Genomic DNA, 72089 nt, shown 5'->3' on the forward strand with positions numbered 1-72089 from the left:
GGGTTGAAGAACAGCTGAAATTTCTGAAAGCCAGGGACACTCGTGTGCCAAAGGTGGCAAATTTTAGTGGGAGGAAGGATGTATGGGAAATCCCAGAGGTGATTCCTTATTAGGTCCTATATCTCTGATTTGCCTTGATAATTATTTTTATGTCTGATTTGAAGATTTTGGCATGATGATTTAGATGTTTGTTTTTGTTTTTTGTTTTTTGGAAAAAGCACATTGGATTGATTTAAAAGGTTGGTATTTTGTAGGAATTAACTAAGAGCCCAACCATTGTAGTAAGCGGTCACCATGGAAAGCTTCATATTGAAGGGCTTAGACTGATTATTGACGAAGGTGGTGGACTAGAGAATAATCCAGTGGCTGCAATTGTGCTCCCCTCAATGAAGATTGTTCGTGATACTGACGTTTGGGCAAAATAGATTGCATCTCTTTTTTAGGATGCATTGTCATAATGTAGCATCTTTCTGTTTGAAGCAAATAGAAATCAAGTTTGGATGTATTTGCTTGTAATGTTCATTTAGTTGTCACCTTTGCATTTTGTGGGCACTTCTTGTTGATGGCTACCTAGCAGAAGTGGTTATTAAGCCCAAACAGCATCGCTAATGGAAGTGCATAAACAGGCCAAGTTCAAAGTTTGAAGTTTTAAGACATTGCCGTTTCAATCTCAATCTCAAGCAATACCCCAAATTTACTCGTGAAATAGTTGAGCCGAGTGAAATGCAGCCTGCCCTAGCAAGTAGTGAAACAGTTGGAAGCGAAGGCCAGGTACGGTGTAAAACAAAATGGCACAGAAATCATATCCTGCAGCCCTTGTCTAGTCGTCTGTCCCTGAGCCCTCCTAGCATTTTTTAACTGCTGCCCTTTCCATGTTTAACCCTGTTGGCCAATTTGCCATCCTAGTTGCCTTTACACATCGTTATCATTCTTCCGTGTATTCACTCAAAATCATCATATTTCATCTTCAACTTCCTCCTCTCCACCTTTAGAACTATCCCTGTTCCTGCTCAGATCTGTTACAAAATCTTTTCCTTCAAGCTCATCTTCTCGACTTATCCAATCCAAGAGTTGTAGAATAAGCAAAAAGAATTTGGACTGTAATTCCCTAGAGGGCTTGGAATTTGCCCATCACCAACTTCCACCCATTGCTCACTTTTCCAACACTAAAATAGGCAGTAGCCCGTAAGCAGCCGCAGTCTCAAGTAGAGAGAGTCTCATCCACAACAGCATACTTTCAGTACGTCTTCCTTGTGAATACCCCAGCTCAACCAAAACTTTACATAAACAGCAAATTAGGCAGGGTATGTCTATGTATCACTTAACTAGTTAACTTCCTCCACAGGGATTGAGCACACAGCTCCAACTGCAAGTCAGTACCACATGAACTATCTATTGAAACTTGTTATGTCATTGCAGACAGACAAAAATGGTCAAGTCTTTTTAAAATAAAATTGGAGTTTCGCCTGAAACTTAGTTTTAGATTTGTCTGAATTTTAAATAAAATTTTATACATAATTGTGATGAATTGTTTTTAAATTTGTGCAAGTATAGATTTAAGACATAAAATTGTAGTTTCCAAAATACAATCTTAATATTATTCAAAGTTGTTACTGTTAAATGGGATCTTGTGCCTTTTAGAAATGATTCCTAGGTTGTCAAATAGTCAATTTTTATTTGGACTAGTGAATATGTGAGGTGCAAGTGAGAAATATATAAATAATTTAGAATGTGTAAGTTAAATTTGCTTTAAATAAATTGATATTTTAGTACCATAATTGCATTTAAAAAATTAAAATGTAAATATTCAAAATTATTTATAAGAGTTATTATTTTCTTTATGATTATAAAATATGGGCATGACGTACTACAGCACGACAAATGTAAGAGCATGATAAATCTTTTATATAATATTTTAAAAATTATTTTTTCTTTTCCTCAAAAAAAAATTTTTTATTTATTTATAAGAACTTTTATTTTCTTTATGATTATAAAATATTTTCCGAGGTAGACAGTGGATATAAACTACAATAAAACACATAAGTAATATTTCTTTATATATAGAATATGATACTACGTCCTTGAAGGGCGTACTAAATAAAATTATGATATAGTATTTAAATATATTACGTGCCATATTAAATTATATTATTATATGACAACACTCAAAAATCTAATAAATATATATGAATTATCTTCATTCTTTTTAATTTTGTTAATTTTTTTTACATATAATTTCTTCTATTGAAAATATTAGTAATTTATTATAGTTATTATCACAAAGTTATAATGCTATTTTTTTTTTTTTTTTTTTTGTAATTGTCATGAATTTTAAATAAAATATCACAAAATCATATTATAATACAACATTATTTGGACGTGTTCAAGGATGCTCGAAGGGGTAACTTAAGAAGTAATGGAGAAGTTTCAAATATTAAATTAAAATTAGGGTAAAAGACAATGACCTCCCCTAAGGTTTGGGAAAAAGATAATTGTAATGCCCCGATTTTTTATTTTATTTTATTTTATAATATTCATATATCTCTGATACCCTACCCTAACCACAACCCCACGCGAAATGGGGTACCAAGGTGACCTGTCCATCTCTCATGATAAACTAAGCAACAGAAACAAACGTATACATATAATCTCAAACACAATACCAGAGTTCTAATACCATCATAATTACATAAAAATACTATCCAAAAATATTTTTGTATATCCTCTAGACCAAACATATTTGCCTATATACATAATAGTATCTCACTGGTACTTACTTTATAAATAACATCACCTTGATCCCGCCCTAGAGCTCCCTAGGCTTGATTTTTGGTATTTCTTGAAATGTTAAGATTATAGGGGTGAGACACCTCTTAGTAAGATGGAATAAATTATTATCAGTGTGTGGTAACATGAGTTTTAATGTATCATAACACATTCATATAATAATTTATTTAACTGAGAAATCATGAAAACTGTACTTATATATATACATTTGCAATCATATATTTTTCTCAAAAAAATTTTCCTGCTCAATAACTTTCTCTGTGTACAAAACACAACATGTCTATTAATGTAGAATCATCATGTTTGTAATGAGGAACCAACCTGAGTGGACATTCTTATATCACTGTCATGTAATAACCCCACATTATCAGATTATGCAGCCCGAAGGCGGGACTTAACCATGGCTGGCCTACCAGGTTAAGTCAAATTGTACGCGTCTGTAGTACGATTAGCCTACCGCAGCCTAGTCCGGACTCAGGGGCAGTCAACATCTCTCCGCAGGCCCAATCGACTTCCAATACCAACACTCTCCCCGAGTAGTGTGGTTGCACTAACTCATTCATTAGTAATAGTACCTTGCTTTCATGTACATCACTAGTCCATCAGGGTTTTCATTTCCACATCTCAGTATAAAAACTGTCATTTCTGTCATTTCATTTCCCAGTATAATACCGTCATTACATATCTCAGTATCAAAAATATCATGTCTGTATTTCGATATAAAATCGTCATCACATATTCTAATATAAAATCATATTTCATCATTTCACAATATCTGCCGTATTTTCAATATTTCCCATAAATCAGTATAAATCACATTTCATCATAACATACTCACATGTTTATTGTACAGTAACAAAGCCATTTCTCATGTCACACAAATTTTAAGTAATATTTCATAATATAATAATTTCCCAGAAATATATATATGATAATCCAAAACCACTATTTTCATATGTCTGATAAATAAGAAAATCATAAACAATATTTTCATATTCTCATTCTTTAAATTAATTAGTTAATTTCCAAAATGTCTAACATAATTTATTCTCCTTACACTAGGAGTGGTGCCTACGACGTCCCAATGATGAATCCACTCCAATTAAAATGTTGGTGACTGAAATTGGAACCTAGGGATATTTTCTGTTCCTCAATCAGCGTAGGTTTCGCCGAGAAAATTGAGGAAGAGAGAGAGAGAGAGAGAGAGAGAGAGAGAGAGAGAGAGAGGAGGGAGAGAGTGATATTATATTAATTAATTAATTAATTTAAATTTTTATTTTTAAAATTTTTAAAATTTTTTGGAATCATTACATTCTCCCCTCCTTATAAAAGTTTCGTCCTCAAAATTTGCTAATTGTTACCCAGTACAATCTCCTATGAAAATCACTGAATTGATTACCCAACTCTAGAAAGAGTTGGTAGCCACACACAGCAGTTCCGTCCCAAATTTATTAATAACTATCACTTATGGTGGAGAAATACTGTGGTTACATGAATGGTCTCTGGGAGATTACAGTTAGCAAAACAAAACTCCCCCATAAACCAATCATAATTTAAAACTAGAAACAACTGAGTTATAACTAACTATCCTACACTATACAAGCCAATAGCTAAAACAGTTATTTACCATAACTATCACCTTTATCTAGCTAATGCTGAGCCCCACTGAATAAGTATGGGTATCTCTGACGCATTTTCTCCTCTAGTTCCCATGAAACTTCCTCAACTTCGTAGTTACACTAGAGTACTTTTACCAACGGGATCTTTTTGGTGCGTAGTTCTTGTTTCTTCCGGTCCAAAATCTGAACCGGCACTTCTTCATATGACAGGGTATCTTTAACCTCTAGTGTCTCATAACTGATCACATGTGAAGGATCTGGAACGTATTTTCTCAACATAGACACGTGAAAAACGTCATGGATCCTAGACAGAGCCGAAGGTAATGCCACCCTGTCGACAACTGGACCAATTTTTTCCAGTATCTCAAACAGTCCAATATACCTAAGGCTTAACTTACCCTTCCTCCCAAATCTCATCACTCCTTTCATTGGTGCAATTCTTAAGAATACATGATCCTCCACACCAAATTCTAGTTCTCATTGGCGGGTATCAGCTTAACTTTTCTGTTTACTCTCAGCTATTTTGATCCTTTCTCGGATGAGTATGATTTTCTCAGAAGTCTACTGTAGAGATCCAGAAAAATGATAATAATAAAAATAAGTAAGAAAATGAGGAATTTGTTTAGTGCAAGGCCAAACCATCGATGATTTTGGTGGAGCTTAGAAAATCGTCGACAGTTTTGAGTTACCGATAGTTTCCCCTGCTCCATCAAGTCTATATAAAGGGTTTAAGTTCATTTTTGTGTTAGAAAAATTTAACTCTCTCTCTCTCTCTCTCTCTCTCTCTCTCTCTCTCTCTCTTCGATTTCTCTCTAGAAACAAGCCCGATTCAGCTGATAAACATTATTTCAGGATCCTGGCAATGTTTCTCTGCAATTTAATCGGAGCGCTTTCGTAATTCAATCATTCCAGGCACCACTCCAAAAATAGGGTAAGGAAGGTGCTTTTCTAGTTTAGTTAGTTATTAGGAGTATATGGACCTAGGAATGTTAAAATGATTGTTATTATGGGGTTGAGTTGATTTAATTAGGGTTTATGTAGAGACTCAAACCAAGAAAAATAAATAAAAGAAAATAGAAATGAAAAGAAAAGAAGAGGAAAAGAAAATAAGGAAATGGGTTTGAAACAGTCCAAACCGTCGATGGTTTAAGAAGGTCTCAAAAAACCGTCGACGGTTTTAGCTACCAAGAGCTTGTAACAAGAAGGTTTGGCCTGGTAAGAGGCCAAACCGCCGATGGTTTTATGAAAACCGTCGACGGTTTCGTGCGGGCCAACTTACTTATAAATAGAAGCTTGTTCATTTTTTTTTTAGAAACTCTCACTGTCTCTCTCTCTCTCTCTATCTCTCTCTCTCTCTCTCTCTCTCTCCTCTCTCTCTCTCTCTCTCTCTCTCTCATCCCTCATGGGTCTTTCGCACCCCTAAGGCCTTCCAAAGTCTTCTTTTGCTCCTCGATCATCTCTCTCTTCTCTCTCGGCTCATTGGATCATTTCCTGCGGCGGGTTCGAAAAGCTAGGGTTTACATCTCCCGATCGTTTTAGGCATATTTTCAGGATCAGGTAAAGGGAATAAATTATATCAGTTTGTTTTCGAAATTGAACAAATTCAATTGTCGTATATGGACATATGATTACTATGTATGATTTCTAAATGATTTAGGTCTATAGAAACGAGGATTTGGTTTATTATATGTATACCTAGGAAAACTAAAGTTGAGTATAAGTAAAGAAATGAGATTGTATTAGTTATTTTCGAAAGGTGAACCGTTTAAAACTGGGTATCAGATTTCAGAAATACTATACATGATTTTTTGAAAGAATTGGGTATATGAAATAAAGGTCTTGAGTTATTATACATGTATTTACGAAAGATTATAGTGAGTAGGGTTGATTATCTCCATTTTCATTCGATATATATCTTTGTGAATTAAATTGTGGAGATGATCATTCCCGTATTTTCAGCAGAATATACAATTATATTATGATATCCACTTCTCAAGTTTAATTATGAAAGTATGAATTAATATCCAAATCTTGTGGCATGAGATTTATTTATGTTAATAAACAGGTTGTAAATTTTAGAAGAGTGTACAGTAAATGTATGGTATTATATTGAGTTTACTGAAAATGTTAAAAGAATGTATGTATGTGTATATATATATATATACATATAGGGTGAAAGTGTAATGACCCGAGAATTTAAATAATTGGAAAATATGATAAATAAAATGGATTAATCGATAATGAAGGGAAAAGGAAAGAAATTAGAAGGAAAAGTAGGCCTCGTCGACGAATGTCCTATATTCGTCGACGAGTGTCCTTCTAAGCTCCTCGATGAAGTCTGCTTCTCGTTGACGAAGAAATCCCGAGAGAGAATTTTGGAAACCCTGAATTTCGTCGATGAAGGTATCTTCTTGTCGACGAAGACTCTACAGTGCCTCGTTGACGAACCCACGTGTCTCGTCGACGAAGCCCTACGTATAAAAAGGGTTTTTCTTCATTTTCAGCGTGAATCCTCTCTCTCTCTCTCTCTCTCTCTCTCTCTCTCTCTCTCTCTCTATAAAAACGATCCCCCAGCCTTCTCTCTTCAATTTGGGGCCAGATTTGACCTGGTTTGACGATCCAGAACCGTCACGAGGTTCGTAGGATCATTCTCTGCAAGGCTGTAGGAGTTGATCATTAGGTTGTGAGGTTTGAGAAACATCCCAAAATTAGGATAAGTGATTTATTTTGGGATTTTCTTAAGGAATGTTGTTATTTGGAGTTTAGGAAGTAGTAAATAAGTATTTTTCCTTAATGTGTAAGTTAATTGGAATTTATTTTAATTAAGTTAGGATTTTTGAATTCAGGGTTCAAGTGAACGTTGCGGGTATCGATTCGGGGATCCTGCCTACGTAGTTTGAAAGTCAGGTGAGGGAAAATTTATATATTAAATCAGGTTTTCATGAATTAAAATGAATTATGTGCTATTTATGTATATATGTTTATATGTGGGTTTAAAATGTCAACCATGAAATTTATGTTTTTTGAGCCTAGGATTGTTTATATAGTTATGTATATGTGAAAATAAATGAATGAAAGTGAAAAGGTATTTTTCTAAGGAAGTAAGTAAGGAATGAAATGTATTTTTAGGATATAAAGGTTAATTATGGGTTGGCTTATTTTGTAAGGAATGTATATGAATTTACTGTTAAATTGTGTGGCATGAGATTCTGTGTGAATATATGTTAGATATACGAGATGCAGGTTAAGTAAGTAAAACTTTATGAATAAAATATGATATGAACAATGTTACTTGTGTATGTTAAATGCAACTATGTAAATGTAAGACAACTAAAAGATAGTCATGTTAGTAGATTCTAGCGCATTTCTATGTGGAAACTAACTATAGCAGATTTTAGCACATTTCTATGTGGAAACTAACTGATGGTGGCTAAAGACTAGCTGTAGTACGAAGGAATGAAATTAAAATGTTATGCAATGAAATGACAATGGAATGATAATGCAATGAAATGAAATGTGAAACGTGAATGATACAAATGGGAAAGAGTCACCTAAAGTGAAACGAAATGCAAAGTTAAGCTATGAACATGAATGAATGTGTATGAATGAATAATGATAGAAAGAATGATGTATTATGATATTAGAAGTATGCATGTACGTAGAACATGTTATGATTGGGTGAGGCAAACTCTTCGCCTGAGGGCCTGCTAAGTAAGTTGAGTGCACTAGTAGTTTCAGATGTGGCAATAGCTGCATAACGTACTAGGGCAGAGGGAACGTACCTGTATGGGCGGATAGATTTCCTTATCCTTAGGGCCTTTTCTGGTAAACTATTGTTGAATGTGTGAATACGAGATTAATCTAACACTTGAAGGCTTACTAAGTAAGGTGAGTGCCCTGGTATGCTTTAATTGTAACCTTAGGGTTACCTAAGTATCAAAGCAGAGGTGTGCTAATTGTATGGGCAGGTAATCACCCCTATCCTTGGGAATCTTGTGGGTTAAATATTTGCATGTGATTGTGTAGGTTCAGAAAACAATTTCAATGCTATGTGATGATTTGCAAATGTAATTAAAATGATATCTATTTACCTCATGTTAGCCACACGTTGTTTTAATATATGTATTTCTTCCTTTACTAAGATGTGTCTCACCTGAATATGAATGTTTCTTTTTCAGGACATCCTCGAGGTCGGGCTTAGGAGCTCGAGGGTATTTTTTAGCATTTTTGGAGGACTGTATAAAGAAATAGGGCAAAGAAATACACAGCCAAGTCCCTTCGAGCATTTTTGGAGCTCGAGATCATGGGTAGAGTAGTTCTTCTCATATTCTTTCAACTGCCTGGATGCATACGCCACTACCCTGCCATGCTGCATTAATACACAGCCAAGTCCCTTCAAGGACGCATCACTGTTAATGGTATACCCTTCACCCCCACATGGGATGATCAACACTGGTGCTGTGACTAGTCTCTGCTTCAGCTCCTGAAAACTCTGCTCACAATTATCGTCCCACTCAAATCTAACATTCTTCCTCGTCAGTCGTGTCAAGGGCCCTGACAAAGCTGAGAATCCCTCAACAAAACGACGGTAATAGCCTGCTAGCCCCAAGAAACTCCTGATCTCCTGGACATTTATCGGTTTAGCCCAATTCACTACAGCCTCAATCTTGCTAGGATCCACAGAAATACCGCCTCCAGATACAACATGCCCCAAGAACACGACCTTCTCCAGCCAAAATTCACATTTACTGAACTTGGCGTACAACTTCTTTTCCCGAAGTGTCTGCAAAACCTGCCTCAAGTGCGTCTCATGCTCCTCATAGTTCCTAGAATAGACCAGTACATCATCAATAAAAACAACAACAAACTGGTCTAGCTATTGGTGGAAGACTCTATTCATCAAGTCCATAAATACCGCAGGAGCATTCGTCAAACCAAACGGCATCACTAGAAACTCGTAATGCCCATACCTAGTCCTGAAGGCCTTCTTTGAGACGTCTTTTGCTTTCACCTTCACCTGATGGTAGTCAGATCTGAAGTCAATCTTCGAATACACCTGTGTACCCTAGAGCTAGTTAAACAAATCATCGATACGGGGTAGAGGATACCTATTCTTGATTGTCACTTTATTTATCTCCCTATAGTCTATACACATCCTCATAGTCCCGTCTTTCTTTTTCACAAATAAAACTGGAGCTCCCCATGGAGATACACTGGGCCGTATGAAGCCCTTATCTAGCAGATCTTATAACTAATTCTTCAATTCTGCTAACTCCACTGGCGCCATTCGATAAGGTACTTTAGAAATCGGCGCTGTACTGGGAGGTAGATCAATAGAGAAATCCATCTCACGGTCGGTGGCAAGCCTGGTAACTCATCTGGAAAAACATCCACAAACTCCTTCACTACAGGCGTGCTAGCAAGTTTCGACTCATTCTCTGACATCTCTTTCACAACCACTACAAACCCCTGACAACCACTCAGCAGTAGTCTCCTGGCCTGAATAGCTGAAACTAGTTGAGGCGGGGATTGTACATGCGACCCTACAAACTTGAATTCTGCTTCCCCCGGGGGTCTAAATATCACCTCTCGTGCATGACAATCTATGCTGGCAAAATTAGCTGCTAGCCAATCCATGCCAAATATAACGTCAAACCCATGCATGTCTAACACTATCAAATCAGTAGACAATGTTTTCCCCTGAATCTCTACTGGGCAATTGCGGAGTACCCTACCACACCTCACTACCGACCCAGTCGGTGTAGATACCAACAGTTCAACATCTAATGATTGTGTTTCAGCCTCAGATAATTTAATACACTCCAAGGACACAAACGAGTGTGTAGCTCCTGAATCAAATAATGCAATAACTTTAAAAGAAAGCATAATGACCATACCTGTCACCACGTCACCTGATGCCTCAGCCTCACCCGACGTCAGAGTAAACACCCTGGCTAGAGCCGTATTCCTCTGCTGGCCTCCCCGTGGTGCCTGATAACCTCCCCGGTATGGTCTAGGAGCTGGAACTGCATCTGGTGGAGTAGGGCAGTCTCGTACCATGTGCCCCGATCTACCGCAGCGATAGCACACCGGAGCTGCATCTGGCGGGGTAGGACAATCTCGCACTATATGTCCTGATCTACTGCAGTGGTAGCACACTACACCACCAGCTCGACACTCTCCCCAGTGCCTCCTACCACAAGTTTGACAAACTAGAGGACCCTGCCCTGTCTGCACCTCGCGTCCTCCCGTCTCCTATCTCCGCCCTCTACCATGATTATCTCTTCTCCACTGACCCGGCCTGTGACCCTGCTGGTAGCTCATAGATACAGATCTCTTCCTCTGTCCCTGCTCATCCGCATCAAGACGCTCACCAATCTCTGCCAAGGCCGCCCTGTCGACTAACTCAGCGAAGTCCTGGATCCGCAGCACCACCACCTGCCTAAATATACTCCGCCTCAAGCCTCTCTCAAACTGCCTCGCCTTCTTCACCTCATCAGGAACAATGTATGGGGCGAATCGAGAGAGTTCGATAAAACGTGCTACATACTACTGGACAGATAGCTGTCCCTGCTTCAGACTCAGGAACTCTACTACCTTAGCCTCCCTCACAGTAGCTGGAAAATATCTGTCAAAGAACAGATCTTTAAATCGGTCCCGTGTCATAGCTATTGGAGTCACCCTCTGCTGCTCTAATAGTCTCACCGCAGTCCACCACCTCTCAGCCTCTCCTGTCAATTTATAGGTGGCAAAAAGGATCCTCTGTTCCTCAGTACATTGCAGCACAACCAAGATTTTCTTAATCTCCTGCATCCAGTTCTCAGCGGTTATAGGATCAACTCCACCTGAGAACGCCGGAGGATTCATCTTCGTAAATTTCTCTATAGTGCACCCATGGCCTGTAGATGGACCACTCTGCTCCCTCGAGCTCCTAGCAATCTCAGCCATAACTTGCTGAGCCACGCTACGTAATACCGCATCAGAGTCAGTCCTAGCTGCACCTGATGGTCCTGCTCCATCACTGCCACTCGCATGGGCACTATGTCCTTCTGGATCCATCTTGGAAAATAGCAGTTGCAATTTAGTAATCCTATCCTCATAATTTACCCACCTATCCTCACCACTCATCTCAACATTTCTAACTCATTGTTAATCCCCAGTCCTACATTCTAGGAACACAACCCGACAATAGCTTACTATGGTTTTCCTGAAATCGTCACCCCAGGAAAAACACAGAAACTACCACGGAAGTCCAGCCTCTAGACTGTAGAACAAAATCTCAAATCCTTTCCTCACACTGGTATTGTTCCTGCTGCACTCTAAAGTCTACAGAACCTAGCAACCTAGGCTCTGATACCAACTGTAACGACCTGCTCCTTTTTCGCATATATTTTTTTTTATATAAATAAATTATCATCACATCATACATTCCAGCTCAGCAGGTCACAATCCACCTGGGCCCATGGGCACCAGGGATATAACAAAACATACAGCAGAAGCCTACGCAGCAGAAAGTACAAAATCATATACATCTCATCATAATGTGCATAACACATACCAGAGTCACTACAATTACTATCTCACAGTATATACATATCAAAAATGAAATCTAGGGACAATCCCCACAAAACCTAACTGTCCCTACCAAAAACTTACCTTTCCAAAGAGGGCAAACAACTGATCTAGATCAACGGGGCTTTTCCCGCTCTCCTATTAGGGGCTCCTGAAAAATGTATAAGATTTAGGGGTGAGACACCTCTCAGTAAGGGAAATAAACTAATACCAGTGTGTGGCAACATGAGTATTATGTGTTCTACATATACCATACATAGCATATTCAATACTGTTTATCAAATCTGGGAAAACATACATATATATCAACACATAGTAGAATATACTGCATTTTCATAAACATATCTCATCTCATACCATAATAATGATAACATAAAAACAATCCTGGTAGGTTAGCTGGCTGTTGTCATGTATTACCCCCACATGACTGGGTTGTGTGGCCCGAAGGTGGGACCTGACAATGGTTACCGACCACTGCCAAGTCAAACAGTAGTCTGTAGGTCCGATGGGTCTACCCAGACTGGTCCGTACACTAGGGACGATAACAGCACACTTCTTGAAAATAACCACATCGACCATCCAATCTCACACCACTCCGTACAGCGGCGTTAACACAGATATCATGATCACGAGGACCATGGACACATAGCAACGGTACCGTGCAAGTGTTAGCTTAGATCAAGCCAACCAGGTTCTGATATCATATACATATACTAAAACCGTGATACATAAATATCTCATATCATTTATTTTCACATCAATTATATCATTTCACATATATACGTGTATCATGAAAATCATCAGCCCGTACACCGGTATTACACATTTTATCATAGCTCGAGTACGCCGGCAAATCACATAGCACAGCCCGTACGCTGGCAAACCACATAGCACGGCCCATACGCCGGCAAATCACATAGCACAGCCCGTACGCTGGCAAATCACATAGCACGGCCCATATGCCGGCAAATCTCATCCACATAGCACGGCCCATACGCTGGCAAATCACATATACATATAAAAATATCTTGGCCTGTACGCGGTTTTCCATCATAGAAATCCATATCGTCCCCATTCCAAAAAAAACAGTATTTCACAACGTTTTTATACTCATGCCACACTAAACAAATTTTCTACGTATTCAACATATCATCATTTAAACAGTATTTTCCAAATATAAATCATATATATAAATATATTTATTTTTCCTGAAACCAGATGCTATATATATATATACATACATTTTCTCAAAACAAAACTAGCTTAGTTTATCCCCTTACCTGATTCCTGAAAAGCCCCTAAGAAAATCTTCCTCGTACCCACAAGGTTCTCAACTCAACACCCTGAAAATGAAAACTCGCAGAATTAAAGTTTAGTATTTTCGTACGTACAACATTTTCTATAACTACCACTAAGTCAAATTCGACTTAAAAAGTCTTACCTCAACTTAGGGATGATTCCTAACGTTCCCAATCAACACCCTGGAACTGAAAATTTCCATTATTAAAGTTCAGTATTTTTACGCGTATATCACTTTCTTCAACTGTCAAAAATCCAAATATTGAATATAAAGCCTTACCTTGGATTTGGGATGAAATCCAACTTTGTTTCCTTGACGATCCGCTCCGACAGACTTGTAGAGAACTTTGCCAGGAGCGTCGTGGTGGCTTCGGTTTATCGATCCGACGTAAAACTAGCCCGGAATCGAAGAGAGAGAGTCGTAGGAGAGAGAGAGAGAGAGAGAGAGAGAGCACTTCCAAAAAATATCCAAGTAAGCTTCTTGAAGAAGCTTTCCACTTTCTATATCTATATATATATATATACCTTTAACCTTTATATTAAATACATATCATAATAACTTACTTATATATATATATATATATATATATATATATACACACACACACACACAAATATATATATACCAGCTTCTATATATATATATATATATATATATTTTTTCCTTATCATACTATTCATTTTACTTGTTAATTTAATTAATTAATTTTATTTTATTATTTTATTATTATTATATTTTTTTAAAATTAAATTTTATTATTATTATTATTTTTTTCCCGGTTACTACAATCAAAGATAGGTGAGGGTAACACATAACACCTCGGGCCCCACTTGGTGACTTCGGGGCTTTACAAAGTAGTATCAGAGCCTAGGGGTTCTACATACTTTAACAGATTATTTTACCATAGTATAGGTTCGAGTTAGGATAAGGATAGGAAGGGGTAGATTAGGATACTATTAGGAATTTTAAGTTGTGTTTCGTAGCTTGGAAGCAAAAATCCTTTGACGGTCTTCTGTGATTTTCTGAATCAGTCGACGGTTTCAAAAAATCATGATAAATCCATCAACGGTGATGTTTCCGAGTAGAGAGACTGGAACTTGAAATTAGAACTCAAAGGTTAGGTTGGTTGATTTTTTTGTATAAGCCTCTAAAAGAGAATTTTGGTAATTTAGGTAATGTGCCTTGATGATTGAGGTCAATTGGGTGTTTGATGTTTAAATTGAGGATTTGAATGTTAAATTGGTTTCTTTGCTTTATAATTGTACCAGTTATGTTAAGATATGGAAATTCTAAAATCGCCTCTATCCTATCTTCAAGATGGATCCTAGAGGTAAAGATGTGGATGCTGGAGGGGATAATGATTTAGAGGCTTCTAGTGGGGATGAGTTTGAAACCTCCAAACTGCTACAAGGTTTAGTTCGACAAGTTAGGGAAGAGATTAGGCAGGACCCATAGGGATGGAATTACCCATCTATGAACCAGGGTTATTCCATTGAGCAATTTACTTGCCTAAAACCCTCTACTTTTGCTAGAGGTATTGACCTAATCATGGTTGAAAGTTGGGTGTAAGAGATGGAGAAAATACTGACAGTGCTCAATTGCATTGAGAAGCAGAAGGTTCTCTTCGCCACCTACAAGCTAATAGGAGAGGTCAAGCGGTGGTGGTGAGCACTAAAGCTATTGGAGGAGTAGCAGGCAATGCCCATAGTTATGACTTGGGGTCGTTTCAAGGAGGTCTTCTACGACCAATACTTTCCCGCCACCACCAGAGAGGCAAAGGCAGCTATGCAGCAGTACGCTGCCAGGTTCATGGAGCTTTCTCGCTTTGGTCTCGGATGAATACAGAAAGGCGCAAAGTTTTTAGAGGGGCCTGAAACAAAGATCCACGAACAGGTGGCAGTCTTTCCGATACAAAGTTTCTCAAAGCTGGTGGATAAAGCCACCGTAGCAAAGATGAGTCTGTAGAGGGGTACAGAAATACCATATCAGAGGAAGAGATCCATGTCTCCCAGCTTCCATGCAAATGCTAGACAAGGTTCTTGGAGGGAAGATGGCGATACTGTGGACCCAAGGCCAGATAGGGATGATCGAGGGCGTCGGGGCTGTGCTCAATGTAATCAGAGACATTGGGAGAATGTCGGGGCAGGGGTGTTGTGTGCTATAGGTGCAACAAGTACATCTATATAGCCCGATATTGTCAGGGTTTTTCGAACAACGCACCCACTCCTGATCAGAATCGGAGGAACAATCAAGTGCCTCGCGGCTATCCGGCACGTGTTTACACGCTTACCCCGACTGAGGTAGACATTGCTAGAGGTGCAAGTAATGTGTTTATGTTTGGGATAAGCAATAGTTTCATTTGATTCTAAGTGATGCAATTGTTCACACGTTAGAGTAGATTGAAATATGTAAGTGTGGTTCGGTAATAAACTTCTAAGTTTGTGAAAAATGATTGGTTAACAAATTTCAAGGACAAAATTTTTGTAAGGATGGGAGAATGTAATAACCCGAACCTAGAAAATAAAATAAAAATAAATAAAAGAAAAGAGAAATAAATAAAGGAAAGATAAGAAAAGAAAAATGAAGGAAATGGGTTTGGCTAGGACAAAACCGTCGATGGTTATATGGGATTCAGAAAAATTGTTGATGATTTTCCTGTAGGGCAAACTATCGATAGTGTTTAAGTGTCAAACCGTCGACAGTTTCGTCAAGTATAATAAAATTGTCAACGATTTTCTTCAAGGATGAGAATCTATAAACAGACATTAGGTCATTTTTTATTTAGAAAAATCCATTCTCTCTCTCTCTCTCTCTCTCTCTCTCTCTCTCTCTCTCTCTCCTTCTCTCCTCTCTCTCTCTCTCTCTCTCTCTCTCTCTCTCTCTCTCTCTCTCAGCTCCAAAATTCTCTCTCTCTCTCATCCCTCACGTGATTTTCTCTCACTTCTATGCTCACCTGAAGCCACTCTCACTCTCCGATCGTCTTTCTCGAGTTGTCGGATCATTTTTGGCGGCGGTTCCGTAAAGGTAGGGTTTTCATCTCCCATTCGTTTTAGTCAGAACTTCAAGGAACAAGTAAGGGGAATAAATTATACCAACTTTTTATTAAATTTGAACCGGTCAAAATCGAGTATATAAGCCTATGTATATATGTATGATTTTCTGAACGGGTTGGGTATTTGAAAACGATGGTTTTGATTATAATTTATATTTGGGGGAAAACCCATGTGAATAGCGTATATTATTTATTAATAGTATATAACAGTATGGTTGACATCCAAACCATGTGGCATGGGATTAACTCTTTATAATAAACTGGTTATGAGTCACTGTGGTATCTAAGCTTGTGTATTTAGGTGATTACGTGGTTATTCGTGTAATTCACAATATAATGTTGGCAGGCCATGAGGAGGTCGTTATATTGTCCATGATATAAATCACAATATAACGTTGGCAGTACTTAAGGAGGTCGTTACATGGTCATTTATATAAATGGGGTAAATTGTGGCAAGGTAGGAAGTCGTTTTACTAATTTACCATGAATAGGTTAATGTGAAAGTGTAGCATGTCTAAAGTGAAGTATGTGCTGAGAACGATGAGGAGGGAAGGTCAATACATAGAGGGAACGATGGGGAGGTATGCCCTGAGAACCACCGTAAGTGAAATGCATAAGTGAAATATTTGTGTATTGTTTACTGTGGGCGTGAGTACGTGCATATGAATTGAATGTGTTGTGAATATTGATATGTTCTGTTATGATGTCTGATACGTGTATACATGGATTTCTAGGATATGATTGATGCTGAATGTGTATGAGTACATGTGTGTGAAGTTAAAATGCATAAACAAATTACAGCGAGGTAAAACTCTCCACCTGAGGGCTTACTAAGTAAGGTGAGTGCCCTGATAGGTATCAATTGTAACCACATGCAAACCAAATGTGTAAAGTTACAAATGGTATTAGAGTAAAGGGGCGTTACATGTATGGGCCTATAATCTCCCCAATCCTCGGAGCTCTCGCTTATAAATAATGGATGTGTATGTGTGAGAACAATCTGCATGTGTCTTTACGGTTGCTGTTAATTAATAAACGAGTATATTTTGTATACACTGAAACTCATCTGCCACACACTGTTATAATTTATTCCATCGTTACTGAAAAGTGTCTCACCCCAATATACAACTCAATTTTCAGGACCTTTTGACGATCAAGCTTAGCCAACTCCAGGGCAAAGTTTAAAATTTTTTATAATTATGAGTGGTTGTAAGATATAAAGTATTTAAAAGTTAGGTTTAATTCCTGGTTATGTAATATAAAGTGAATGGATACACTTTTTGGGATATATAGTATAGAACTCTAGTATTTTAATTGAGAATGTTTAATTATTTTCTGCTGCGTGAATGGTATTTATGGTATCAAAGATAGAAGAAGGGAACACATAACACCCCGGGCCTCACTTGGCGGATTTGGGGCGTTACAAGGAGTGACTTAGATGATTTGGGCATTTGAAATGTAAGTCAAGTAGAGCGTCAGTAAGAAGGAGTGAGTTAGTTATTGTGTCTGACATGAAAAGGGATAGGGATAAGCCTAAAATAACTTAGAATTAGATAGTAAGAAAATATTTAATAACCCTTAATCTAATAGAGGAAAACACTATTTATCGGATGAATTGACAAAAAGAGATTTATGTATCCCACCCTACTTTGTAGGACTTAAGGCTTGTTATTGTTGTTATTCAAGATAAATTTGACTTCTACTATTCAAGAGGCACTTCTAATACAATTATCTTATTATTTTTAATAATTTATATATGACGTACGTTAAAACTTCATTATTTTTTGGAAATGTTATATTCTACTTTTAAAAGACAAGAATATTTTCATTCTATCCGTTATTCTATAAGAAACATAGATTTAGTTGAGTTCATTACTTTTTAATGCATAAGGTATAAATTATCTTGAAATTTGAAAATATCATAAGCATTATTTTCTAAAATATTTTATTTTTATGTTTTTACGTGTCTCAAAATTATACTTTTGATTTGTTTAATGCCATCGGTATATAAAAAAAGTTTCATTAGTAGAATTAAAATATGAGTATGCGTCCTCTAAAATTATAAAATAATAAGACTATGCTAACAATATTAACCCAAATTATGTGAAAAGATTATTTGTCAAGTTAGCGAATATTAAAAATATTCAAAATGTTCCTTAAAGGACGCCATATTGTTTTGACTTCTGGGGCTTCTACATTATACATTAGAGATTTGAAATTTAGACTTTGAAAAATTTAATATTACAAATTTCTATTTTAAATAGTTTTATAGTTTTTTTTTTTTTTTTTTTTTTTTCTTTTGTTCAAGCATATACACGTTATCCCCACAGACGACAATTTCCGGGCCCGCCATTGTACAAAAGTAAAACTTTTTTAACATGAATAGGTTGTAAAACAAGATCAAAAAACTTTCAAGGCTTGGCTGTTTCCATGGATAATGAAACCAAGAATTGTGGCATGAATGAAACTGTCCTGTCCAGCATGTTTTGGAAGTGCCTTGCCAAACTTTAAAAGGAAGTCATTTCTCACAATTTTGATTAAGTAGAATGAGAATGCTTCATTCTTAAGCTGCAGCCTGCAATCACAATACACGTATGCAAATTTAGGTTCCAAACCCTGAAATGTGAGTAATTAGTTGTTTACATTAACTATTTCTGTTCCCAAATGTGTTTTCTTGAGCACTGATAAGTGGATTAGTTCTTCATTTTGTATTTTGGGAGGAGGAGGAGAACTAAGGGAAAGAAAGATGAAGGTAAGTGGCTTTTCATGATGTTTGTTGTTGCCAGGATGGTGTTTGCATAGAGACTGAGCAAGGAGTTGAACACTGTAAACTAATTGCTGTGCAAGCTGGTTTGGTGAGAGGTGAAAGGGGTTGACGTACAGCTGGAATTTCTGAAAGCCAAGGACACCCGAAGGTGGCAAATCTTAGTGGGAGGTACGACAGAGACTGGAAATCCCAGAGGCGAGGCCTTACTAGCTCCTATTGCTGTTTTACCTGATATTTGTTTTTCATGCCTCATTATTTTAACGTGGTAATTTGGATGGTTGGTTTTATTTCTCTTTGTAAAAAAGTCATCGGTTGATTTAAAGCGTCCTTGAAAGTCCTCATAATATGGAATTCTATGAAAGTATAAGCATAAGTTCGTTGGTATTTTGTAGGAATTAAGAAAGAGTGAAAAACATCATATTGAAGGGCTTAGACTGATTATTGATGAAAGTGATGGACTAGAGAGTAACCCAATGGCTGCAATTGTGCTCCCCTCAATGAAGATTGTTCGAGATAGATGATTTGGCAAAATAGATTACATGCCTTTCCTTCGTTTTGTGCAATTCTTGTTTCCTTAATTTAGTGTCACCCACCGTATTTTATGGGAACTTGTGGTTGAAGGTAGCCAAGCAGAAATGGCAATGCACCCACAAACAGCATCCCTAATGAAAGTGCATAAATATGCAGTTCAAGGTTTGAAGTTCAAGACAAATTCAAGGTTTGAAGTTTAGGACGGATTGCCATTCAATCCAATCTCAATAACCCAATTTAACTCATGAAACAACTGAGTTAGGATGCAGCTGATGCCCTAAACCACAATACTAGCCAGTGCCTTGGCCAGTAAGGTGGGTTTCTTACGTCTTAGCCTGCATGAGGTCAAAATACATCAAGAAGCAACAGCAGCAAAAGAAGTATTGAAACAATCTAGAGAACCAATGTCATGCTTTCCGATTTTAACCAATTTTTATTTAAATTCCAGATTATTCATATGAAGTGAAGGTAAGGTACAGTGGAGGGTTTGGGGCAAGTATAAATTGTTGTTGATGAAGCAAATGCCAGGTATAGTGTAAAACAAAATGACATTGAATTCATATCTTGCAGCCGCCCCCTCCCCAAAAGAAGATGAAACAGAGATCAAAAAATTTAGCTTTTCAGTCTTCCTCAGTGCCTGAACCCTCGGAGCTTGAACTGCTGCCCTTACCATGGGTAACCCCATTGGCCAACTTGCCATCCTTGGTGCCCTTTTCATCATTATCATCTTCGCTGTATTCACTTTCATAATCATCATATTCATCGTCAATTTCCTCCTCTTCCTGCTCAATCCCGTCTTCGACAGCAGGTCCCTCTTCCACCATTTGACCTATCCTTGACCCTGCTCGGCTTCTTTTCAAAACCTTCACCTTCAAGCCTGTCTTCTTGTCACAACCAATCCAAGAGTCGCACAAGCAATATGAAGTCAGATTGTAATTTCCTTCAGCAGGGGCTTGGAACTTTCCCATCACCAACCTCGATCCATTCTTCACCTTCTCAACTGCTTCTTTAACAGCAGCACTAATCTCCTTCAAGCTAGCGCCTGATCCCTCCTTTGACTCTTCAATTGCTTTAGATGCTGCTGTTATAGCAGCAGCCTCATCCACAAAGTTAACCTTCTGGGACAGCCATACATCATTTGAGACAGAATCTGCTAGCAGCAGCCAGAAGTTCTCTTCCTTATGAAAAGGATAATAGGGAGCATGAGGCAGAGCACCAATTAACCCGTTCCGACGCTTAAGGGTCACCCACGCATGCATTGTAACAATATCATCCTCTTGTATTCCCTCTTCACCTTCTGTCCCACACGTGATATCAACTGTTATGGAAGGCATCATTTCAAGAACCATCTCCACATCATGGGTTTCATCTGCTGAGAACCCAGCAACATGAGTAAGCAGCTCAGCACGCTCTTCTGCAGTCATGTCACAAAGCTCTTGTAATGTACGCACTTTCTGCAAATAAAGCAAAGAAATTTAAAAAAAAAAAAATTAGTAACAATAAAGAAACGACAATTAAAGGTGAACATGACTGACAACTGGTTATCAGAACTCCAAAATGCTATGGTGAGCATTCCTAACCCATCTCAAATAGAAATAGAATCAACCCCAATAAGAAACATACTGTAAGAAGATTTATTTTATTAGGGTTTTATGCTATATAAGGTAATTTAACTGATGCAATCAAGTTCAGCTTAAGTTATATTGAAACAAAATTCTTGAAAAAAATACTCAGGATGGGAGAGAGGTACATTGAACGTGCGACTACAGGCCAACAGTTGCTTAGTGTCACGGTCCGCCTTTTTCACACCGTTGTGAAGGGCCGTGCGGCGCTAGCTAAAGCACTCTTGCTTAACTAGCCAGCCTTTTGTTTACCAACATTCATCCACGGAACACTTTCATTAACATTCAATCAGATAGCAGCGGAAATTATAATCAATTCATGAAAGCCGTGGCAACCAAGCAGTAAATATTGAAGCAAACGTAATTCATTAACAAATCCTCCGTTGACATGTTGTACTTAGCGAGGGAGGCAAGTAGGCTAAGCACGTTGACAATTGCTAGTGAGTTTTACAATGATTGATGAACACTCACCCTCCCCTAAAGAGCTTTCTGGGCCATTCTCACTCTGGCACTAGGAAACATCAATGTGACCGAGGAGTCATACTGCCTTATTTGGCTTACAATGAAAGAAATACTAGAAAATAACCTTACACTAGTATTTACATGATGGAAACCCATCCCAAACACACGAGATAAGCGGTCATAGGCAAGCATAATGCCCTGAACAAGCTTAGCCCGTGACATTCTCCCCCACTTATGCGGTCGACGTCCTCGTAGACTTTTGGCGGTAGGTACACTTCAAATTTGTCCACGAATAGTTGAATATCTTCCGCAGAAATCCAGCTGATTTCTTTGTCATTAAGGCATTTCCACTCCACTAGGAACTTCTGCCGCTTCTTCCTTGAGGATATGAACATTCTGTCTGCAAGGATCTCTTCAACATCATGTCTGTCAGGTGGCACTGTCTTCAACTCTACGCTGTTTGACTGACTCCTGCTCAGGTTGTTGGTGTTGGCGTTGAATGGCTTGAGGCAATCGACATGAAATTGCGGTCTTCTCTCCTGTTCTGCCCATTTCTTCATCTGCTTAGAAGCTTTCTCCAGATAGGCTTGGGCAAAGTTTGCATTCTGTCTCCCTTCACTGGTGAAGATGTACGCCTTAGGACTCTTTCGTCTGTACGGCTCACCCACTGTGTGAGGTAACAGCGGCAGCTGGTCTATAACAAGCACAAAAGGGCTCTTGTTGGTCGTGGAGTGCCTTTGGGCGTTGTCACAGAATGGAGCCACATCAAGTAGTTGCACGTCATTCTTCTGGTTGTCGTTGACAAAATGGCACAAGTACTCATCTAGCAGCTCTCTGAATCTCTTCATCTGTTCGTCTGTCTGTCGATGATAACCCGAAGAGATGTCAAGGTGTGACCTGAATATCCTGAAAAATTCTGTTAAGAAGTTGTCAGTGAACATTAAATCTTGGTCACAAATAATAACTTGGGGAAAACCCCAATGTTTCACAACAGTCACAAGGAACAATTGTGTCGTCCCCTCTGCCGAACAGTACTTTGGTGCGGCCATGAAAGTACCATACTTCTTCCGCTCCCCCTTGTCTTGTTGGCAAGTGAGACAAGTTTTGGTATAATCAACCACATCATCCCGCGTGTGCGGCCAATAATACCTTCCCAGTAGTCCTGTCATTGGAGTCATTCTCCACGAATACCCCTTAACGAACTTCCTGCAGTAACCAGTAAGGCCAAGAAAGGAACGCAACTCCTTCACTGTCGTGGGGATCTTCCGTTCTTGAACCATCCTTACCTTCTCCATACCCCTCCGGATACGACCTTGTTCAACGACTTGACCAAGGAATTTGTTGCTCCACCGAGCGAAAGAGAAATTCTCCTTCTTCAAATTCAGACTGTTTCCCTTCAGCCTGTCGAACACCTTCCGTAGATGCTCTTCAGGTTTCCTCTGAAACGACACCGATGCTCCCAACGGTGTTTTGGAAGGGCGAACACATCCCGCTTCCACTTCATCAAGCTGTTTCCCCAACTCTACTATCTCTCGAGGCGCAATCCAACATGGCCTTTTAGCAGGTGGTTTCACTCTTGATAACAACTTGATCTCTTGCTCCACAGTCCGTCGTGAAGGCAAATTTTGAGGCAGCTTATCCGGCAACACCTCCTTATCCTCATCCAATACCGCTTGGATGGTCGTAGGCTCCAGCTCTTGGCCTACTTCTTTGTCTACCACCACCGTGGCTAGACGTGTCTGCTCACCCTGACCCAATCCTTCATTGAGTTGTATGGCTGAAAGGGACATCCCTTCGTCTCCTTTCGTTGCAACGACTTGCACCATGCACGAGTGATCTCCCATCAGACACAGGGAACCAGCCGAAGGCATCAGCACTGCCCTCGTCCCCATTAGGAACTCCATTCCTAGAATCACTGGATAGTCATCCAATGGCACCGCTGTGAAATTCGCATGACCTTCCCACTGTCCAAGCTTCACAGTAACTTGCTTGGCTACTCCCAGAGTAGGCTGGGCTACAGAATTAACTGCTTTCATGCGTCCTGTATCCTTCTCTAAGGATAAGTTGAGTCTTCCTGCTTCCAACTGCGAAACAAAATTATGAGTAGCTCCCGTATCCACCATAGCGCGAGTACTCTTCCCATTTATCCTCAAGTCCACAAACATTAACCCTTTTACTCGTGTAACTTTCGGTGTTTTTGCCTGCTTTTCCAATGCGTTCACTAACCGCACTGAACCCACCCTCGGGGCTTCATCCTCTTCCCCATCGTCTTCCACTGCCTGTTCTACAATGGAAGCCTGTAAGGCATTAAGTGATGCTTTGTGAGGGCACTCAAAAACTCTATGAGGACCTCGACACAAGAAACACTCAATTTTACTCTTCCCCTTTCCATTGGGTGTGTTGAACCCTCGAGACGACGAAGCTTCCTGTGAGGTTGATGAATTGGGGTCGGCTCCCCCACTCTTGGGTTTGCCATTCTTGAAAGACTTTCCACCGTTTCCCTCTCCGCCAAACCGTTTGGACGAAGTGGTCTCATCACCAGCGTAGTCTGTCAAGCGTTCTGCAGCCGCTTGTGCAGTTGACAAGTCTTGAACCCTTTGTCTATGAAGTTCAGTTCTTGCCCACGGTTTCATCCCCTCTAGAAAATAGAACAACTTGTCCTTCTCCGACATATCCCGAATATCCAACATTAAAGCAGAAAATTGTTTCACATAGTCACTGATTGACCCCGTATGCTTGAGATCTCTCAGTTTTCTCCTTGCATTATACTCAACGTTCTCAGGAAAGAATTGGGCCTTGAGCTCTCTCCTCAAGTCTGCCCAACTATCAATCACACAGTTTCCATTTTCAATTTCTCTGTACTTGGTACGCCACCACAGTTTGGCATCACCAACCAAGTACATTGTTGCAGTATCCACCTTTGCCTGTTCTGAGGCCATCCTCACAACACGAAAGTACTGCTCCACATCAAACAAGAAGTTCTCTAACTCCTTGGCATCTCGGGCACCCCCATACGTCCTGGGTTCTGGCACCTTGGTCTTGCTAACTCCCGGAGTGTTGGAGTTCCCCATAGCAAGAACCATCACATTTACCTTTGCATCCAGATCTGCCATCCGGGCTTGCAAAGTTTCCACAGTGTGGCGAAAGTCCTCTGACATGTCGCCTATCAAACCTGCTTGATGTTTTTGTGATCCCCTCACTTCATCAACAAGTTCTCTCATCTGGGCCACCTCCGCGGCCATAGTGTTGGTTGACTCTTCAACCTGTGCTTCCAGCACGCTGATCCTCTCAGCATTGTTTGGTGCCATGGTCACTTACCAAAGCTTTCCAAACCCAACAACGAAGGCAATCGAATTCACGTAGCAACTCAACCTTGGGCTCTCACCAAGTGTCACCGACTTGGGCTCTGATACCAAATGTCACGGTCCGCCTTTTTCACACCGTTGTGAAGGGCCGTGCGGCGCTAGCTAAAGCACTCTTGCTTAACTAGCCAGCCTTTTGTTTACCAACATTCATCCACGGAACACTTTCATTAACATTCAATCAGATAGCAGCGGAAATTATAATCAATTCATGAAAGCCGTGGCAACCAAGCAGTAAATATTGAAGCAAACGTAATTCATTAACAAATCCTCCGTTGACATGTTGTACTTAGCGAGGGAGGCAAGTAGGCTAAGCACGTTGACAATTGCTAGTGAGTTTTACAATGATTGATGAACACTCACCCTCCCCTAAAGAGCTTTCTGGGCCATTCTCACTCTGGCACTAGGAAACATCAATGTGACCGAGGAGTCATACTGCCTTATTTGGCTTACAATGAAAGAAATACTAGAAAATAACCCTACACTAGTATTTACATGATGGAAACCCATCCCAAACACACGAGATAAGCGGTCATAGGCAAGCATAATGCCCTGAACAAGCTTAGCCCGTGACACTTAGCATAGTCACATCTAATAAGCAAAGTACTCACACCTCATGTTTCGAAAAGCTTAATATCACTTCAACTTCCAAATAGAATCCCTTTAAATTATATTTAGATTAATTCCACAAAATCTGAAATGGATGCAGCACCCAAATCAATAACATTTTTTTTAGGGCAAAAGACACTCACCTCTCTTGAGGTTTTAAAAAAAAAACAGAGACCTCCCTTGAGGTTTTAAAAATGCCATAGACTCTCCTAAGGTTTCAGAAATGCCACAAACCTCTCCTAAGGTTTGCTGAAAAGACGCAGACCTTCCTACAAAAAACTTGCCTTTTTGTAAAATACAAGAAGAGGTTTCTTTTTGGCAAATCTCAGGGGAGGTTTCTGGAATTTTTCAAACCTCAGGGGAGGTTCTTGGAATTTTTGAAACCTCATGGAAAGTAATTGTCTTTTTGCCAAATCTCAGGGAAGGTCAGTATCTTTTGCCCTTTTTTTGAATAACAAATCCATGACTTCTGTTACAAACACCATCTCGGGCCAGATCTGATTTTAAAATTTTTGCCTAATCAAAAGAACTGAAGTACTAGGCCCTCCTTTGAAGACAGCCTCGTCACAAACAAAAAAGCATAGACCAATTCAAAGCTCAGAAAATATAAGATGATACTTTATTTTCGCAGGCATAATTGCTGTGCAACATACTAACCAATCACTGGAGAGATAAATTCCAAATGAAATCTTTACTGCAAACTAAAATCCAGAATATCATTGCAGACGAACTAAATGCCTTAAAACGTACAAAAAAATAAAATATAGACAACAGCAAGATTAATCACCTTTCGTGAAATCTTTTTTACCACAGATTCACTGAAATGTGGCAGCTGCAAAAAGGGTGCAATTCCTTCACTAGAACCTCCAGTTGGTTTCTTTGCACTAAGCGGCACTGCCTGCATTGTAATATTGTTCAAAACAGACGGCACTTTTAGTAAGGAATAAAAGCAGAAATATGACTTGGGCTCATTGAATAAGGCAAAGAAAAACTCCTGGAATATTTGATGCCAAATATTAGGAAATAAGACCTAGATTTTCAGCAAAGCTTGAGAAAAGGGAGAAAAAGAGAGGCTGATGTCTAGCCCCAAGTACAACTCAAGAAAGGAAAAGATAAATAAATAAAAGTTGTTTTAGAGCTGAAGATGCATTAAAAAAACCAGGTTATCAATTAGCAAGACACAACAATAATGAATGGTTAAAAATCACAAGTCTTAAAACTATAAACAAGCAAGCACTTGAAAACCACATGCAGCCAAAAGATTCTAAAACTTTCAATAGCATTTCAACACAATATAACCCATAAAATGAGCTATTATCAAATTATAACTGAAAAGACAGGAGAGTAATATAATGTTATTTTCGGATATAATTAAAAAACACACATCTAGGAGCAATTACATCTTCATGTACCACCAAGGCACCACTTAAATTAAAACAAAGTACACATAAAGAGGCATCAATATTTAATTTGTAATTGGTATTGGTTTTTATAGGCTGAAATGGCATGACAACAATGCTATGCCATGACTAGCAAAGAAAAACACACTTATACTAAAATATTAAAACTGGCCCTCAAAAAGATTTCTAATTAATGTGTTAATGGGGAAAAAAAAGAAAGGAAAAACACCTGAATGATGCTTTGAGAAAGCTCAACTACCCCAACTGCAGGCCTCAGCCATCCATGCCCTTTAGGAGTGCGTGGTATTAGTGCCATCTGTAGCCACAGTACATACAACTTATTACAACTTCCAAAGTATGAAAAGATACTATGGTAACAAGCAGCCAAGCACACGAGAGTACAAGTTATGTTTTTAGAAGTGAAACAAAAGGAAAACACCACATCAATCACCCAATTAGAAACTACACATCCAACACTGTTTGTTTTGAATAAGCCAATAAAATCAATCACAAATTCCTTGATATAATGGCCTAGTGTCACAAGGCTTTCCTCTCTCAACAGATGTGTCAGAACTCCTGATAATTAATAATGGTTTGACTGCAGGCTTTTCTCCTTGTGTTCATTAAAAGAAAAATTCATGTAGATGAAATATCATTCCAAAAGCACAATGAAAGGTTGCTACTATTTTTTCAAATAAATTATAAATATATAAAGCATGACGGCACAGATCAGTGGACTTCTTTCATACTTCTCCAGAAATATCATATTAGATGATTAGCAGCTCAAGAAAAGATCATCATCAGGTCTTTACAAGTGCAACAAGTTGAAAATTCTAAGATGGAATTTTTAAATATTTTTTGAAATGACTCAACAGATGATCCTAAATGCTTAACAGTCAAACTTTGGCCAAAGGACAGTTGCATAGAAGAGCAAGTTATCAGTCATCAAATTACAGAATGCAGAAAAAGAGTACAGGAGAAGAGTAAATCAGAATCACCTTCATTAGCTCTTCAAGAAGACGAGGAGCAAGTTCAAGCACACGTCTGAAATCTCCCTGCAAAGCCGGTGATAGAGCTGCTGATTCACGAGTCAACTGTGCCTGAATCAACAACTCTGTCTGAAAGATGAAAAATGCATGAGGCTTGTGAACCAAAATGTTAAGGTAAGAATCAAAAACTCTGATAGCGCTTGAAATGGCCAAGAATATCACCTTTACTAGGGATGGATGCTGCTTCCAAAATTTCGCTTGTTCTTGCTTAATGTTCTTGAGGTCCAGGTTCAACTCACTCCTAACTAGCATAAACAGTCTCTGAAGTGGTTCCCCATCGCTCCTACGAACTGGTATTTCCATGTATTCAGCAGCCTTTATGAAGACATCCATAACCTTGCTGTATCAGTACAGAACCATTAGCAGAAAAGGAATAGAATAGCAGACCACAACATTGGTTGCATTAGACTTATTTCCAAGGCACTAACATGAGCGTCCCATAGTAAGTGGAAAGAATGAATCAATTATCAAATCTTCTTTCATTGTTCTATAGGCGCAGAAGATAATGGAAAAAAAAAAAAAAAGCTTGGTCAGAAAAGAAATATAAAACTCAGACATGGACAAGTAGAGGCATAAATGACAGCTCACAAGCATGAATCTCAGTAACATAATGCACATTTTCCATGTATTAAGCTATTGCTGCACTGACAGATTAAGCACTTAGATCAAATAGTTCTGCCATGGCAAGACAAATAGCAATACAAACATTAAGGGCACAAGGTCAGAAATTAAGATGTATATGCAAAGATAAATGCTCTTATGGACAGACAACGTGAATGCTTCCAAGCAACTAGCAAGAATTTTAACACATGCAGAGGCATATATGGACATTTACAAACCATGCTTCTCAATAACATAATGCATTGTTTGCCATGTATTAAACTATTGTAGCACGATCTAACAGGTTAAGCTTTTTGGATCAAATGGTTGTCAGACATGGTACAACTGCTCAAATCCTAAGACCAGCCCCATCATTTTAGGGGCTGTTTGGCATCACTGTCAAAATTTATAAAATGAAACTAACAATGAAGATTAAAAACCAAAAATAGAAAATAAAATTTTAAAAAGCCAACTTGTTTGATTGATATTCCCAAATCTAAAACAAATAAAATAAAAAATGTAATTGAAAAAGATATTTTCATGGAAAAACAATGTGTGATGGAGTCGCCACTAACCTTTTGGAGTGCGGTTAGAACACTTGATTGCTACCCCCTTAGGGGTAGAATCCGTTTGCGTCACCAGAGTTGGGTTCGGGAGTACGGTTACACGAGGGGAAGGTATTAGCACTCCCCTACATGCCCGTTCGTACTAGATCAAAAATTATCCCAAAATAAATTTAATCAATCTTTCAAAATTACTTCCTTCGAAAAATCAAAGAAAATGCACAAAATAGATACTATATAGGTATTCCCTTAGAACCGGAGCAATCCAATACTCCGAAGAGTCCATGCCCTTTGTTGCAATCATTGGGATGGAAAATTGAGAAAATAGCATACAAAAATACACTCTTGAAGTTTTGAAATCTGTAGGATTTTCTAAATATGAAAATAGTATTCCAAGAGGTTTTCGAACTCCTTCGGGACGAAAACATACCTCAAAAATATTTTTTGTGATTTTTCTAAGACTTTTCTAGATTTTTGTGATTTTTTCAAGTGCAAAGACATTTTTTTGAAATTTTCTTGGTGATTTTTCAATATTTTTCCCGAAGTAATTAAATAACAAAAAGGGAATTAAGGCAAAATCCACGAAAATTGAAAAAAAATGAGAAATAAAATGGATGGCTAAACTGGTTTCATACTAATTCAGAAGACCCAACCTACTCAGGAAAGAACCAATCCAAGAAGGGTCAACCCGTTTTAAGCCCGGTCAAGGCCAAGTCTACACGCGGAGCCTATGGGGCGCGCAAGTTAGCGCATGTTTTAGTGTGTGCATGGAATGTGTGAAAAATGTGTGAGCATGGGGGAGTTGCATGTATGGTTAGCATTTGGTACGTGCATGGGTGTATAATCGTGCTAGTGTTGCATGCATGGTTACATGCATGGGTGGGTACGTGTGAGTTTTAGTGTGTGTGGGTGATTTGCATGCATGCTTAGGATTTGGCAGGTGCATGGGTGAGTGGCTGTGCATGAGTGTGTGTTGCATGCATGAGTGCATACGTGTGAGTTTTAGTGTGTGTGTGGGTGATTTGCATGCATGCTTAGGATTTGGCACGTGCATGGGTGAGTGGTTGTGTAATTTTTATTTTGTGCATAAAAGTGTGAGTGTAGATGGGTGTGTCAGTGTGTGTGCAGGTGTGTGTATGTTAGTGGTGTGTGTTTTGTTGTGTGTAGCAGTGTGTATGAAACAATGTGTGTTTTAGTGTGTGAAATAGGGTGTGTAATAGTGTGCGTGAGTGAAGGGTGTCTTTTAGTGGGTGAAACGGTGTGTGTAGGTGAGTGTGTCAGTGTGTGCGCAGGTTATTGCATGAAGCAGTGTGTTTTAGCGTGTGTAACAGTGTGTGTGCGTGGAACAGTGTGTTTTAGTGAATGTAGCAGTGTGTGCGCGTGGAACAGTGTGTGTGCGTGAATGTTCAGAGAGGACAGGGGACTCAAAGTGCGGTTGCGCAGGCCGTGGGTAGGTTGCTGGTGATGAGGTGGTTGCAGCAGCTGGGACAGTCCGCGAAGAAGAGAGCTCGATGGTGAATCTTCAACACGCCGGAGGGAGAGCAGAGAAGCCGGAGACGATGGCCACCGCAAGACGAGCTACCGGGGTGATGGTTCGACCTTGGTGACGTGGCTGTGAGGTGAGTCCAGGTGAATGCTGCCGCTGCTGTCGCCAGAGCTGCAACCCGAGAAGGAAGGAGGTGCAGCTGGGATCGTGAAGGTTGACGGTACAGCTGCGGCGTCTGAGATGGATGGCCGGATCTGCTGCGGGAATGGTGATTACAGGGGATTCACGGCCGACTGTGCAGGTGTTCAGAGAGTGGTGGCTTGGGTATGGAAGGTGGTGGGAGAGTTGCTGAGAGAGTGAATGGGGGAGAGGATTCCAGTGATGGTATAGATGTAGCAACAAAAAAAAAAAAAATGCAGGAACTAGGGGATTTGGAAGGGCAGCCAGCTGGGGTGGTTTCAGGTGGTGCGTGAGGGCGACTCCCTTATCAGATAAAGGTGATATTGCACGGTAATGGGTTTCGGGGGTGTCTGATTGTGGTGGTAAGGGAGGTGTTGTGGTTTGGTTGGTGGAAGATGGGAGAGGGTGGTGGCTAGTGCTCTCTCTCTCTCTCTCTCTCTCTCTCTCTCTCTCTCTCTCTCTCTCTCTCTCTCTCTAAACATAGAGTGTATATGTCCCTGATGGTTTCAGAAAGTTTGATTCAATGGAGTTGGTAAAATTGTTCACTGAGCGCAGAATATGAGAAAGTGTTCGATGAAGAGAGAGAACTTCTAGAGAGAGGAAGGATAAGACGGAGAGGAGGCAAGAACAGAGGATGATTGTGAATGTGGTTGTGTGTGCTTGGGGTAGCCCTTTTCGGTTACATAAGCTTACATACTAAATAGGCAATCAACTGTTCTTAATGAATTAAAGCCTGCATGTACCGGTACACAGATAATAGACAGATAACTCATTAATTTTTCTGTCTCACCTATGTTGTATTGTCCGGATCAGCGACTGTGGAGATGAGGATCCATGAGCTTACGCCACATTCCTCGCACCTTCCACACGGCGGCGCCACCCAAGCGAGCCACAGACCGTCGGCGAGGTCCAACAACAAAATCTACTCATGAAACAACCACCGAACCAGTACCAGGACGGAAGTGATCTGATCGCACTTCAACGCCAACGAGGACAACAGCTCAACGATTCTGATTGACGAAATGGCAAAAGCCGTGGAGAATGTGGCTACAGTGATGGGCAAAGGTCTGGTAGAGAGGAGCAAAGTGTGGTAGATGGTTATGGACAGGGAGAAAGAGAGGGGACTCGAAGAGTAACTTTGACAACCTGGGTTGATGGCTGGGGATACTGATGGTTTGATGGTAGTCGGTTCGGGTGGTGGCTGCGATGGGAGAACAAGAGAGGATGAGGGGGAGAGCAAGGAGAGAATGAGGGTGAGGATGATGGAAGAGTGAAAAGATGGTGAGGGCAGTGGATCAAAATGGAGACTGGGAGTGAGCGAGAGACTACGGGGAGAGTGAAAGAGAGTGAGCCACGCTTGATGAGAGGGCTACCAAGGTGTCCACTGAATAGTGCCGAGCAGGTGCATTTATAGGGAGCTCAGGTGGAGAGATTTGGCATACAAAAGCAAGCGGGAAGCCAAAAATATCCCAACAGAAATTATTCTCCCCCCAACAGAAAATATTCTCTCCCCCTGCTGCGTGAACAATGCGCACCCGTGAGCAATTTTTCTCTTTTTGCATGTACCCCCGGGTTGCATTGGGTGACCCATTGTAGGAAGTGTACAATTTTTTTCAAAAATAACAACATACATTCCTATCATATATGCCCTATTAATTTATTTTATTATTATTGTTATTTTTTTTTGTTTTTTACTTTTTGTTTGTCCAATATTATTCCCCCCAAAATAAAAATTTAAACTTAATCCCCGGACATTGAAGGACTCGAATTTGACTACTTAAAAAAATACGGGATTCAATTAAAATTCAACGGGACTTAAAAAATCAAAAAATGTCGGGACTCAACTTAAGACACCAGGATTCAACGAAAAATACCAGGACTCGAATAAAAATACCAGGACTCAATTAAAAATACCAGGACTTGAATAAAAATCGCGGGACTCAATTAAAAATACCAGGACTCAAATAAAAATACCGGGACTTGAATAAAAATCCCAGGACTCAAATAATAATGCCGGGACTTGATTAAAGACACCGGGACTCAATTTAAAATACCGGGATTCAAATAAAAATGCCGGAACTCAATTTAAAACATCGGGCTTTTCAAAAAGGGTCCTCCAATTTTCGGGATTCGAAGTCAACTTTTATTACACCGAGTCTCCTCAGGATGGTCTGGCTAAAATTGGGGTGTCGACAAGGCCAAATTCAGAGGACATAGATGTGTTTGAAAGCCCTTCCTCAAGTTAAAAGTTAAAACCCTCTTAGACTCCAGCAATAATGTTAGGAATGTGGACCTGATCACTTAAGTGGCCCAACTGAGAATTAACTAGGCCTCCCTTCCGTAGCCTGGCCCAGGTTCGAAATTCGAACCTACTTCAAATTGATCTTGGGCTTGTTCATAAGATTGGCCAGTCCAATAAATAAGAAAGCTCCCCATCCTTTCCACTATCTAGCCCAAATCCAAAACAATCATTAGCCATCCAGGCTCATACCACCCAGTCTTCATCGCCCCAACTTCCCTGAAAGAAACCACATCTGCCTATGATGCCCTGGCATCCCTACCGAAACCCTAGCTGTCTCAACTAAGAAAGACAAAAGGACAATATTGATTCCAAAGGACAAATGCCCAAAATCCTCCACTTGCATCTTCCCACGACAAGCACAATACTACTTCTCTGCAACGACAACACTATTCCACAAACCATATTGTCAACAACTTCCTTCACCTACATCTTCTTCCTTGACTATTGACACAACCTGGCACCATGAACCATTACGACCCTTCTCCCATCACCTTCACCACCAACGCCAAGAAGAAGAACCCCAACCAACACATAAAACTCTTCCAAAATGACGTCACCTGTAGAACCACCACGAACAAACACCAGAAACCTCTTTCCTTTCCACCCAAGCCCCAACTCCAAAAACCTTCCCACCTTCATTGTATGAATTGCCAACCAATATCTCATACTTCCAACACGAAAGCTTCAAAAACCTCTGCCCAATCTTTCAAAAAACAATAAACCCACCAAAGAACCACATAGGAGCAAGTTAGCAACTAAAGATAATCTCAGCCACCTATTACGGGCCTCATTGTGTTCAAGAATTATAAGAGCGAAAACCTCACCCATTTTTATCTAATCTCAAATCCAAGGAATTCCCTTCAATAAGGATTGAAAGTGATTCATCTCCTACCAAAACCATGGCATTCTGCAAGAGAGAGACAAGAAGAATATTTAAGGTTTCATGCGTGTACGCCAGAGAGAGAGAGGGCGTGTTTTACACCTTACTCTTGGGGCATTTGGTTCAAGTTATCCTAGAGGACTACTAGGAATGTGGTATCTGAGACGATGGAAATCCACAATTAGGACAACAACAACAACTAAGCCTTGAGGCTAACTACATGGGATTAGTGAATCCTCTTTTGCCATTTTGCACAATGTCATGCAGCATCCTCCAACAATGAAAGACCGTTAAATCTTACTTACTTGGTACAAGTTATTCCTCCTCCCCATCCCCCTCCCCCTCCTACTACCATTAACATTAAATAGCTCATTCCTCAATCGCTCATTATTTAGCCTATCTCACAAGTATTTAGCCTATCTCACAAGTGCCCAAACCATCTTAACCACCTTCCCTTTATCTTCTATACATGGTAAGCCTAACTTACTATGAATGTGTTCATTACTTATACCACTCATCCACCTTCACATTCTCATTTTGGTAACTCTTACTTTTTTGGTATTTTCTTAGTTGTCCAACACTGGGATTCACATAGCATGGTTGAGATAAAAGGTATTCTACAATCAGACATACATAAACCACTTATCCATATTACCTAACCTACTTTAAATCTTAGTATTACACATCTTTCCCTTTTTTTTCTTCTGTTTTTTCCTTTTCTCACTCTAATGATCTCTTATCCTCTCCAAGGTCGTAATTTTTCTCTTTTCTTTCATAATATATTTCTTTTGCTACGAAAAATAATAATAACTTCTTGATCATCATTAATCTTTTTTTTATTAAAAAAAAAATCATTAACAGGGAAAGAATTTACAAGCAGGGAGAATAAGATATCTCTCGAAGAAAATCTGGTACAAACCAGGGAAAAAAAACACTCAACAAAAATGAAGCCAACTTCCTTCAATCCCTATTTAAATATTGAAAACTAGCTTCCCTAAAAATTCCAAACCCAACACACCATAAAGAAGCCACATACTGAATATTTTCCCACACCAATGATCAATTTAACTTCTTCCTAGAAAAAAATCCACACATTACATTCCAGCCATAAACCCCACAAAACTGCAAACTTGCCACACTTCAAAAGCCAATGAATGAGATAACTCACAGGTTTCCCACTGAATAAGCGCAAACCCAACTCTGTTCCATAATACCAGGCAGTTTGTTCCATATCCTCAATGCAAAATCACAATGCAAGGGATGCTGTTTCGGAATTCCTATAACAGAGCACAGAAACATCTAGAGAGAGAGCCTTCAAAGGTCCCCTAATCTGCAGCAAGCTATTGGTACTAACTTTGTTAAGCACAACCAAGTAAAAGCTTTTATTTTGGGGGGAACTTTAACCTTCCAAATAATAGGATACACAGGAAAAGGAGAGTTGGAATAGATCAAGAATTCATACAATGATTTACAAGTAAACACTCCTAATTGATCCAGAGAGCAAGAACAAACATCCCTACCCAAATAAAGGTTATAATTATTCAATACAGACAGCAATGAAGACAATTCCACCATCTCCCTATTGTTTTGAGATTTCTAGAGATGGAGATTCAAAGAGACAAAAGAGCAACTCCAATTGTCAAAAAAATAAAAAGAAAAAACTCTATTCGACTTAGAGCACAATCTAAAAAAACAAGGAAAAGAAGTGGAAAAATAAACATTCCCAAGCCATTTGTCTTTCCAAAAACGAATCTGAAACCCCTCCCCACCTCAAATTTAGTGTGAGGGGTGAAAAGATAGACCATCATTAAACTTTTCTCTACTATCCCCACTAAAATGACTAAAATTGCATTTTATGTATTCTTTATAATCCCTATTTATTCTAAAACCTCTAGATTCTAAAGCTTCTCTCCATAATCAACCTCTAATTTCACGAATCAAGACCCACCTACATTTTTGGATTTATTTCATCTATTCCATGATTGGAATGGGGGATACACGTTACACCACGATTTTGAATCAAAAGAAAGATTTCAAGAAATGGCAAATCTATTCATTCTATCAATAACCGAGCCAAAAAACAGCCTACATCATGAAATCTCATCTTTGTATTTCTAGAAGGTTTAACCATCAACCCATTACTAATGCAAAAAAGATAGGACTCAAAGTAAACTATTGAGGTAATATTGTGATTGGAAATGCCCTCAATTCTACACCTATATTTCTAAAGCTAGTCATTACTTTATCAACATTTCCTCTATGACATCTATATACCCAACTAAATACTCTCTTTATTTCTAGAACCCATAACATTTTCATAGAACTTTCATAGGTAGCCCAACATAGGCCTTCTATAGGACAATAAAAAAAAATGTGCAAGTCCCTCTTCTTTTCTCTAAATTGTTCCATTACACTTGTTAATAGATATATAGCTTTTGTGGTTGATCTCTCAGGCATACCAAATTGATTTTCTAAAACCATCATTTCCAACCTAGATCTTTGTTCAATCACCTTCCCCAAAGTTTCATTGTATTACTCATAACTCATAAGTTTAGTTCCATGATAGTTACTAATATTTTAAAGACTATCTTTATTTTTATATATAGGTACTAAATTGCTTTTCCTCCATTCATTTAGCATTTTCTTAGTTCAGATAATTGTGTGAAATAAATTAGTCAACCACATTATTTCATTATCACCTATCAACTTCGATTAGGATATCATTCAAGCATGTAGCTTTTATTTATCATCTTTTTAATGCATATTTAACTTCATTAACTCTATTTAAGTTCATTCAAACAAGCTACTTGATATATAGCTTTTGTAGTTCATCTCTCAAGCATAAAACCAAATTGATTTTCTAAAACCATCGTTTCTAGCCTAGATCTTTGTTCAATCACCCTTCCCAAAAGTTTCATTGTATTACTCATAACTCATAAGTTTAGTTCCATGATACTAATATTTTGAAGATTACCTTTATTTTTGTATATAAGTACTAAATTGCTTTTTTAATGCATAGTTAACTTCATTAACTCTATTTTTTGCAAATAAACCTCAATTTTTTAGTCACATTTGACAATTATAAGTTCAAGCCTTCTACTTAGTTTTCATTAAATATCTTATTAAAAAAAGTTTGATAAGAAATTTTTTTTCATCAAAGATGTGACAAAAATACAAACTATGGAGACAAGACATCCTCCAACAATCAACTAAAAGCAAATTGCAAAAGTGCAACTCTCCAGTATACAATCCTTTTGAAGGTCAGAAAATGAAATCCTACAAAAAAATACCCGAATAATGTCCCCTAAAAGATGCAAGGAGAACTCTATCCCATAAAAAGAGTAAAGATATTGCCTTGGCACTAAAAACCCAAGCATTTTTTTAAGCCACAGAATCCAAAGAATAACATGTACTAGACAACTCCATAAAGTTCTCCCCTTTTTTACTTTTCCCAAACCACAACAACAACAAATCATTCATACTTTGTGAATTTATTAAAATAAGTTTACCATATTTTTATATCTTCCTCTTTAGCTAAAACACTGCCATCCTCATTTTTCACACATTTGATATTCACCTAAGCCTCTACTCTTTCTTCCTCTAGCTCTAACAAGTTTAAATATGTTCTCCCTCATTTTAAGCATCTAGTATAGTATATAAATTTTTATATGCTTCGTCTCTATGTTTAGCATCAGCAACAGCCTTTTTGCATCTTTTTTCCCTCTATATACTTTTAAAAGAATTCCATATTTCTACATTTTTGCGATGTCTTAAACCACCTTTTTTTTTTTTTTTGCCCAACAACTTTTTGGACCTCTTAATGCTCTCTTTACAAGTCATGCATCTTCATCTATGTTATCATTTATATTCTTCCTCTTCCATTTGTTAATGTAGATATCTAACAACAATACTCTATGTTGTGTATTTTGAGTAGTTGAACTTTCATCAGCACTAACTTTACAATCCTTACATGATAGACAATTTACTCTCCCAGTTTAAAGAAGAATCTATTTGAATTTTATTTTGTTCACTCTTGAATGTTATTAAATGTTCTTCTCTCTTCTCCTTTTTCCTTTAATAGAAAGAAGCAAAAATTTATTGCTTACACCCCCAATGATGCCAAATACTGTTTTCTATCTCTAAGCATAGAGGAAGACATATTTTCTCCATGAAAATACAAGCATTCCCCTCCAACCAAAGACCCCACAAGACAGCGGAAAATCCACACCTCCACAAGGCTAATCGATCTCTACTCCTTCCAAAATATCTAAAAGAGATCTTTCAAAAACCCTCTATCGACTGTGGATGCTCTCCTCTCTTATTAAAGCATTCCTACATTGTTATAAGATCATATACACAGTAAAGTCTAAGATCATATCACTGGATTCTGTTTATTTTCATATCCATGTCCCCCATGCATCCTTTCCCAAGTTTTGTTGTAGTTTCCAATGTGACCATTCAAATCCACTCCTATGAATATTTTCTCACTCCCTGATATCCCTTGTATGGTATTATCCATATCTTCCCAAAAGAGTCTTTTAAAGTCTTCCCCTAAGCCTATTTGAAAGCAATAATGACATCTATTATTTCTTGTCCCAATACCATATTGATTGCTATGATTCTATCCCTGCTATTTTAATGTCTAAAACACCATCTTTTTGGGTCTGTCCACAATGATGCCTGCCTCATTCTTTCTTATGTTCTTCTGCAGTGTACCAAAGTTTAAATCCTAATTCTTCAATTTCCCTAGCTTTTTCCCTACCCACTTGTTTCTTGAAGGCAAATTACTTTAAATGTCTTCTAATCATAGAATCAACTACCTAATAGTAAGAGTCCACACATTCCAAGTTAATCGCATAACCCTAGTCTTTTAAACCAACTTCTTTACCCACCCACGTCCAAACTGATGCGGGAGCCCTCACATATTTGACACTATAGCCAAGGCACCAACACAGTGTGCCGTTTTATAGCAACGAATCGTCCATCCCTACTCATTTTTCACCACATCCACATGGTAATATGTCTCTCACAGGGGATGCAACCAACTAATAGTCTGTAAGAATTTATTTTATAAAAATTTGGCAAGGTTTATGTTGGCTATCAACTACCTAATTCAACCCTCCTCCTTTGCCCAGGTTTGAGACCAGCTTCATGTGGAATGTGGATATCTACATGTAGGAACACACGGAAATTATACATGGCAAGATCTTGAATTTAGTAGGATTTCAAGATCTCAAGATCACTCCAAAACACAAGAAAACAAAACCCACTGCCTTAGATTATCTTGAATTCCTATGGGAATTGAAAGTAGAAAGCCATCTTCATGGTTATGTGTAAAAATGGCACTACAAGAATGATAATATTATCATCATTACACATTTGAGAGTATTATAATGATCTTATCAAAATAAGAGCAGAATACATGTGCTATGCCAAACACTGTAACATGGTATTTTCAAGAATCCTGATGAAACAAATATATTGTGGCAAGATATTAAAATAGCCAAGAAAGTCATTCCATGGGAGTATTTACTATAACCCAACGCCCCCTTAATCTATTATATCTAGTGATTTTCAAACACCACATCATTCCATGACAAAGTTATCTTTACAAACGAAAGAAAGCAAGTTTTTCATTTTTCATAGGAGTTGAACAATGATAATATGCAAACATAACAAAGCACTCCAGAAAATGACAAACCTGGGAGCCAGAGAAGGTTTCATGAAGTAGTAATATGTGGACAACGTCTGATGCATCACGTAATTTCCTGTATACTTTGATGACCTTGAGAGATATATAACAGCCATCATCAAGGGCAAAAGAATACAAACTCCTACAATCCCAAGTAGAAGGATTCCACCAGATGCTCCATCAATGTTTAACAGAAACTGAGGAAGCGCTATACCCATTTGAAGCCCCTGCACACCAAAAAAAACAATAACTCACTCAGATTCAAAACAACTTTTTTTCTCCTGATGAACCTTTTTAACTAAAGTGTGCAACTTAGCAAGGAGAGGGGTGGGCTTCCCTCTAAGTAAATAATATTCTACCTGCCGACCATCCGGATGACCATATTTTTCAAAATTCTCACGGGATATTGGATCTGTCAGAGCCTGGTACGCCTTCGATATAAATTCTACAAAATATTTGTGGGCCTCTGCAAGAAAAAAAAAAAAAAGCAAAAAAAATTAATAATTTTGTGCCACTCCAAATGAGAATCAGAATTCTTGTCATGCAGAAGTTATAAATAAACAAACAAAAGATGAGGATATAGAACACCTTCAACCTGGATCTGGATTTTTATCAGGATGGTATTGAATGGAAAGTCTCCTATAAGCTTTCTTTATTTCTGAATCAGAAGCTCCTGCTTCAAGTCCAAGAATACTGAATGGCTCAAACACTTGGACCTGGGAAATTAGGAACAGGTACCAGAATAAGTTCTTTGCAACAAGCAGCCTCAGCATTTACAAAATATAGATACTGGAATGTATAATATGTTTATGAAATGAAAATTTTGATATTTTTAGTGCCTCTGGTATTCAGATCCTAGTAAGACTTTTAGTGTAGAAAGCCAAAACATGTGTCAAACCATTTTTTCAATATCAGAAAACAAACTCAACAAAGTAATTAGGAGCGTCAATGCATAAGAGCACACAAAAAAAATGAATGTCATAAATGTATTAAACATACATATATAAAACAGTTCTAACTCTTCTATTTGCCTTCAGCAACAAAGAGATGCAAAGGAAATGACAAAGGCAAGGAAGTAATTGAAAACTAAAATGTAAAAATTATAAATAAAATTACAGTTACTTTAATCATAATGACACAAGTATCACTGATATTTTAGAACAGCATGCATTTATATATATATATATATAGATTTCTCAATTTGTGAGGATAATGTCCAGATTTCATGATGGCTCCCCATCTCAAGATAGAAGAGATGAGACAGCAAATTACTTAGTATGGCTGCAACTGACATGAAGACAAACTGTGGCAGGAAATAAGAATAATACAAGGAAAAGTTGGCACAAACTGACACAAACATGACGACGACAACAACAACAACAACAACAACCAGCCCTTCACCCTATAATCAAACCGGATAACAGAACGCAAAAGCAATGAAGGCAAAAAATTACCTCACGATCAATATGTTTGATGTAATAAACCAGGCCCGCCATGATGATCCAAAGCAGCACAAGGGTTAGGTTACTACATGTAGAAAGGTTTGATATCTGAAAAGAGAGACCAAAATAGTTAAAATAAAGCATAAGGAAGTCATTCATGACGTTCTAAAAGCCTACAACTCATATTTAGAAAGTATGCGTGTATATGGGAGAGTTTACCCGCTTAAATATGGATTTGCGGTACTTCCCTGAACGAGAGCAAACATGACACTGGCAATGGATGCTCTTTGCTTTTTTGGAGGCTGCACGGCACAACTTGAGTATTGTGTAGGGAACTAAAGGCAGAGCCATTATAGTCAAGATGAAAATAGGAAACAGTGCACTGTTCTCTTCTGACGCAGCCATTTGTTCTTTCTATGGTTCAATATAAGAGAAGTTTCAAATAGCCAGTAGTTTATGCACCTGAAGAAGTGACACAATACAGGATCAACATCCATGCTTCAAACATCCCCAGATGCATATCATGTGCAAAACTATCTAAAAGTATTACTGCAAAGTAAAAAAATATGCCTAAAATCACAAAGAAGAGGAATCATCAGTCATTTTATATTCTGTAAAAATCTGTGCTGACTGAAAGTAAAACCTCAACAAACAAAAGTAGCAGAATTTAAACTTGAACAGACACATGCTTGCACTGGCACATCTTTCGTTTGTTTAAGAATCTTAATGATGGGGAAGCAGAGGAGTTAACTTAGCCGCTCACTTCATTGGATTCAGTTCAGCCGTCTACAAGGTGGAATTGTAGGGTTTCGACATTGGATAGTTCTTTCTTGCAAATCCTTTGATGCTCATTTTGATCATTTTCTACACCTTATCCTCTAGCAAAGTACAAAGTGCCATCAGTTGCTAGAGTTTTTGTTAGGTTAGTGGTCCTTAAGAGACTTAGCACCAACAATCTATTGCACGTAAGAAGGCCTAATAAAGCTTTATCTCCTGATAGGCCTCATTTTTTCACACTGCTTTGTGGAATAAGTTATTTGGTTTGCTTAAATAAAATTGGGTTTGTCCAAATGCTTTCCATGTCTTCCACTTATCTTTTAGGAGACTTCAGTGGGACTGTAGGAGGAAGGAAGCTAGGCTGTTGTTGAGGAGGATGGTTTTTAGCACGATAGGGGTATTTGGTCGGAAAGCAGTGCAAAGGTTTTTAGAGGTCAAATCCCACTGTAGTTGCTTTGGAACAATTTGTTTTTATTGCTTCTTTGTTGACTCATGCTTCCAAAACATTTTAGGAAGTTTGTTCACCCTGACCTTCAGTAGCATAGTTGGTTAGCCTTTTTTAGATGATATTTTGTTGTTCTAGTTTCTAGGTTGTTTTCATTTTTTGTTGTTTAAAAGGACATGCCCCCTTTACTGTATCTTTCCCTCTCTCAATGATTTTTCTTTTATAGATACCGTATTAAAAATAAGATGCCTCCAATATTGGAGAGCATTTTCCAGCATTGAAAATGCATGCTGGCGCATGTACAATAATTTTCAGGCTCTTCATGGTAAATTTATCCCATAAACACAGCGACCATGTATCAAATTTCATAAAGATTACCAGTGAGTGAGCAATTTTTCTCCCAAAATTTTCATGCTGAAGAGGGTGAAAAATAATAGGACAAAAATTTTTTTAACGAATAAACCACGTTGAAGAGGGTTAAAAAGAAGAGCTACAGATGCTGGAGGACGCACTTATCATACGGTCAATACATAAAAGCTCTCACAAGCTGACACTAATAGATACCAAACATCAGAGAAAATTTAAACCCAGCTTTCAGGAAAGTAACCTATAATCAGATGGAAAATTAGCTAAAAGGTTCATTTGCAATAACATGAACATAAATTGACCACATATTCATCAATTACCAATACACAATTGCCGAATATTTCTGGAAAGCATGCAAATTTTGAAAGACACACAAATTCATACTTGTATATATACATCAACCTAAGCACCATTTCCGTTATAAGAGGTAATTCTATTGATGAATTAAAACAAAGGAAGAGTCGGGAGTTTCACTACACGGTTGATCCAGAATCAGCGAAAACTCAGATGAAGGAAAGGCGAGAAGAAGATGAAGACGGGAGACTTGCCTTGAAGAGATCTGGCCGCGACGTTAGACTGGGAAGCACGAAAACCAGTTGAATTGCGCAGGTGAACTACGGCTAAGAGGAGACCCCGCGTTAAGCCTCTTTATTGGTCACGAAAGGAGGACCAAGGACGAGCCCTAGAGCCTCATAAAAAGCCGCGAAGTCCAGGCAGACTGGGAATGCGTGCGGTGTTCATAAGAATGGACGGGCCCGTAATTGAGAGTTTTTTCACATTTTATTATTATTTTATAATAATATATTAAGTAATACTCTTTTCAAAAAAATTATTTCCAGAATGACGCTCACATAATCTCGATACTTGGTCAAACGAGATTTAATCAAATTTCGCTGGACCAAGCAGTGAGATTTGAACAACGAGAGGCATTGCCTAACACCCAAATCTCGCTAGATGGTGTAGCGAGATTTGCATGGACGTGTTTTACTTCTCCCTGGCAATGTGTTTTTCATCCTTTCGTTCTGCTTTTCTTCTTCCTTCAGTGCCAATGCCGAACAAAGTGCTCTCCAGCTTTTCTTTTTCTTCTTTGCATTTTAATTTTCTTTCCTTAATTCTTTCTGGATCAATCAAATCTTTCATATATTCTTTAAAAATTCAATATATAGTTATACACAAACTATATATGTATAGCATTTTTATATTTTTGGGGTGAAACTATGAACAGGGGATGGAGGATCCCATGTTGTCCAGCCATCAATGTGAAGCAGCTGGGTGTTTTGATGAAGATCAACTAGAAATTAAAAATAAAAAATAAACCAGAGTAAGAACACGCCAGCACAAAATTTAGCAATCACACACACAAATACACAATGACACTAGCAGAATATCCACACAAGCTGAAAATGAACAAAAAATAGACTATAAGAACCCGAACCGTAATATATGAATTTACATAATTAAAAGAAGGGTAAAATTGGAATTTGAGCAGGCTTCGTCAACGAAGCCAGATTTCGTCGACGAAGGCCTTGTGCTGCTTGTTGACGAAGTACAGAGGAGCGTCGATGAGAAGAAATCGAGGGGTTTTGGGGAAATCCAGAATCTCAGGCTCGTCGACGAGGTCACCGTCTTGTCGACGAGGTCGCCATTTCGTCGACGAGGATGGCCAAGTCAAAGATGCTATAAAAGATATTTGGGGTTGCTTAGTTGCTAAGTTAGCAACTTTTCTCTCTCTCTCTCTCTCTCTAGAACTCGAAGGGCACTCTCTCTCTCTTTAGGTTTCTTCGTCGTTCATCGTTTGATTTCGATAATCCGACGTTACCATGAGGATCAGGGAAGGATTCTCTACAAAACTTACAAATCGGAAACTCGTTCCGGGCATTTTTAGGTTTTGACGTAAAATCAAGGTAAGGCTCGGTTTTCTTTTCTGATCCAGTAGTTCGGTAAAGAACGGAGTCGTGAGTATTTTCTGTACTCTGTTTCGTAGGTTTTGAGAACTCGGTTCGCTATTTAGGAGTCGTGGAGTTCAGGACTGGTCTTTGGGGGAAAGGTAAGGGGATTCAATTTATATCGGTTATTTTTAAAATCAGACTCGGTAGAACTGTGGTTCGCGGTCCTGTGTGCATTTTGATTACTTATTTGGGGGGATCTGACAGCTAAAATTATGAGTTTTTCATGTTACAGTTTTGGGAAAAAAGAGTTACTGGGTTACATCCCTGGTTTTCTTGGAAAACCATATGTATATGGTGATTTATACTGTGTAATAGGGATGGTCGTGTTTTGACTTTATTTAAACTGTATTTGTTTGGAAAATCATGATTTTTGGATTACCAAATGGGTGTGGTTTGTTTGGTTACATGAGCATGCATAGTTGTGTTTTGTTGAAATGCAATAGGAACTGGGTTCTGAGTTGTTCCAAGTACTGAAAGAGTGTCCGACTCTATATCTGTGGGTGTATGAAATCCCTAGGTCATGTTTGGCAAGAGTATTCGGCTCTATATCCGAGGGCGTGAGCTTTACTAACTGATCACGCAAGGGTGTGGATCCACCAGTTTGCGCCGGTACGATGCCATGGGAGCCTGGGGCTATGCCATGTGCCGATGGCGCCATGTATCGTGGGCCTGCTACGGGCCGACGCCGAATATCGCGAATCTGCTATAGGGCGAGGGGTGTGACGACACCAGGTAGATCATGGGTGTGCGTATGCGTGTGTGTGCGTGTATGCACTGTACTAGAATTGTATTGTGAAAATACTAGAATTGCATTTAACTGTGTATGTTTTGCTATCATGATAACACTCAAATGACACACACCGATATAACCTATATCTGCCTTACTGAGATGTGTCTCACTCCTGCTGTACATACATATTTTATAGGTCATTTGAGTAACCGGAACTAGCGTCCTGGTGCAGGGAGCGCAGTGGCCAGTGTACTGCGGGTAGCACTTGGGTAAGTGTTAGAACTTTTGTTTCGCGGGTTGTCGTTTTGGGGTATGTTTGGCACCCGAATGTACTGTTTTGTATGTATGGAGCCTGGACTCCGTTTTTGTATAGACTTTGGTATGGTACTGTATATGTATAGAAAGACCTTTTCTCCGCTGTGTACCTGGTTGTATGTGGATACGTATAAGGTGCCTAGGAACCCCACGGGGTCAGACCCTCATTCATTGTACTGTATCATTGATATTTGTATGATACAGGGACGTGTTAGATTACTATGTCACCCCGAGGTCCCATTTTCAGGTTCGGGGCGTGACATAAACCTTTTTGTATTAGGTCAAGAAACTAACCTCCATTATCTCAAATCCAATTGAGTTAGGAAGATGAACAGTCAACAAATCAGGCAGTGGTTTAATAAGACCCAAAGATCTGAATCATTTTTTTGAACTTTTTTTTTTCAATTTCTCATAATGATCGATTGGTTTGCTTTCCAGAAACAACAGTAATCTCTCTCTCTCTCTCTCATGGTCTGCAAAATTTCTATGCCAGACCCAAACATATACATTGATGAAATCATTTGTTTTTTTTTTTTTTTGCTCTGTTTTTAGTTGCAGAGTTTAGACATTGTGGTGGGGTGGTGGCAGAGGGATGTTGTTGACGACCTCCAGATCGATCGAAGAGCTCTTCTTCATCTTCTTCCATGTCCGCTCCTCGGATTGGTGCTGGGCAATCCACGATGGGAGAAGTCATGAAGACTACGATGATTACTTGGGTCTCCGATGTTGGTGGCCTGCGTTGCCATCAGTGCTGCCCTGTCGCTTCTGGTTTTAGTGAATTATCGAAGACCATCTTCGCCGGGGGAGTCACCATCGCCGAGGAAGTCACCTTCGACGTTGCGTTCTTCTTCCCCGTGTTACCCTATTTCTGGGAATTGGCCCGACTTTGGCAAATAGCCTGAAGCTTCGTGTCGACGAAGGAATGGTGGTGGGCGTGCTCGACATTGGAATTTGGCCTAAAAACCAAATTAAGCTTCAATGACGCAAGCATGGGGGCTGTCCCCGCCCGCTGGAAGGGAGCATGCGAGATCGGCCGAGCCTTCACTAAACAACACTACAACAGAAAAATTGTGGGTGCTAGGATACGAGTCCGTCAACGGCCCATGACAGAAAAAAACAGTGACTAGGAGGAGAGGAAAAATACGTCGCCGGCACGCCTATGCAAATTTCGCTAGATGGTCTAGCGAGATTTGCTTAAATCTTGCTAGACCAAGTAGCGAGATTACGTAAGCGTCATTCTGAGAATAATTTTCCCAAACAGAATATTATTTAATATATTATTATAAAAAAATAATAATATGGGAAAAAAACTCCGTAATTTCATGTATGGTGGGGTACAATTGGTGGCGAAAAGGCCAAGGGTCCTTTACCATCGTTAAAGGTTTGGGTTGCCAATTATGGGCACTTGGGCATATCATGGAATTGGAATTCCAATTAGGTAGGTTTATTAGGAAATATTGGCTTGGGTTTGAATTTTGAGAAGACGAAAAGGAGTTGTACTTCTAGGCCTAAAACGATGTTAAATGTAATTTGATACTAAACTATAATGTGCATCTTTTTGGATTAGCAAGTGAAAGTTTAGAACATAAAAAAAGTGATGAAAATTGAAAGTTCATCAAGGAAACGGGATCCTTAGTCATATACTCATAAATGAGAAAATTAATAAAAAAAATAATGAGAGAAAATTATACACACACAGATGAGAGAGAGAGAGAGAGAGAGAGAGAGAGAGAGACAAAAGCAAAACTAAAAGAAGGAAATAAGAAAGATATTAAATAGTTAAAACTAAATTAAGATGTTACTAAACCATTAATGGATTTAGCTCAAGATAATCCCCGCACCCCCCACTCCCCCCAAAATAAAATAATGATAAATTAAGATGTCATTAAACTAGTACTAAAATTGGTCAGAGATAACTCCCTTCCTACCCCACACCCCCCGCCCAAAAAGAATCCTTATTTATGTACTATTGAATTATTAATTATGTCAATTTTGCATTTGAACGCTAGTGATGAACAAATAGAGAATCTAATAATCATTTGAGACGTATTTTATTCCCTTAAATGGTGGGTTCTACCTCTTGGATACAAGCTCAGTGTAGAAGGTTGGTAGGAATAATCCTCTCAAGATATAACTCTCCTCGCAAATTGCATAAGTTGTGCAAAAATAATATAAACAACTTGGACATTATATTAATCCACAACTAAATCAACACGTATAAAAAGAAAAAAAGAGTACAACATTATGGCAACTAGGTTAGAAGTCTATGTTGCATGACAATTTCAACTTTCCTCTTAGGAAGAGAATATAAAAGAATAATAGGAAAATAAATTCTTTGGTTATAGAAATTTGTGAAGGAACAATTGAATTGTTGATATAACCAAAAGCATCACGGAGGAAGAAATTTTTTCTAAAATTAATTTATCATTTAGAAAAAATAAAATAGTAAAAATGAACTAAAATTGACCCCATTGGAAAGGCCTAAAACTGAAATTTTGCATGCTATGACCATCTACATTTCGCCAAGTTAATACACTTTCATATCCAACAACCACTCGAAATATATGTATTGAGCATCATCTAATATGCGTGTGGAGGACTTTTGGTGCTTGTTCATTGACAAGGGCTATGTATGTGGCGACCCAAAAATTTCACTGCTCTGATACCACCTGTAGTAAATATTATCATACAGCGGAAGACCCCCAATACACATTATCAGAGTACTAATTATCTCAATATAACAATATCATTTCCAACATCACAATTAACACCCCTAAAATTCTAAATACATAAAAAAACATAATTTAATAAAGATCTATTCTAAATAAAACCTTCTATCTCACCCACGCTTCCACTGCGTTACTCTGATTACTGTTATGCTCCTCATGTCATCTGAAAAATATTAGTGTTGACTCTATGAGTCCTTCTCATTTTGATTATGACAAATCCAATGGTTCTTACCTGTGCACAGAGTTCTTTGAACAGGATCATCCTTTGCATGCACTAAGGGTAGGAACACAAGGAGGCCATAAGGAACTCAAAGACCACATCACATATGGCATTAGAAGAGCAAAGAGGTAGAAGAACCAAAAGAATGAAGACCATTTGTTTATTGTAATTGCATTTTATTTTGGGTTTGTAATATTATTATGGTCTATAATAATGCATCTGCATGGATGATAGGGTTTTAATGCTCAATGACCATAGATTGACTTTAGGTCCCCATAAACACTTCATGGAAAAATCCCCTATAACTTAAGAATTATACCATTATTAACAGAGGTGAATTCTAATAAAAATCATGACATAAAATGAACTTTAAAAGGGCTTCAGCCAACCGAACATAGGGCGTTAAAAATGTATCAGTCGACCGAACTGGTAAAAAGTCAATATTTGACTTGGCTCAGGCAATCGGTTGAGATTTGAACAAAACTTCCACGGTCAACTGAACCTTAATGTTGACACTTTTTACCAGCCTCGGTTGTGCGAACTTATAGCTCAAAATTACCTCGGGCAACTGAATTGTTAAGCACAGCAAATCGAACCAATGAACCGAGCACCTGAACCTACAAAGGTTGGGAAATCGCCTTGAAGCCAACCGGACTCACCCACAGTTATCCGAACCCAATATGAGTTTTGTGTCTGTTCGGGCGACCGATCCTATGAACCGCGCGACTGAACCTCTTTGGTTCATGAAAATTAGTTGCGATAATTGGGGTTAAAATTTTAATTAAACTTTTTCAAAATACCTAATGTGTCCCCAACAACTATTTTTTTAAAAGGTATTCTATATATACCCTTCATTTGTTTTGATTAGTATAAAATTAACAAATAGATTAACGACAGCTCTCTCAAATTTATATACTCCTATTTGCTCATACTCCATAATTTTTCCAAGCCTACGTGTTCATACTCTCTCAAACTCTTATTTGCAAAAATCATTTTGGAATACAGAGTAACATTTTCTTGTTCTCCTCACTTGCAAATTAATTGCAAGTTTGAAAGGAGATTGATTGAGCTTCATTGTGTGCTTCAAATTCTTGTTTACAAAATCCATACTCTCACATTTTCATTATTTTAAAATCCCTTTTGAGAGTATTATTTTAAAGTTCTTCCCATATTACTTGATTACTACATCTTTATCTTTGGGAAAAATTTTTAGAGCTTGGGTATCTTTGCAAATTTATTGCAAGACTCAAGAGCTTCTTTGGTGATTATTGAAAAATATTTTTGAAGCAAATCTCTATTACTACCTATACTTGATTGTAGAAATACATTTGTGGTAGACATAATATTGTGCATTGATAAATATTTGAAGTGCATTATATCTTGAATCAAGGAACTCATTCATTAGCATCTCTCATATTATCATATACCTTATTTGATTGAGAGATATATTTGACATACTCACTTGAGCATTAATTCTCTATCATACTTGAGTGCATTGATCATATTGTGCTTATTGCTGGTACATATTTGCTTAGTTGAGAAGCATTTGAATTGTATGCAAATTTTATATTCATTGTTGTATTCCAGGCGTGGCCTGAGGGGGTGTTGATCTAACCCATAAAGATTGGTTGTAAAGGTTGGGGTCAGCCCTGTTAATTTGGCCTGGGGTTTTCCTCACCCAGTGAGGAGAGAAGGTTGTAACCGGTATCGCTCCACCCGGTAAGCGAGCATTAGTAGAATCCTCTTACTCGTGAGTTTGAGGCAGGGATGTAGACAATATTGGCCGAACCCCGATATCATATCGTGTGTTCCCTTATTTTCTACACTTCAATTTTCGTACATGTATGCTATTATTTATTGTCTTGATTATTTTACATACATGGTTTGAATGGTTGGGAAATACTGAGATTGGTTTATTTATTTAAATAGTTGCCCAGTTGTTTTTCTGTGATATTGGGAAAAGCTTAGATTCACCCTAGGTTGTGTATTACTACTGCTGACTTAGCTAAACCTAAGAAGAATTTTTAAATTTCCAATTCACCTCCCCCCCTCTTGGGATTACACCAAAGTCAACAATTAGATAATGATGGCGTGAAACACCTCTCAGTAAGACGGAATACAATATTATCAGTGTGTGACTACATGAGTTTTAGTGTAGTAAAAACACATCCATAAATTAAATTAACTTTAATTGAGAAATCATGTAAAACTGTACTCACACCTATATATTTGAAAATACATACCTTTTTCTAAAAAACAAGCTTTGACTTAATAAGTTTTTCTACGCACGTAAATCATCATCATCACATATATATATATATATATATATATATATATATATATATATATATATATACATAAAAGAACCTCCCTAAATGGACAATCATATAACATCATGTATTAACCCCACATGATCGGGTTGTGCGGTTTGAAGACTAAACTTAACCATGACTAGCCCACCACCAAGCTAAGTCAAACATGTTCGTTTGTAAGTACGATTGGCCTACCCTATGCTGGCCCGTATACTGGGAGGGTACTCTACTCTTCTCTGTTCCAATCAACTATCCATCCACCAACACTCTTAAAATAGTGTGGTTGCACTGACATATCATACTAGCTATGATACCGTGCTCTTAACATAATTGGTCTATCAAGGTTCTTATACCATATATGTAACGACCTGCTTAATTTCCACAGATTTTTTTTCATAATATAATAAAAACATAATCCACCTAAACCCGTGGGTACTAGGGGTATAACAGAAATACAAAACAGAAGCCTACACAACAGGAAACATAAAATCACAATATCAAATACACAAAACCATCCATCTCAATACCAGAGTTACTACATCCATTGTTATTATATTTACAACCCAAAAGGAAGCCTAGGGTTATTTCCACAAAAATCATCTGATCTTATCACAAAATACATACCCTTCAGAAAGGGCAGGTCAACCGTATCTACCTCAGTGGAGCTTTATCCGCTCTTCTATCAGGGGCTCCTGAAAAGTTCATGAAATTTCGGGGTGAGACACCTCTCAGTAAGGGAAATAAACTAATACCAATGTGTGGCAACATGAGCATTTCTGTGATATATATATATATATATATATATATATAATCATGAACATAACAAGTAAAACTGTATATATATTTCTGGGAAAAACATGTATAATCATAACATGACAGAACATACTGTATTCTCATAGCATAACTCATCTCATATAATAATAATACAAAAACCATCTCGGTAGGTTAGCTGGTTGTTGTCATGTATTACCCCCACATGACTGGGTTGTGTGGCCCGAAGGCGAGACCTGACAATGATTGGTCGACCACTGCCAAGTCAAAAGTACAGTCTGTAAGTCCGATGGGTCTGCCAGACCTGGTCTATACACCAGAGGTGCTCACACTTCTTAAAACCACATCAACCATCCAACCTCATACCACTCCGTACAACAGCGTTAACACAAATATCATGATAAATCATGAACACATAGCATCGGTACCGTGCAAGTGCTAGCTTAAACCAAGCCAACCAGGTTCTAATAGCATATAACATATAATGAAACTGTGATACATGGATATTTCATACTATTAGTTGCCAAATCAATATCATCATGTCGTTTTGCATATATAAGTACATCATGAAAATCATCGGCCCGTACGCCGGTATTTTACATTTTACCATAGTTCGGCCCGTACCCCGGCAGACATATCCATAGCTCAGCTCGTACGCTGGCAAACATATCCATAGCTCGGCCCGTACGCCGGCAAACATATCCATAGCTCGGCCCGTACACCAAAAAATAATATAAAAATCTCGGCCCGTATGCCGATTTTTCATTATAAAAATCCATATCTTTATCATATTCTTAGAAAACAGTATTTCATTATAAATTCTATTCATGCTACACGAAACGAGTTTTATACATATTTAAACATATCATCTTTTACAGCAGTATTTCCCAACACATAAAGCATATATATATATATATAATATATTTATTTTCCTGAAATCAGATGTTGTAATAACATATATATACCTTCATAAAATAACTAGCTTAGTTTATCCCCTTACCTGATTCCTGAAAAGCCCCTAAGAGAAACACTCCTGCACCCGTTGGGTTCCCCACTCAACACCCTAAAAATGATATTCCCTAGAACTAAACTTTAGTATTTCTATGCGTACTACGCTTTCTACAACTGACAAGAAGTCAAATATTGAGTAAAAAGTCTTACCCTAGATCTGGGATGAATTCTAAACTCCACCCACCGACAATCCACTCCAGCAGATATGTAAAGAACTTCCCCACGAGTGTTGTGGTGGCTTCGAATCATTGATCCGGTGAAGAATGGACCCAGAAAACTAGAGAGAAGGTTGGGGAACTGAAGGGAGAGAGAAGGGAGGATTCTACCCCGAAATTCTATCAAAAAATTGCGTTTAGAACTATTTATACTGCGGCCTTCGTCGACGAGCCACGTCACCTCGTCGACGAGGTCATAAAGGAAGTTCGTCGACGAACTCTATTTCTCGTCAATGAAATTTAGGAGTGAGAGGATTGCTCTTTGGTATTTTCTCGTCGACGAAATGTACACTCATCGACAAGTCCAATTGTAACTTTGTCGACGAACGCAAGGCCTGCTGCCTCTTTCTTTATCCCTTCTAATTTCTATTTCCTCCCTCTCTAATATTTTTTAAATATTATAATTATTTGGGTCACTACAATATAATACCATTTATAAATAAAACAGTAACATGATCTCATTTCACAATTCAATATAAAAATATCCTAACATATCTCGGTATAAAACCGTCATAACATATCTCAATATAAACTGTCATATCATATCTTGGTATAACACCGTCATATCACAATTCCACAATATTCATAACATTTCCTGAGATCAGTATAAAATCATATTTTGTTGTATATCATCATAAAATATTCTAACATGCTTATTTATGCAGTAACATAATTATTCTCATGCCACACAATTTGAGTGATAATTCATAATATAATTAACTATCCGGAGAAAGTATATTTTGCCGAAAATAAGGGTAAGATCATCTCCATAATTTTTATTGAACTCATAATCTAGGTTTTATAGGAAAACTGAGATAATTACCCTACTCACTTAGTTTTTTCCCAAATACACATATATATAATAAACCAAAATCATCATTTTCATATGCCTGATTATTCTAAAAATCATATATAATATTTATGTATACAAATACTATAGTTTAATCAGTTCATATTTCAAAACAATTGACATAAAGACCAAACCATTTTTACCGCGTTTTTACATTAACAACCCTTGATAATTTAAAACCGTTGATGGTTTCATCTGGGGTAGCAGCCTATAAATTAAACTTAACTCATTTTTTTTAGGAAAAAATTACTCTCTCTCTCTCTCTCTCTCTCTCTCTCTCTCTAGGGTTGTGGATTATCACTTTATCTCTCTTCAACTTCTCCCCAAAACTCGGTCAAATTAAAGGATAAACACTGTTTCAGGGTCCTATCTTCAATCCTCAGCGTTTTAACCGATACAGATTCATTGTTTGGGCATCGTAGGCATCACTCTATGAATAAGGTAAGGAGAATAGATTATGTCAGTTGTTTTGAAATATGAACCGATTAAACTATAGTATTTGTATACAGGAATATTATATATGTTTTTCTGAATAATCAGGCATATGAAAATGACGATTTTGGTTTATTATATATATATATATATATGTGTGTGTGTGTGTGTGTGTGTGTGTGTGTGTGTGTGTGTGTGTGTGTGTGTGTGTGTGTGTGTGTGTGTGTGTATTTGGAAAAAACTAAGTGAGTAGGGTAATTATCTCAGTTTTCCTATAAAGCCTAGATTATGAGTTAAATAAAAATTATGGAGTTGATCATACCCTTATTTTTAGCAAAATATACTTTCTGGGGCAGTTAATTATATTATGAATTATCACTCAAATTGTGTGGCATGAGAATAATCATGTTACTACATAAATAAGCATGTTAAAATATTTTATGATGATATACAATAAAGTATGATTTTATATTGATCTCAAGAAATGTAATGAATATTGTGAAATTATGATATGATGGTGTTATACTGAGATATGATATGACAATTTATATTGAGATATGTTGTGACGGTTTTATACCGAGATATGTTATGGCAGTTTTATGCTGAATTGTGAAATGAGATCATGTTACTATTATATTTATAAATGGTATTATATGGTATAAGAGCCCTGATGGACCAATTATGTTAAGAACACGATATCATAGCTAGTATGATATGTTAGTGCAACCATACTATTCTAAGAGTATTGGTAGATGGTTAGTCGATTGGACCTGAGAAGAGTAGAGTACCCTCCCGTTATACGGACCAGCATGGGGTAGGCCAATCGTACTTACAGACGAACATGTTTGACTTAGCCTGGTGGTGGGCCAGCCATGGCTAAGTCCAGTCTTCGAACCACACAACCTGATCATGTGGGGTTAATGCATGATGTTATATGATTGTCCATTCAGGGAGGTTCTTTTATGTGTGTGTATATATATATATATATATATATAATGATTTACATACACAGAAAAACTTATTAAGTCAAAGCTTGTTTTTTAGAAAAAGGTATGTATTTTCAAATATATAGACGTGTAGTGACCTGAAGAATAATAGTATTTAAATAATAATGAGGGAGAGAAATGGAAACATAAATAGAAGGAGGCAGTAGGCTTCGTTGATGACATTGCATTTTGGAGATAATAATTTCAAGGAATTTCCAGGCTTCATCGACGAATATAGGGATTCGTCAATGAAGGTCTTCAAGACCTCGTCAACAAGGTCCTGTCTCGTCGACGAGAAAATACCGAGAGAAGGATTTTGGCTACTTTGAATTTCGTCGAGGAAGGGTAAGGTTCGTCGACGAATTTACTGAAGGACTCATCGACGAGGTGACGTGTCTCATCGACGAATCTGGCCCTATAAATAGTGAAAACTCAGATTTTTATCCTATTTCAGTGCAAATTACTCTCTCCTCTCTCTCTCCTATGGCCCCTCCCACTTCTCTCTTTGATTTCGGCCCCGTCAGTCGCTGGATCGACGATCTGAGGCCACCACGACGCTCCTGGCGAAGTTCTCTGCATGTCTGTAGGAGCGGATCGTTGGTGAAACGAAGTTGGAATTCATCCCAAATCCAGGGTAAGGTCTTTTATTCAGTTTTTGGCCTTTTGACAGTTGTAGGAAATGATGTAGGTTAAGAAATATTGATGTTTTGTTCGGGGATTTATGATTTTCAGGGTGTTGAGTGGAGAACCCTGTGGGTGTTGAGTGGAGAACCCTGTGGGTGTTGGACCCATTATAGTAGGAGATTTTTAGCAGGAAATAGGTAAGGGAAATATGCTATACTAGGCAATTTTACCATGTTTCAGTATAAATTATACGTTTTTATCAAATGATTATTCACGATAGAAATTTATACAGTTTATTATTTATGTATAATATGTTTAAAACTTCTGTGTGGCTTGAGGATATGTGTATAGTAAAGAAATATGTTTTATAGTATTTTTAGGATATGATTTACAGGATATATAGCCAGTGGTTATTATACAGTTTACAGTACCATGATTATACAGTATTCAGTACCATGATTATACAGTTCAGTTCAGAAATACAATTGACACAGTTACAGTTTATTTCATTGTCATGGTAAATACAGTTATTTTAAAATCATGGTAAATCAGATAGTTGTATATAGAAATATATTATATAGTATCAGACCCTTTTGGATCATACAGTTACAAAACACGATACCGTAGCTACATACAGTCTACAGAGTGCAACCACCTATTTAGATAATATGTGGTAGTAGGTCAATCGTATAGTGCCCTAGACGTGGATAGGCTCCCCATCAGATATGGGTTAAGGAGCGCAGATCAGATCGAGGGAGTATAGTGGTTTACCCTGGTCGGCCAGTCAGGGTAGATCCCGCCTATGAGCCGTACAACCCTATCATGAAAGGTTAAATCATGACACACAGTTATCCACAGGGAAAGTTTTTAGTTATTATTATGTATATACAGATTTACAAAGACAAAGAATATACCTATGTACATTAGAAGTATTTTGAATAGTAACCTACAATACTAATATGTTAAGCAACACGGAAATGGTGGTGGTTTTTATTACTTGTACTGTATTTACATGATCATATAGAAACAGATTTTCATAATATTGTAACTCATTTGCTACACATTAGTAATAGCATATTTCGTCTTACTGAGTGTTGGCTCATCCCAATTACTTTAACATTTTTCAGGTGATCCAGGTAGGCGAGCAGATCAGACTCGCAGATAGAGGGGCCTTGGTTTGCCCTGATATTAGACTGAGTATTTTTGGGAGTATTTTTGTGTAGTTCTAGCCAGTTGAGGATATTTCTGGGGAACAGTTATGTATGTATATTTGGGGAAACCTGTTAGCACTCTGGTATTGTATATAATTACATATGGTTATGTTTATTTGATTTCTACTTCTCGCTGCTTAGGTTGATGATTGAGTGTAATCCAGTATGGTATCAGAGCATGTTAAATGTCATAGTATATATTTAAAAAAAAAAAACCCATTTAAATAGCAGGTCATTACAAGACGTGAGTACAGTTTTACATAATTTCTCAATTAAGGTTAATTTAATTAGTGAATGTGTTTTTACTACACTAAAACTAATTTTGCCACACACTGATAATAATATATTCCGTCTACTGAGAGGTGTCTCACCCCATCATTATCTAATATTTTTCAGATGTCATGAGGAGCATAACAGTAATCAGAGTAGCGCAGTCGAAGCGTGGGTGGGATAAAAGATTTTATTTAGAATAGATCTTTATTAAATTATGTTTTTGATGTATTTAGAATTTTAGGGGTGTTAATTGTATATTGAAAATGATATTGTTATATTGGGATAATTAGTACTCTAGTAATGTGTATTTGAGGTCTTCCGTTATATGAAAATATTTACTACAGGTGGTATCAGAGCAATGAAATTTTTGGGTCACCACAATGTAATGCTCCCAAGCAATATTGAACAAGTGGGAAAATGAATAAATTAAGACAAAAGAAATAAGACATGAAGGATAAGATAAATCAACAAAGGACAAGAAGAGATTTTATAAGCGTTTGAAATATAAAAAAATCACTAGATTTACAACAAGCCTTCACGTATTTCCAAAAAAATAAATCAAAGAAACAAGGAATAAAGCAAAGTTATCCTATTGGAATCTAATGTTTTGCATATGGTGCCTTTGGGAACCTGAATTTGACCTAGAATGTATAAGTCAAGACTTATAGAAATTTAGTGAACCACAATGTCACTAGGCTAATAGACTAATAATCCTTGTCAATTTTTAAAGTTTAAATTTACTCATTTGGAATCTAGGTTCTTCAACTTCATTTTATTTTTATTTACTTTTTTATTTATTATTTTATTATTTTCCCTCTTTTTTTTTTCCCTTCCAACATTTCTGAAGTCTCATAGATTTAATACTGTAAACTTTGATCAATTTTCTCATTAAGTGAAGACACCGAATAAATCAGATTGATTTTTTGTTCAAAAAGTATTATGTGAAATCTTTGATTTTTCCTCTTCATCTATCCCTAACCCAAATACATAAATTATGTTGTCCTACTCAAGTTGGCTTAAACAAGCCTTGTTCCATGTCATAATGCTCATAAATGTTCTAGAGATCTTGCTCATGATACTACAAAGCATTCGCTAAATACGCATTGTGATCATGTACACTTATCATAAGGATATAGAGTTCATTAAGAATGAAGCCTAGCTAACCACACAAACTTTAATTTAAGCGCTATTATACATAATAAGAAGGCGCATACGCGCACAAGACAATATTGCATGCTTAAGTCAATTAGTAATTTGTATTTATGTCACCCTACTTTATAGGATATCCAATCACATACTTTATATCACAATCACTATTGACCTTGACGTAGGCATAAGTCTCATTTTTCTCTTTGTCAAGTATAAGTTTTCTATACAAATGTTTAGTCAAATGATTTTTGCTAAGTTCATTTTGACTTCAAATGATTATTGGAGATTACAATATACATAGACAAGAATAATATCATCCATGTAGGGGTGTTTGTTAAAAAGTCTCTTGGTGTTTATAGTTTACTTCAAAAGCCTAAATTCCCTTTGGCTTTGTTCACTTGCAGAGAGCAATTTTATAATTTGTCTCAGTAGCCACTTTTTCAATGAAAAGTCAAAATCCAATTTCAGAATGAGAACTGAGCAACTAAACCCTGGTTTTTTTTTTTTTCTATGTTTATATAGGGTTTTGCAACTCCTTTTGAGCCAATTTTGACAATCCCATGTCTTGGGATCCAAAATGGGTAGGACTAACCCAAGAAAATTTTAGGGTTTTTGCATGAAAAGTCGAGAAGACCCTATCTTGTGGATTTTCTCATTTTTCCTACAATTTAATACTTTTTTTTAGATTTTTCTAGAATTTAATGGACCATTTTTTTTCTTGGATCTTGTCTATGATTTATTCAATTTATTTTTTAAAAATGATTAAAAAATACTTAGTCAGTGGGACCCCAAGTGTAATGCCTCAAAAATAATTGTTATAGGAAAATGTAGTGATTTAAAAAAAAATTAATTAATTAATTAAATTATATAGTATAATATATTAATATAATATAATATAATATATTATTATTATATATGTTAAAGGTTATTATTATTATTATTATTATTATTATATATACATATATTAAAGTAAGTTTCAGGATGGTTCTGTGTGAATTCCAATTTCTGAAGAAGTCCAGCGCCCCCTTCTAGCCTCTCTAGCTCTCTCACGTTCTCTCGATCTCCTTTGTTCTCTCTCCCACTCTCTTCAATTTCTTAACTAATATTCACTCGATTAAAAATCAAAAAATACCACTCAACTCCATTTTTCGCCGTCGTCATTTCTACCATAGTGGATTTGTCGTAGGAGCAGCGTAGGCATATCTCTTAGGATAAGCTAAATTCTCACTTTTACCTCAATTTTGTGTAAATCTTAAGCCTAATTGATGATCGGACACCACTCCGAGAATTTACGGATGATTCTCTACAAGTCTAGCGAAGCGGATTTCTCGTGGGGTTGTCGTAAGTATAACCCAAATTTAGGATAAGGGGGTTATTAAGGGGCTAATTATTATTTAATTAATGTAGATTTAGAAATATTAGAATATTGGGCATTCTGAGGTTGAACTAGGGTTATTGAATTCAGAGTACAGGTAAATGCCGCAGGTATAATTTCGAGACCCTGCAGGCATAGTTCAGGAAACCAGGTAAGGGTATTAAATATTAGTTTAAATGTTAATTTGGAGTATATGGAGCCTAGGGAAGGTTATATGAGTATTATTTTGGGAAATGAGTTAATTAATTAAGAAAAAATGCGAATTGCAGGATTTGAGTTTCGGGCACCGGGGGCGCAAGATCTAGGTTTTAACGAGATTCTCAGTAAGTCAAGTAAGGGGAATAAATTATAGCAGTATTTTTGATATTATTGATTGAATGAATATGTGAAAAATGAAGCTATGATATTTTTCCCTGTGAAATTAGTATATAATAAATATTAGATGAAAATTGTATGGCTTATGATCTATATTGAAAAATGTGAAATTTGATGATGAGTATTTCATAAGAAAATGATGAAATGAGAATTATCGATATGTTTGCTAGAAATGATGAAAATGATATATAAATATGTGTATAGAAATGATTGTTGACCTTATAGGTCATACCCGGTTTTGATAATGACAAATACTCTTGGTATTTGATAACTTTCAAGTTTGTGTGCAGGATCATACTAAGCTCGATCATGTTGATGGCACGTGGCAACTTGAAGAAGAATGAAGACCCCAACGTGTTTATCTGTTGTAATTTATATTTATTTTCTTTCGGGTCTGTAATATCTATTTAAGCCAAGATCTATAATAATTTATACATATCAAGCATATAGGAACCATAAGCTCAAATGACCTTAGACATGACTTTGGTCGACTGACGCCAGGTTTTTTGGACTAACTCAAAGACCTTAGAAAAACCCTAGGTCCCTAAACTTTAATAGCACATGAAATCAGGACCTTAGCCCAAAAACCATGAGGTTTCGGGCGACTGAACTTGGCAAAGCTTATTTGCCTCGGTCGATTGAACCGTGGAAAGTCAACATTGTTGACCTAACTTCGGACGACCGAACTAAAATGAGCGTATCTTCCTCGGTCGACCGAACTCATTTATGACTTTTCCCCAATTGTTTGGGCGCCCTAACCTTCACGTGTAAAATACCCTCAAGTGACCGAAGTTTGTTGTTTGGGCTACCAAAATTATATACAGGCGGCCGAACCTCGAACGATTGGAAAATCGCTTAGTTCAGCCAACCGAACCTTGAACCGGGCGCTCGAACTTCAAAAATCACCTTTTTTCGTTGAGTCTATTCGGGCGACCAAACCGTGGTTCAGCCACCCACAACCCTCGAGTAAGAAAATTTTTAACCGAGGTAATTTGGGTTAAATGGAGTTAATTTTCTTAAACATAATTAAAACAAATTTTAAAATTACCCTTGAGTCCCCAACGGTCATAATTTTCCCCTTCTCTATATATATGCCTTCATTTGCACAAGTTAATGAGGATTAGCAAATAGGATTAAGCCAAAACTCTCTCAAATTTTCAAATCCTATTTTGTTCATACTACTCTCATACACCTATTTCTTTGATCATCGAAGCCTTGTGAGAGTGCCTTGAGTGTTTATACTCCATTTCATTTTGCTTAATACTCTCATTTGTATTGTTTGTTGATTGATTTTGATATTGAGAGTTAAGCATAAGTTTTCTCACTGATTTAATTTAATAAATCTTGTGTGGGGAAAACTTTGAGGCTTGTGGGGTTTTGCATTCATATTGCAAGACACCTAAGACTTTTATTTTGTGGTGCAAAAATATTTTTTACAAGTTTTTTCAAACATCTATTGTGCTAAGTATTTTGAGAAAATATTTTTGAGATTGTTTGATTACTCTTGCTAACATCTTTGAAACCCTAAGTTGATATTAAGATATATTATTTATACAAAGTTTCAAAGAAAAACTTGTTGATACACTCTTGTGCATGATTGAGCATAGAAATTATATTGAGCGTTGATTGCACACATATACATCACTGAGCTTATAGTTCCTACATTATTGGTGTGCATTGATTATATTGTGCATAGTGGTACATATCTGGTTGTGCAAGAAGCATTTCCGTATACGTAAATTTTCATATATTTTGTATTCTAGACGTAAGCCTGAAGAGGGAGACTAGCCCTGTTGAATAGTTCCAGAATTGCTTAGATCCGGTTAGGAAAGCTAAGTGCACCATCCTGATAAGGTGTAGGCTAAGATTAACCCAACTAATTGACCTAGTTATAACCGGTGTTGGTCCACCCATTAAGTGAGCATTAGTGGAATCTTTGGGCTTGCGAGTTAGAGGCGGGGACGTAGAAATAGTTGGTCAAACTCCGATAACATATTGTGTGTGCACTTTACTTTTCCGTAATTTATTTTTTGCACGTGTATGTTATTTTATGAATGTTGTACATGATTTAATTTTCGCATATTATCTGCGCATTTGGGTTTATGTGTATATAGAAAGATCTTGGGTTGTGAAATACTATTGTTGGATTAGCTAAACTTAAGACAAAATTTTAAATACCCAATTCACCCCCTCTCTTGGGAATACACCAAGGCTAACAATTGGTATCAGAACCTCGTAGCATTGACTTAAACGTTTTTGCTAAAGATCGAGATGACTCACATTGGTGTATCCCCATTCAGAGAGGGATAATAACCTTCCAGTCCTCCATTATTTTGTGGTGTTGATTACACCACTTGGAAACTTATAATTAGCGTATTTATAAAATTAAGGGACTGGAGGGCCTGACAGGTGATTGTCAAAGGAATTTGTATGTCAATAGAAAATGATAATAGTTTAACGTATGCAAATTCACATGCCATGGACTTACTGTATTTTGCTTTAGAGTCTAATATTCTACTTGAAATTATGGCATGTTCTAGTGCAAAAGGAATCTGAGATGAGTTAGAAAAGAAATATGGAGAGCGCAAAGAGAAGGAGATCACTCCTCCGAATGCTCCAAGCTCATATGATCAGAATGAGATAAATCATGAGCTAGTAATTAGCGATGAGGTATATGATTCTCACTCTAGCTCGATAGATGATTCTTATACTAAATGTTGTGTTGTGTCACATGCTGAATCATTTGTTGATAATATTGTTAATGATGTATGCGATGATTCTTATGAAAAGTATTGCAACATATCGTATGATGAATCATCTGATAATCTTTGTGATAGTCCTGTTGAATAAGAATGCAGTGATTCATATAATTTGTGTGATATATCTTATGATAAATCATGTGATGAATTAAATGTTAAAAGCATGCCCTCGTATGGAGAACTAGAAAAGGCTTGATTTAAATTTAATAAGTTTATAGTTAGATTATCTAAGCAGGAAATTGTGGTGAAGAAGGAAAATAAAAGATTGGCAAAACAATTAGGAGATTTGAAAAATTATCATGCCATCTTAGAAAATAAAAAGTTTGTGAAAGTGTTGAAAATCATCTGCTTAGAAAGAAAAACTAAAGACTATTCTGAAATGATTTTCAAACCCTCTTGTGAAAAGAATAACAGTGATAAACCCTTGGAAGTTAAAAAGAAAAATATTTTCATAAAGGGTTTATGTTCTGTTTATCAAACCCATAGTCATGTCTCATTTGGTAAAAACAAAATAAATAAGCATATCCCTTCACGAAAATCCAAAGCCTACTTATTTCGAAAAATGAAATGGCACATCCAATCTACTTGTCCATCTAGAAGTGGCCGAGGCTTAGATAGGAAGATGAAGTGGGTAATTATGAAAGCGAACCCCGTAGGACCTTTGGAAAAATGGATCTAAATTAATATTATATAATCATTTAATCCATCCCTAGTTCATTGATTTAGGGGTAGTGATGATCAAAAGGCTAGGAAATGTTTTATGCTTAAAATGATAAATCTTAGTATGTGCATTCATTATACACTTTCACTATATGCTAAGAACATTAGAAAATCTAGCTATTATGCAATCTCAGATAAAATATCCAATCTGAACTCAACATGAATAAATATCATAATGGTTGGATAAAATGTGAAACCATTGGCTATAACATAATTGAATGAAATCCACTTCCAGATGGACAAAGCATTATTTGCTTGGTAAATAAGTCAAATTCCTTAACTCACACTTAAACATGATCATCTAAAGTTAAGCATACTCTGTCCATTACACAAGTTTGAGTTTTAGGAAAAGAATCCTTTTAGTTAAACATTTTATCCTAAACTCATCTTGAAAGCCTAAAATGTCTGATAAAATGTTCAGCCATCACTCTAGGCTTGAAGCACTATTGATTATAAATGACTAATATATAATGAGTGCTCATCATAAGACATCCCTTCTAGTTGTTTCTTTGCTTCATATCATAATTATATCTAAAGGATAAATTCCTATCTCCAAAGAGCTATAGTCAAAATTCATATACTTTATAATTCTCTTTGCCAAAATGGTCAAGACATAATCTTTAGCTTGCCTATATTAAATAATGTCCTGCTTTTCAAAAATACTCTCCTAAACTTAATAGAAATTTAACTGTTAAGAGTATTTATTCTTTACTTCGCCTCATAAACTCTCAAAATGTCAAGTCATATCCTTTAGAGCTTCATATCCTTAGAAATAAGATAAATGGCTAATATGATGGTCATAGGTTTCAACATATATGAAAATGCAATAACTAAGAAACCTATGCATGAATGAAAGAAAGAAAAGCCATTTGAACTTGGGCCTCTATCATATATTGAAATTCATAAGTAAAGAGGCATACATTGGCTTATGACCCTGAAGAAGTATTATATGTGAATCTTTGGTCCTCTAAGACTAAGCATGTTTAGCCAAGATTAAATCACGAAAAATCTAAACACTTGGCTAAGTAATTAGAAAATGAAAAAAGCCTAAATTGGATTAGTGCATAACTCAGGGGGAGCTTTTCACTTTCATGGACATAACAAATTAAATGCTCTTGTAATTATATTTTGTGTCTACATGCCTTATGAGATTTGAACTGTGGCCAACTATCCATTGTCATTTATTGTTTATGTTATCTTAATGGATGGTATATACTTTATATGTATTGTTGATTGTACTACTGGATTGCATGCTTGTGTTGAAAGTCTCCTACCTGGCGAATGCAGTTGATGTGTATTGCATGCTGGTAGTGGTTTTAGGTTCTCGTGTGCCTTGAACTGAATTAAAAATTGCTTATTTGAACCTATAAAGTACAGGTTTTATGGAAAAATGTTCGATTTACAGACGACATGCTGCCAAAATTTCGACAGGATTTTCCCCAAAAGTAAAACCTTGTACATAGATGATTATGATAAAATTAATGTTAAAATATTTTTTAAAATGATTAGTGAAAATCAATTGAATAATTAAATTTCATCCTTGCATAATCATCGATAATATTTAGATGAGCTCAGCTCCATCCCTATAGAAAAGGCTCAAAGAACTCATATGCATCAATTCGCTTATCAAAATATTGAGGCTCTTCTGATATGCTTGAACATTATATCCTACACTTGAAGTTCTATGATTTGATATGGATTGTTCTTGGGTCATGAATATTATTGCGTGTCTTAATATATACTCTCTGATGCATTTATGGTCTATAGGGACAACTATACTAATCAAATGACAAATGTAATTGACAAATACTTAGTATAGTTGACTTTAAAGATTTGGATTGATGGCTTATGCTACTAGGCATAATGAAATAATTCTCTATCTAGTATAAGCAGCTTATTGTATCTAAGCGTGAATTCAAATCAATAGGGGGGAACATCCAAAATTAAATCCCATTCTGTTATGTTCTCCAATATCTTTAGCTTAGATTTGGCTTGAACTCTTTGTGCATGCACTTAATTGTTAGGATTTTATTGAATATTAAAATGAAAATATATTGATTTGCCACAAGTTGTTTGTGTTTGCCAGTGATCATGCATTTAAATTGTTTGAAATTTTTAGGATCTATATGGTTGTCATATTTTGGTTATCTTATGAAATTATGCCTAAATGCTAAACCAGAACATTGATGCTTGCTTGTGTCTTATTTTAAATTATCTCTTTTCAGCAAGCAATCCCCAGTACCTTTTTGCAAACATCATAAGGGGGATATATATTTATTATATACATATATATTTTTTCAAAAAAAATTGCATAATTGGTTCTGTAATTTCATATGAAAATGCATGCGAACTTGTTAGACTGTTTTTATGATCAAACCAACTATTTGCTATCATATGTCGTGTGCTTTAAACTTAAATCTTCCACGAGTCTTATGATATGTTTCAATTGCAATGATTTGAGTATATTTATGGTCTACCCTTGTTTTCATGTCATTTAAATTATTTAAATGACCAGTTTTATTGTTTGTGTGCTTAATTACAATATTTCATACTTTGTCATTTATTATGCATTGTATGATTATATTATCTTTTTGGATGTTGAAAGTAATAATTCTTGACCATACTGAACTGTTTGAGTTAAGTAATTGTGGATAAATTATTAATATTAAAACTTAACCAGGTCATTTCTATACATGTATTTTTGGGAAATGTTCTATTTTTCAAACGACATATTGCCGAATTTTCTTAAAATTTTCCCAAACTATCTTATATATAAATGATATTTTCCTCTAATTTTCCTATATATACTTAAATATATATCAAGGCACTTTTTGTTGTGGCCAAAAGGGGGAGAAGTAGGCAAGTATTTGTCATCATCAAAAAGGGGGAGATTGTTGACCTTATAGGTCATACCCAGTTTTGATAATAACAAATACTATTGGTATTTGATGACTTTTAAGTTTGTGTGAAGGATTATACTAAACTCGATCATGTTGATGGCATGCGGCAACTTGAAGAAGAATGAAGACCCCAGCGTGTTTATCTGTTGTAATTTATATTTATATTCTTTCGGGTCTGTAATATCTATTTAAGCCAATGTCTGTAATAATTGATGCATATTATGCATATAGGAACCAAAAGCTCAAATGACCTTAGACAAGACTTTGGTCGACCAACGCTAGGTTTTTGGGACTAACTCAAAAACCTTAGAAGGACCCTAGGTCCCTACACTTTAATAGCACATGAAATCGGGACCTTAGCCCAAAAACCATGAGGTTTTGGGCGACCGAACTTGGAAAAGCTTATTTACTTCGGTCGATCGAACCGTGGAAAGTCAGCATCGTGACTTTTCCCCAATTGTTCGGGCGCCCTAACCTTCACGTGTAAAATACCCTCGGGCGACCGAAGGTTGTTCGAGCTACCGAAATTATGTACAGGCGACTGAACCTCGAACGATTGGAAAATTGCCTAGTTCAACCAACCGAACCTTGACCTGGGCACTCGAACTTCGAAAATCACCTTTTTCTGTTGAGTTTGTTCGGGTGACCGAACCGTGGTTCTGTAACGACCTCAAAATTCTTATCATTTTATATATATACAGTAAACATTCCTATGCAGCGGAAACATATATCATTAAACCATTTATATATAAACTATACAATACCAGATTCTAGAATATACAGACCATACAAAATGCCACTCCAGTATCATCTATCCCAAAAACATACACAACTCTGCCAAAAACTCACCCTATAACCAGGGTGACCAAACACTCTCTCTATCCGTGAGCCTGATCTGCTCGCCTATCTGGCTCACCTGAAAAATGTTAGAATAAAGGGGTGAGTCGATGCTCAGTAAGTGGAAATATGCTATCACTAGTGTGTGACAACTAAGTTAAGGATACTTTTAAAATAATAACTGAACTGCAATGTAATAAATCATCTGTAAAACATATCTTTCTTTCACAATTTAAAACGTATTGTATCATTTGTTTTTCTACTTTTCATACTGGTAATATCATACTATACTGTAAAACTGTAAACATATAAATATCTGTACTTTATCCCTGAGACTCTGTACGTCATGATTTGACCCCTCATGATAGGGTTGTGCGGCTTGTAGGCGGGACTCTATCTGGTCGGCCCTCTAGATAGGTCATCATACTCTACACTACCTCAGCCCGGCCAAACTGCATCCTCTCCTAAGCTTGGGATTGGCTACTACCTCGTCAAACCGGCCCCCTCAACCTAGTGTACTAGGGAGCTGCATACTCTCCGAGCACGGCTGACGGTACCCACATACTATTTGAGCTATGTGGTTGCACTCTATCTGTATCTAGCAACGGTACCGTGCTCTGTAATCTGTATCTGTCTGTGTAACTTTCCTCAGGGATCTGATACTATATACATATATACATATATATACTCTTTTACTGTTTTCATCGTGTTTCCAAAATTACCATAACTCTATCTTTCTGTACTGTAAACACTATATCTGTAGCATCTTGATGCTACCTCTGTATATCTATCTGTGTATTCTATATATATACTCTGTCTGTGTTCTGTATGTTATGGTAATAGGAAAAACATGGCATGTAATAACACTGTCTATATATATATATATATATATATATATTGTTCTGTAATAAACTGTAATATAAAATATTGATCTGTGTATCTGTATACATGTATATGGATATATGTATATAATTGTTTCATGAAGCCATCCATATAGAATCTGTATATGCATGTACATTTCTTTGTGAATATAAATCTATATCTGTATAATCTCATATGCTGGAAAACTATATCAAATATATATACTATCTATATCTTTGTATCTAGTATAGTATGATGTTTCATAACAACTGTATAAATTCATTCTTTACATGAAAGTCTACTTAGGCCACACAAACATTTATGCTCATTTCCTATAAAAGCTGTATAATAAACTAGCATAAAAATATGTTTATAAAATCTCTATTAATTCTATAAAAACTCATAGCATAGCATATTTCCCTTACCTCAACTTTGAAAAACCCCTATAAAAATCTGGCTGTATACCCGCAGGATTCCTAACCCGACATCCTGAAAACGCAATCCCCCAGAACAAAACATCAGTATTTCCTAGTCTACATCATTTTCTATAACTGTTAGGAAGTCAAAAACTCAATAAAAGACCTTACCCAGAATTTGGGATGAAATCCAACTTCGTTTTCTCGACGATCCGCTCCAGCAAACTTGTAGGGAATTCCACCAGGAGCGTCGTGGTAGTCTCGGATCGTCGATTCGGCAACTAGTGGGGCCGAAAACGAAGAGTGAAGGGAGAGAGAGTCGTAGAGAGAGAGAGAGAGAGAGATTGGAGGAAAATGATAAAAATCCCGGATTTCAACTATTTATAGAACAGGGGATTTCGTCGACGAGTCCTTCACAAATTTCTTCGACGAGGCCCTGTATTCGTCGACGAAATTCAGGCTGCCTCAGAACCCCTCTCGGTATTTTCTCGTTGACGAAGCCCTGTGTTCGTCGACGAAATTTCTTAACCACTCGTCGACGAATCCCTGTATTCGTCGACGAGTCCTTGTAATTTCTTAAATATATTTTATTCTCCAAAATGCAATGTCGTCGACGACCTCCTTCTGTTTCCGTATCTATTTTCCTCTCTCTTTAATATTTGAATATGAATATTTTCTGGGTCGTTACAGGTTCAGCCACCCGAAACTCTCGAGTTTTTAAATTTTTAACCGAGGTAATTTGAGGTTAAATGGGGTTAATTTTCTTTAACGTAATTTAAACAAATTTTAAAATTATCCTTGAGTCCCCAACGGTCATAATTTTCCCCTTCTCTATATATATGCCTTCATTTGCACAAATTAGTGGGGATTAGCAAATAGGATTAAGCCAAAACTCTCTCAAATTTTCAAATCCTATTTTATTCATACTACTCTTATATACTCTCATACACCTATTTCTTTGATCATCCAAGCCTTGTGAGAGTGCCTTGAGTTTTTATACTCCATTTCATTTTGCTTAATACTCTCATTTGTATTGTTTGTTGATTGATTTTGATATTGAGAGTTAAGCATAAGTTTTCCCATTGATTTAATCTAATAAATCTTGTGAGGGGAAAACTTGAGCCTTGTAGGGTTTTGCATTCATATTGCAAGGCACCTAAGACTTTTATTTTGTGGTGCAAGAATATTTTTTACAAGCTTCTTCAAACATCTCTTGTGCTAAGTATTTTGAGAAAATATTTTTGAGATTGTTTGATTACTCTTGCTAACATCTTTGAAACCCTAAGTTGATATTGAGATATATTGTTTATACAAAGTTTCAAAGAAAAGCTTGTTGATACACTCTTGTGCATGATTGAGCATAGAAATTATATTGAGTGTTGATTGTACACATATACATCACTGAGCTTATAGTTCCTACATTATTGGTGTGCATTGATTATATTGCGCATAGTGATACACATCTGCTTGTGTAAGAAGCATTTTCGTGCACGTAAATTTTTATATATTTTGTATTTCAGACGTGGGCCTGAAGAGGGAGACTAGCCCTGTTGAATAGTCCCAGATTGGATTAGACTCAGTTAGGAATACTAGGTGCACCATCCTGGTAAGGTATAAGTTGAGATCAGCCCTGCTAATTGACCTGGTTGTAACCGGTGCCGCTCCACCCGTTAAGTGAACATTTGTGGAATCCTCAGGCTTGCGAGCTATAGACGTGGACGTAGGCACAATTGGCCGAACTCCAATAACATATCGTGTGTGCACTTTACTTTTCCGTAATTTATTTTCTGCACGTGTATGCTATTTTATGAATGTTGCGCATGATTTAATTTGCGCGTATTATCTGCGCATTTGGGTTTATGTATATATATAAAGACCCTAAGTTGTGAAATAATGTTCTTGGATTGGCTAAACCTAGGACAAAATTTTAAATACCCAATTCACCCACATCTTGAAAATACACCAAGGCTAACAATGATTTTTATGAAAATGGGAAAGTATAAATACTGATTTGAGTATGTTGAGAAGTATTGAAAGATGTGAAATGAGTTATATGCTAACATGAGAATGAAATGAATGTGAAAAGATATATATATATATATATATATATATATGTATTACTATGAAATGAATTTTGAAATGTGGGAATATTGCAATGTAAATTCTGCAATATGAACATTGAAATGTGGGAGTTGAAATATGAACATTAAAATGTAAATATTGAAATAAGTATATTGGGAAATGTGAACATTGCAAAGTGCGAGAGCTATAATGGGATCATTGAAAATATGATTGATGAAATGACAATATCGCATAATGATTGTGGGTATGTGATAATGATAACCCTGATGGATGGATATGGAAACCCTAATGATGGGTTGTGATATTAAGCACGGTACCATTGCTAGTAGTGTTAGTGCAACCACACGGACTCGTGGAGCGTGTGGCGTGACAGCCGACTGAGCTGTATAGTAGAGTGGTTGTGCCCTTTGAATCCAGATCAGGACTATAGGTCGGCCAGTCGTACTACGGATACGGGATATGTGATATGATATTTTGATCTAACCGAGTCGACTAATTGCGGTTAGATCCAGCCTTTGGGCCGCACAACCCTGACCATGGGGGGAAGCATGGCGTAGTGAATATCCTCAGGGCAGCCATGAGTTACAGACACGAGTATATTGGTTATCAGGGACACTCATGAGCTAGATGAAAATGGAAATGAAATTAAAATGGAAATGCAATGAAAGAAAATGAGGGAAGAAATAGTGTGAGTTAATAATATAAATAAATGAGGCGAAGTAAAACTCTCCGTCTGAGGGCTTACTGAGTAAGGTGAGTGCCCTAATAATTATCAATTGCAGCTGAACCCGAGTAATCGGGTAAGGTTGCAAACGATATCAGGGTAGAGGGAAACTCCTTGTATGGGCGAGTAAGCTTCTCTATTCTCAAGAACTTCGCTGGTAAACATAAGTTGTGTACGAATGATTTTGGAAACGAAATTAATAGCTTTTAAAAGCTTGTGATGTATATTTATACGAGTATGAAAATGAATTTGTATACTTTCCCAGATGGAAATTATTTTAATGGGTATTTTGATATAACTCGTATTGAGGTCATATTGTCACACACTGTAAATAATTTATTCCTTCTTGCTGAGATGTGTCTCACCCAAATTATCTAAACTTTTCAAGGAACAAAGAC

The 72089-nt window shown here is 37.2% G+C and overlaps 2 protein-coding genes across 2 annotated transcripts in view; one reads left to right on the forward strand and one right to left on the reverse strand.

Annotated features, from left to right (window-relative positions):
• Positions 1-654, forward strand: part of LOC131152210 (tyrosine-protein phosphatase RLPH2-like) — a 2510-nt gene extending 1856 nt beyond the window's left edge. The window contains exons 3-4 of the mRNA XM_058103944.1: positions 1-98; positions 255-654. The exon at positions 1-98 is cut by the window's left edge and continues 82 nt beyond it. Coding sequence (XP_057959927.1) covers positions 1-98; positions 255-425 — 269 coding nt within the window. The 3' untranslated portion in view covers positions 426-654. The remainder of the gene's footprint in view (positions 99-254) is intronic.
• Positions 655-20038: 19384 nt separating this feature from the next.
• On the reverse strand, positions 20039-43622 carry LOC131152219 (dnaJ protein ERDJ2-like). Its single transcript, XM_058103955.1, has 11 exons — positions 43414-43622; positions 41497-41739; positions 41290-41385; positions 40431-40551; positions 40195-40301; positions 39845-40062; positions 28295-28472; positions 28082-28201; positions 27313-27399; positions 26471-26581; positions 20039-21082 (listed from the first exon to the last, which is right to left on the reverse strand). Exons 2-11 carry the CDS (start codon positions 41680-41682, stop codon positions 20249-20251), a joined length of 2058 nt encoding a protein of 685 aa, XP_057959938.1. The 5' UTR covers positions 41683-41739; positions 43414-43622; the 3' UTR covers positions 20039-20248.
• Between the last annotated feature and the right edge of the window lie 28467 nt (positions 43623-72089).

Source organism: Malania oleifera, chromosome 1 (genome assembly GCF_029873635.1).
Source record: "Malania oleifera isolate guangnan ecotype guangnan chromosome 1, ASM2987363v1, whole genome shotgun sequence".
In the NCBI taxonomy this organism is placed as follows: domain Eukaryota; kingdom Viridiplantae; phylum Streptophyta; class Magnoliopsida; order Santalales; family Ximeniaceae; genus Malania; species Malania oleifera.

Bases quoted from the DNA above. Each gene is read 5' to 3' on its own strand.
- LOC131152219 (XM_058103955.1), bottom strand. From the start codon at position 41,682: ATGGCTGCGTCAGAAGAGAACAGTGCACTGTTTCCTATTTTCATCTTG. The intron at 40,552-41,289 runs GTAATTTTTTGC...CTAATTTCCCAG, and splicing joins TCAAACATATTGATCGTGAG to GTCCAAGTGTTTGAGCCATT. The intron at 26,582-27,312 runs GTGTTTTTCCTT...ATTACAATGCAG, and splicing joins TTTCTCAAAGCATCATTCAG to GCAGTGCCGCTTAGTGCAAA.